This window comes from Antechinus flavipes, chromosome 4, assembly GCF_016432865.1.
Source record: "Antechinus flavipes isolate AdamAnt ecotype Samford, QLD, Australia chromosome 4, AdamAnt_v2, whole genome shotgun sequence".
NCBI classification, from domain to species: Eukaryota; Metazoa; Chordata; class Mammalia; order Dasyuromorphia; family Dasyuridae; genus Antechinus; species Antechinus flavipes.
Window position 1 is genome coordinate 255,623,562 of NC_067401.1, and position 72,089 is coordinate 255,695,650.

Below are 72,089 nucleotides of genomic sequence, written 5' to 3' on the forward strand. Positions count from 1 at the left end.
ATGTAAGGGAATGGTGGCCAGAAATGGTTTTTTGTTTGTTTGTTTGTTTGTTTTTGGCAAGTCATAAGAATAATGATTGGAGTCACAGGGGAGTCAATTGACCCATATTTTTCAGAAGCAATGGTAATATTGATATGATTACTATTCCCAGAACAAGTAGATAATGGCTGCAGGAGAAAAGCAGGTTACATACATGAGATCTGGGAAGTAAGCAAAAAGATGGTCTGAGTGGATGGCTGAATAAAATATGAAACATGTTCTAGTATGGGACCAGGTAGATATAATGGGCTCTGTGACTTTATACTCATTTCCCAATCAGAACAGCTCAGTCCTGGAACAGGAGTTCTAAAGCTGATTGGAGTGCCATGATCTGTGGAGGCCCAATGTTTTGGAGGGTAAGTAAAGGGTCGGATGACTTGGAAACATGGTAATTGTCTTTATATATTTGAAGGAATTTCATGTGCATTTTGTTTTCTTGGCCCTAGATGGCCAATACTAGGACTAGTGCATATATAACAGGTATATAACAACAAGTTCCAACTTAGGAAATGGAGGAATGTCTTAATTAGATTTGTCAAAACATGAAATGTATGGAGGTACATGTTTGGAGGTAACAAATTGCCAGTCACAAGAAGTCTCCATGCCAAGGCAGGATATCTTCTCAGGGATTCTATGAGAAGATTTTTATTCAAGTATAGGCTGAACTACCTAGACAGTCTTCAAGATCTCTTCTATGAGACCTTTAATATTTTATTAAAATATGATACCAAGTCTTCTCTGAAAATAAGTCTCCAAATGATAGTTCAGAAAAGATGCAAACTCATCTGTTCCACTTGGATGCAAAACCATATTAGTAATTAATTTTTTTTTCTGATTTCCATTAACTTTTCTTACTGAACCAGTATGCATAAAGCCTGGAGATCTTTTGGTGGAGATGTGTGTCCCTTTGGATCTGCAATGGTGTTTCATTTCCCTTCCCTTGGGCTGCCCAGTGGAAGACCCTGAAAGCACACTTTTTCCTAGCCCTCGTAGGCCCCCAGAGTCCTATAATTGATTTCCCTCATTTCAAAATCATTAAGTTTAGTTGTATATATTTTCTCTTTATCAAAAGGGACTCCCTTTTCCATATACTGCAGGCCATGTGGAGTCTTTCTGTGAGAATTACCCAATTTTCGCAGGCCAACAACCTTGCTTCTTTGGCATTTCACCAGTTGGCAGTTATACTAGCCCAACAGAGTGAGGTAGCAACACTCCCACCAGCTAGTTAGACCAAGGCCTCTGTATAATTTGTTTAAACAAGTGCCTTGTTGAAAGGGAAGGGGGGAGAAACCTATCATTCTTTTCTGAGATCTTTGTATCATTTTAATTCCTTCAGGCCAGAGTCATGCCCAAATTCTGCCACCAGCTGAGAAGATAGAATGATAAATCTGATGCTTCTCAGCACAGTTTTTATTTTTCTGTATGTCCTCAGAGACCACCCCCCCCACACCAATTTTCCCCCCAGCTGTACTTGAAGCTGTAACCACTCCAGAAACTGTTATAGAACCTCATTTGTATTGTCCTGACACTTTGGAATCCAGTTTCAGTTGGAGGGATGTCGTCAAAGTTGGTGGGCTCAAAACATGACCTACTTTTTAAAAATCCATCTGTTAGAAGAATCTGTAGACTTTCCTCATTTCTTTGTTTCAACATGTCTGCAAAAGAGGCAACAAAAACACTCTCACTACTTTAGAACAATAAACTGGATGCTTACCATGAAGGAATATTTTCTTCCAAATGCATGGTGGACAGAAAACATTTATTTCCCCTGAACTGGGAGGGGATAAGGGGTGAGCTATGAGGGCAGGAAATAGTGTCAGTCGACCACATCCATGTCTGTGTCATTTCCTCCACAAGAACTCACTCCAGAAGAAACAACAAAGTAAATACAAGCAATAGACAGCACAATCTCTCTGAGGTTAGGAGGTCTTCTCCATAGTATCCTTTTATATAGTTCTACTTAACTATTTATTAAATTCTGAGTCTTAATTCAAATTTATCGTGTATTAAGTGCTATTGTTCAGTCATTTCAGTTGTGAATGAGCTTCATGAGCCCATTTGGGGTTTTCTTGGCAAAGACAAAGTAGTTTGCCATTTCCTTCAGCTCATTTTACAGATGAAGGAACTGAGGAAAATAGGATTGGGTGACTTGCCCAGAATCATGCAATTAGTACATGTCTGAGGTCTGGTTTGAATACATGAAGATAACTCTTCCTGACTTCAGACCTGGTACTCTATCCACTCTACCACTTAGCTGTGTATTAATGGCTATTATATGTCAAACACTATGCTAAGCACTAGAAATAAAACAAAAAAAGTCCTTGCTCTTAAAAAAAAAAAGATTGTACTGAGGGATTTTATGCACACAAATAAATATAACACATATATTGCATATATACCCATATACATATATGCACATATTATACATACACATACTTACCCAGACACAGTAATGGCAAGAAGTAGAGAGTTCTAACATCTGAGAGAACTAGAAAAGACCTCATATAGGAGGATATATTCTGAGCTGTGATTTGAAATTGGCTAAGAACTCCCTAAGGCACAGGTGATAAGAGAACACAATCCATATATATAGGGACTACATGTGCAAAGGCATAGAAATAAGAGATAGTATGTGTTTGAAGAGCAGGTATCATACAGTTTAATTGGGACAGATAATTCAAAAAAGGAATATGGTAAACAATAAGATTTAAAAGGTAATTTGGAGCTAGACTGTAGAGGATTTTAAATACTAGGTTGAGTACACATTCTATCCTAGAGGCAATAGAAAGTCACTGAGAATTACTGAAGATTCTTTTGGGGGGACAGTGTGGAGAGAGGGGTGACATATTCAGAGCTATGTCTTAGGATTATCAATTGTGTAGCTATGTGAAGAATGAATGAGAAAATAAGACATACTCATAACAGAGAGATCACTCTAGGAAGCTACTGCAATAATCTGGATAAAAGATAATGAAGATTTACACTAGAGTTAAGGTTGTGTGGCAGAAGAGAAGGGGATAGATGAGGAATATTGTGGAAGTAAGATTGAGGTAACTATGAGGGTTGGAAGAGGAAGAAAAATCAAATATGATTCTAAGGATATGAATTTAAGGTACTGGGAGGATGGTGGCATCTTGTTTAGAAACAGGCTAAGTTAAAGGGAATGGATTTTGGAGGAAATATGAGGTTAATTTTGGACAGATTGTCAATAAGATCCAGAAATAGATGTCTTTTAAACAGTTAATGATTTGTGGCTGAAGTTTAGAACAGGCATTAGGTTTGAGTAGAAAGAGGAGGAGGAGAGGGGAAAAATGAAGCAGAAGAAGGAGGAGAAGGAGGAGGAGGAGGAGGAGGAAGAAGAAGAAGGAGAAGGAGGGAGAGGAGGAGGAGAAAAAGGAGGAGGAGGAGGAGGAAGAGGAAGAAGAAGAGATGGAAGAGGAAGAGGAGGAAGAGGAGGAGGAGGAAGAAGAGAAGGAGGAAAGGGAGGAGGAAGGGGAGAAGGAGAAAAGAAGAAGGGGAAAAGAAGGAGGAGGAGGAGAAAAGAAGAAGAAGAAGAAGAAGAAGAAGAGAAGAGGAAGGAAAAGGAAGGAAGAGGATGAAGAGGAAGAGGAGGAGAAGGAAGAGGAGAAAGAGGAGGAGGAGAGGAAGGAAGAGAAAAGAAGAAGAAGAAGAAGAAGAAGAAGAAGAAGAAGAGAAGAAGAAGAAGAAGAAGAAGAAGAAGAAGAAGAAGAGGAGGAGGAGGAGAAGGAGGAGAAGAAAGAAGGAGGAAGACAAGGAGGAGGAGAGATAGGAAGAGGAGGAGGGTGTTGAAAGAACAAAAACAACATGAAAAAGAACAGTGGCTATAGCAATAATAACAATAAATGTTATATAACTGCTGATTATTATTATTAATAATGTATTTTTAATAATGAATAATAACTAAATTTATAGGGAGCTTTAAACTTTGAAAATGATTTATATATGTTTTCTCATTTAATCCTCATAACAAGTTTAGGATATAGATCATATTTTTGTCCTCATTTTACAGATAGGGAAAATGAGGTTTAGAGAACTTTAATGACTTGCCCACAGTCACACAATTATTAAATGTCTAGAGACTTTCTGGCTCTAAGTTATCTGCAGACACTAGTAATTTAACTCATGTAAGTGGAGATAAAAGAGGAAAAAGATCTAAGTCTTATAATCCAGATAAAGATAACATGGTCAAATATGAATAAATATAGAATATGTATAGAATAAATATGCAGTGATTTAAGAGCAAAATATTTTATTAATAATTGGGGGAAACAGGAAAGTCTATGCAAGAGAAAAACAAGTAGAGCAGTTTAGAACTGAGAATGTATTGGGGGAGGAAATCTATAATCAACTAGGAAAGACAACTTGGAATCAAATCAAGAAGGTTTAAAAGCTAAAGAGAAAAGTTTGTATTTTGTTCTAAAAGCAATGGAAAGCCACTGAAGATTGTAGAGTAGACACCCATTTCTTATGGCTTAAGTCCATTCATTAATTGTGTGGATGCAATGGAATATTACTAGGAAGTTAAAAAATACAACAACAATGGATGTAAGAAATTCAAAGGAACAGTTGATTTATATCAATTGATGGAAAACATACAAAGCAAAACCAGGGGATCAACGTATGATAATAATATAAAGTTTCTTTCCCCTTTAAAAGCAGCCAAACTCAGACTATATACAATGATCAATTTTGGCCCCAGAGAACAGATAATGAAATACACTTTCTTCTAGGCAAAGAGATGATAGACTGCAACTACAGAATGCTATATGTGATGTCACTGTGTTAATTTGCTTGACTTAACTTTTTCCTATATTAATGAGATAGGGCTTTATCATGAAAGAGTTGATTTTGCTAAAAATTTGTTACAAGGAAGATTTCCATAAGGTGAGGTGGGGATAGGAACAGAGAAAGAAAAAGAGAGAGAGAGAAGGAGGTGATTTAAAACTGAATATAATTGGGCATAGTGGTTCATGCCTGTAGTATCTGCTTTTTAGGAAGATGAGCCAGATGAATGGCTTGAGTATAGAAGTTTTTAGCTACAGTAGATAGCAAATCAGGTGTCTTCGTTAAGTCCAGCACCAATATGATGAGCTCCCCTCAAAAGGTCAACAGCATGCCTAGAGAAGAGCAAACTGATCTGGATCAGAAAAATGAAACAGATTAAAGCTTCCAGGCCCTTCCTTCAGTGTTAGCATCAGGCCTATGTGTGAATGTTCTAGTTCCAATCTGGGTAAAGCACAGGCTCAAAAATAAGCAAACAAACAAACAAAAAACACATCAGGAAATCTTCTAAGTAAAAACAAAACAAAAAGTCTCAATAACACTTAAGACAAACAAACAAACAAACAAAAAGGTCAATTGAACATTTAATCCCTTACTCGGAAGAGATTGAGGATCCTGACCATCAATCAGTCCATCATTGAGGTCTGAAGATAGCTGAGACAAGGATTCATCCAGCAACAAAGCAGTATTTGGATATGAATTTATTGGGACAAAAATTAGTAGAAGTTGAATTAAATTTGAGGTCATATTTTTCCAGAGACCTAAGTGATAGAGGGGAGTATGTGAAACCCAGGTGTTGGGACAAAATATTTGTACTTTCATTTATGTTATAACTTCAAAGTAAATACTCTTTTGTAAAATATAAATCAATGTTAATTGGTTAAATGGAACTCAAGTGTTAATTACTGTCAGTTACTGTCAGTTAACAGTAGAGGGAAGACAATTGAATGAAACTTCCAAAAGCTTCCATTAGAGAATAGCTATCCTCACTGTCTCAGAGTATACTCTTAGAACCCTGAAGGGAGAGTTGTAGCTGGCAGAGTGAGACCAGAGTTACCTTACATTTAAAAAATCAAGAGAGAGTATGTTTCTGACTAAAGACCAAAGTCTCATTCAGCTAAAGAATAACTCACAAATTCACAAAGATTCTTAAACTTATACTTTGGTTATAAAAGCTAATTATTTGTTGGCTAAGGGCGTTTGCATCTATTATAAGCCATTCTTGGCTTTTAATAAATGAAGCCTTATTTGTAGTACACAAGTATTACATTTCATGCTGTAAAGCTAATCCTTGGCTAATGCTTTTATATGGAGACCCTCTGATCCAAGCATAAGTATTTAATTAAATCAACAACTATCCCAGTTGAAGTGTAAACAAAACTTACTAACTGTCCTACACCCACCAAGGATACTAGCTAATATATGTACATACAGCACATACACTGAGAATAATTACATATTTATGATAATGACATGTTCATCATATGTGGAACTACATTGGCTTATGATAATATAGTGCTATGTGGAATTCAACATGAGGATGAAATGATTATTATGATTGTTTCATGCTGATGAAATGCTATTTCTAAGAAACAGAAGAAGGAGGTTGTAGAGGGGAATAAGAGGTGGTATTTGAGGGAGTGCCCATCAAAAATTGAACCATGGTCTGAACTTTTTTGAGAAGCCCCTGACACACCTCTATTATCCCTTTTGTCAAGCTGTCTTAAAAAACCACTGTCAATTATGCAGAATTGGATGGTGATTTTCTTTTTTTTCAAGTAGGTACCAACTGGTAGCTTTCACATGGCTAAGATATGTTTTCCTGGATGGCTGAAACCAAGTTTTCAATTTCTTTGAGGCAAAGATAAAATTAGTCTCAATGCCTTATAATATAAGCATTAAGCCTATCATTGCTTCATTATTTATTAATGTCAAGTTGTTATATGTCAGTGGAGGATGGGAAGCTAGAGCTACAATTGTGACAGATGTTCTAAGAGATCAGCTTGGATGATGGGAAGGCTGGCCAAATCTGTCGAAAGGGGTGTTTTTTAAAAAAACAAACTAACTTCAAAGAAATGAATCGTGGCATCTGTAACATGCGCCAGCAGAAGCAAAGGCGAGAGAAGTGGAGTCTGTAGCATAGCCCTACAAGTCATGCGATTATGGGAGTTTGCAGTCACAGTGACTGGAACAACATATGGTCTGCAGCAAGCCATCCAAGACATTTTAAAAGAGCTCCTACAGAGTTTCAAACTTTGATTTTACAGAGTTGTGGGAAGAGAAACAGGCTGCATTCAAAATCTCATGTGTTTTAGCTCATGGATTTGTATTGTCAGTCCCAAAGAAGGGCCCCGCTTTGCTGGGTATGTGAGGGACTCTCCAGGACTGTAGCATTCAGCTGATGAGGCACTGCCATGTGTTCTGATGCTTTGAGGGTTTGGGGACTGGGTTCTGAGCAAAAGGAACATGGGACACTGGAGAGAGTCCCAGATAGTGCAAATTAAACAAGCACATCTTGCCAACAGGAAAAAATCAAATATGTGTTGTTGTTTTCCTTAGTGAAATGTAATCAAGTGATGGTGTTCTATCTCCTGAGTTGCTTCAAACAATATGACAATGAAGAACAAGGAATGATGAGAAGAAAAAAAAAAGTGCCTAAATGCTAATTAAGAGGTGGTGGGCAACAGGAGGAAACAAGCACCTGCAACTTTTAGTTATAGCTCTATTTGTTATTATAAAATCTCAAGCCACAATTAAAGTATAATAAGGCTATATTTCCATGAGAATGTCTTTACTCCGTGCCACTGTCTCCTTTTTAAATATTCTTGCTGTATAAAGACAAAGTAAATATTTTGTTGATTTTTCAAAGACTTGATTGCCTCATTTTATCCCAAAATTAGGCTGAACTAAGGGGGTACCAGTGTTAGATTTTCCCCTAAAAATGTCTTAAACTAGACCATACCTTAAACTCAAATCACTCTGTTTCTCATTGATTTGCCCACAAAAGATCCCAGGCCAAGCCCATTTTGTTTTAGCCCTGATTGTTTCAGAGAGAATGTAAATAGCAACTGTGCCTGTTTTGGTTGATATAAAGCTGATTTGGTGTAAAACATGATATGACATAAAAATCAGCTCTATTATTCCTGCCTAAGAAATGGGAATAAATTCCTATAAATATATATAAATAAATATTTATATTTTTAAATATAGGCAGGCTATATATATATATATATATATATATATCTTTAAGTATGTATGTATTTATATATATATAATTGCAGGCAAATTGTGTGTGTGTGTGTGTGTGTGTGTGTGTGTGTGTGTAGTCATAGTCAATTTCACGAGTTTTGAAAGGAGGTTTTTTTTTCCTTGTTAATGGTGCCATTTTGTCAGATGAAAGAACCCAAGAAAGACCACATATGCCAGCAAGGAGAGAGAGATTAAAGAGGATTTCAAAAGATAGCAGTTTTTAGTGCTTAATGTATTTGATTTCATCCAATAAACTAGTATTCTGCATAGAAGGCATTCGTTACAAGGGCATTTACAATCATATTAATCTAGCAGTTACTGCCTCATTTCAACGTGAGAAATGATAAATTAGTTTCTATGGGAATAGCACATTTTTCTTTTTGTTTTATAAATTGAGTAACATTAGAATCTGATCACAGTCTCCAGGGGAAACAGTGATGGGCCCTCATAACTAACCTGATTTTGTGTTGGGATAAAAGATGTTGTCAGGGCTCCAAAAATTTTTCTCCATATTTTATAGTGGACCTCCTAAAAGGACAAGAAGTCCTTCTTCCCTTTTGCCAAAGAATTTTAAGTTTCTTTTCTTTTGATATCATCCTCCCCCTCTTGGCTCCTCCATCATCTCAGATTTTTGCTTTTTATTTGGTTTTCCATGACTTCAGTTTTCTTAGTTGTGAGATTTCCTGTAACCATAACAACTTCATGGCAGTTTAGAGCTTTCAACTTCATTAATTGTCAGTGTATCTTAAACTCACAATCCATGAATTTTCCACCAAAAGATGCTATCTTGTCCCCCAATGTGGAAAGTTTGGCATGACACCCCCTTTTCTCAAAACTGGATTGTATGTGAGACCATGAGATGAGGGGAAGCTGATGATGATCATCTCTTCAAAAGCCTCCAAGGTTGACTGCAGATTGTTATTCACTGGTAACAAAAAAAAGAGGGAACATCCACATGTAGAATTTTTTTCCTACCAGTTCTAATACACCTGGGAAACCACTTGGAGTTCTGTTTTTTAAAATATATGTTGTATTTTTTTTTTTTTTGCTTTCATCTAAGATGGCTACATTGAGTGGCAAATATTTTAGATAGTTAAGACAATATTGTACTTCATCTTTCTCTCTGTCTCTCATACACACACACACACACACACACACACACACACACACACACACATATCTTCCCCCTTACATAATGGAATAGGTGATATAATCATAGGTTAGATGCTGATGTTTTAATCTGGTAACACAGTGTTAAAAAACTATACATTTGCAGCCATACTTGATGATATCTTTATGAAGTATGAACCCCCTTGTCTGAAGAATTAAAAGGAAAAAACCTTAGTAGAAAAGAAAAACTTAAAAGACACTTTTTTGCAGGACTTGAAGTTAAACCCTGGGTAGATTTCATCAGTTTGAGAGTATTTTCAAATTAAAAAAAAATCTCTTTGGAAAAAATTGCTGTAATGGAAGAGATCTCTGAAAGGTGTACAGGAAAGGATTTCCCTTTACTCCCCAATCTTTGGTCATAGTGCTTAGCAACAACTTGTCCAGAAACATCTCATCAACAGTTCAAAAGTTTGACAAGTGCAGACAGGGTTCAAGACCCAAATCATGGACCCTGTCCGTGCATGCACACACACACACACACACACACACACACACACACTTTGAACTGACATAGACTCAGGAAAGCAGTTTCTTGACAGAGCTGTTTGAATTGCCATAGCATATTTGTTTCCTTTGTGTGTGTGTGTGTGTGTGTGTATCCTACAATTTTGTATTCTAAATCTGTGCCCACTCTTTCCATAGATGCTGCATGTATTTAAGAGAAAATGTGCTGTAGATTTCTAGAGAGGAACATATCATAATTATTATTTTTACTGTGTCATCTTAGTAATACCTTTGCTAAGAGCTAATAGTGTCCACTGGCTGATTGTGATTGGGAATTACACAGGTGGAGGCTCATAAGCTATAGTAGCAGGAATAGTCAAATATGGGATTACTACTGAAACTCAAAAGTGGTAGCTACTTTCTGAAATAGGCCAGAAATATGTTACATTAATAAAATTAAAGATTCTATAGTTGAAATAGCAACAAAAAATGACAAAAGCTATTTCTGTAATTTAATGGTATATTTCCATACTTTTAAAACTGTTTTTTATAAATGCATACTTTAGCTTCTCATCATATATTTGATGAATAACTCCAAAGCACCCAATACCATAAAAAAATACAACCAAAATAACTGTTGTTCCTCCTCCTCAAGGAGCTTACAGATATAGGATCATAAAACTAGAACTAGAAATCATTTTAGATATCACCTTATCCAACATCATCATCTTACAGAGAAGAAAACTGAGAGCAATAGAGGTTAATTGAAATGATTTGGGCATGGTTAGTTGTTATTTTCCAGTCATCTCTGATTCTTTGAGTCAATATTTGGGATTTTTTCAGCAGAGATACTAGAGTGGTTTGACATTTCCTTTTCCAGCTCATTTCACAGATGAAAAAACTGTGGCAAACTGGGTTAAATGACTTGCTCATAAAGTTAGCAAGTGTCTGAAGCCAGATTTGAACTCAGGAAAATGAGTCTTCTTGCTTGCAATCCCAGCACTCTATCCACCATGCTGGGATTTGCCTTCAAAGTCAAATCTCCTTCCACTATATCATGATGACTCCCTATTACTGAAGTAGTCTTGTACAAATAAGACAAAGAAACAAAAAAGAATAAAAAGAGATTTTGATTAGATCATGGGGTGTTGAATTAAATAAAATTAAATATTAAAAGCAAATGCCTAAAGAGACAATATATGTCTAAGAAGTACAAATATATATATGTATATATTTGTATATTTCCATTCCCTCTACTTGAAAGGACTTGAACCAAGTTAATTTTTTGAGTTGTAAAAAATTAATGTATTATAATAATAGGGCAAAGGAGAAAATGGTATAGTGAAGAGAATTTTGTACTTCAGGTCAGAAAGACCTGCCTTCTTTTAAGTCCTGCCTTCTAATATTAACTGGGTGATCAGGAATATGAATAAGATTCAGGAAACTCATTTAAGTTTTTTCTATTATATAATAACTTCAATCATCTAAATTACAAAAAGGTAATGTATGCCTCATAGATCCTTCATTGTATAATAACTCAGATTGTGTAGCTCTTTAAAATTTAGAGTTGCCCACAATAAATCACAATAGAATTGCCCACAAGAACCCTGTAAAATAGGTAGTATATTTTATTGATGAAGATATTGAAGTTCAGAGAAGTGACTTGCCCCTGTTCATATAGATAGTAAAAGTCTCAGCCAGAATTTCTACCCAGATCTCCTGATTCAAAGTTCAGCATTGTCTTCACTTTACCACTCTGTCTCCAAAGAGTTAATATACCCAAAGGAGTCAAAACAAAGTTTAAATTATATCCATGGCCAAGACAACACAGAGACTTACCAGTGAAACATGTTCTTGGAAAATGCTTACACAGTCTTTCCATTTGATGTGATATAATTGTTCTTTATAGAGTTTATCTCCTATCTCATTGGAAAGAAGAAGCCACTTTAACAAAACGTTTAGAATGCTACAACTTGTATGAAGTTTAAATCAATATCATCAAATACCCATTTGTGTGGGATTGAATTAGATAAGCAGATTACAGGAAAAGTTTGCTTCATAATATTTTTTTTAAACTGTAGAACAGAGGTCACAGCAACTAAATTTGTAGCTTTAGAAATCAGTTCAGAGGCTACTGTCAAACATGATGGCTGGGGATTTGATGACAAAGATGAAACTGTGATAAAGGATACTGTTGTTCATCAATTTCTTGCAATTGTCATCAAATACTCTGCCAAGTATTAATGAGCAAGAGAATGGGGAGGTGAGGGGTGGGGAATCTCTTATAATTACTCTAGACTCCTTTCTTGTGGAGCCTAGTCAATAAATCTGTGCAACAGGTTCTAATTTATGACAACAACCCAAAAACATCTACAAAACTTCTGCTTTCTTTAGATGAGTCCATAGGATGAGTGTGTGTCTCTGTGTATGTGTGGGAGTATTGTGTGTATATGTTTAGAGTTGATCCAAAATGGGAGGTCAGATGCTACATTCCTTAAGAACATAGATTTAGGGTTGGAAAGGACCTAAGAGCACATGTAGTTCAATCCCTTATTTGAAAAATGTGGATTTGAGAGGTTAAATGACTTCCTCCCTCCAACTACCTTTTAGTGCAAGTCCATTCCCTCTGTTGATTATTTTAAATTTAACCTGTATATATCCCATTTGTACAGTTTGTATGATGTTTTCTCCATTAAACTGCTTGAAAATCTTTTCACTTTCTTTATATTCCCATAGTTTAGTCCAGGGTCTGTCCCATTGTAGGTGCTTAATAAATGCTTGTTGGATATACTCAGTCACTGTATGTTAAATTAATTAATAAATTAATGATTTGATAATAATAATAAATTAATGAAATAATAAAATAAATTAGATAAATTAATATAATCAAGTCTCCAAACCAGCTCTTTCTCCACAGTACCAATATTGTCTTTTTCCTTACTTTGCTTTCAATGATCCACAAAACAAAATGAGACTTTTGTTAAATGATAGTGGAACAATTTGGTTATATATGAGCCAGTTGCCCAAATTTACAATTTGGATCCACAAGTAAAAGTTTCAGGGTGTTCCCAGCCCTTCAACCCTCATATAATAATAGAATAAATATAAGTATCTATAGGGGAAAGGATTTACTTTTGTGTGTATCTTTTCCCTTTCCCTTCCCACAATACAGAGAATGTTGAGATGCTATTAAAATCCATAATTTAAAAAAAGTTGTAGCTCATACACACACACACACACACACACACACACATCAGAAGGGATTTTCAAGTTCAAATTTTCCCTTCTAAGGCATCTTACTTTTTCAATAATAGCTTTTGATTTTCAAAATATATGCAAATATAGTTTTCAACAGTCACCCTTGCAAAACCTTGTGTTTCAATTTTTTTTCTCCTTCCCTTCCCCCTCCATCCCTCTTCTACATAGCAAACAATCTATCTTAAATATGTGCAATTTTTCTATACATATCTCCTCATCATGTTGCACAAGAAAAATCAGATCAAAAAGGAAAAAAAATGAAAAAGAAAAATAAAGCTAGCAAACTACAACAAAAAAGGTGAAAACAGGCATTTATTTAGGTCTGGTTTTTGAGTCTGAGTTCAAATTCTGACTCTGTTACTTCTTCCCTTGTGTCATTGAGGATATCATTTCAACTTCTATACCTCAGTTTCCTCATTTATATAACAAAGGAGTTAAACAAGATGATTTCTAAGGTCCCTTCTAGATCTCAATCTATGATTTTATTAATATTAACATAATCTTCAGGTCTTGCCTAGCATCAAAATTCCTGAGTTGGAAGGAAACTCAAAGGCCATCTAGTCCAATGCTAATACCTGGATAAGGGAGTCTCTTCTAAAACATGACCAACAAATGATCACCTAACCTTTGTGTGAAGTCCTGTGTTAAAAGGTAACTGCTTCCTTGAGAGTCACTACTTTGTCTTCATTCCACCTTGGTATAACATCTGTACTGTACGTATAATAATGTGTATAATCTTATATGGAGGATAAAAACAAATGTTTGAAAGAATAGAGAACTTTCAAGCATCCCTGGTAAAACCTCAAAGCTGAATAGAAACTTTGAAATGAAAAGACAAGAGTCAAGAGAAACCTGGAAAAGTAAATACATTTGAATGATTAAAAGGAAGCTAAACAATGGTGAAGTACTTACATCCCAATAAGGAAAGAAGAGACAAGTGCTCTTTCAAAAACCTAGTGTACTCAGAGATCACAAAAAGAATTAAATAAGACAAACAGAGAAGCTGAGAATGATTTTTTTTTTCCTTTTTACTAATAACCTTGAGAGAAAAGAAAATAGAAAAAAGAAGGACTATGTTAGGGAAGAAATGAGAGAGAAAGAGATGGAACTTTTTTTCAAAATTAGGATGTGAGAAAAGTTCTTGTTCTCAAAGAGATTATGTTCTGGCATCATTTGTGCCAAAGTGGATTGTGATAAGGCTGGGAAGAAATTCAGATAAAGAGTTATGAAGAACTCTGGAAAAAAAAGAACATTCTTTTACTTAAGGAAGGTGGGAAATCGGGGAGGCCTTTTAGAAAAAGTAGCATCAACAACAACAAAAAAGCATCAGAGGAGAACCTCAAAAGAAGAGAAAATTTTCATTAGGCAGAAATACATGAGTACATGAAGATGGAAGAGGGCAAGAGCCAATGGGAAAAACCTGAATAGTATGAAGAGGAGTCTTTTCAAATAAGGTTAGAAAGATAATTAAGTTGGAGCTAGATTGGGGAGGTCTTTAAATGGTAGGCTAAGGAATTTGAAATATGTTACTCATATAAGACCAAGGAATAGTATATAATACTCTGTATAATATAAAGAAACCTAAGAATTTATAATCTGATATCTGGGATCAAAATTCTGGCTCTAACTCCTTTTAGGTGAACTTTGGGGAAGACACAGTCTTTTGTGACCTCGATTTTCTCATCTGTAAAGTGAAATGGTTGGTCTAGATAATCTCTAATGAATTTTGAATTTTAAATCTATGGTTTTAAGGCTAATCAGTCTCCTTTGTTGGCATCCTTGACCCCTTGGGCATCTGTAGTAGCAGGATATCCTAGAATGTCAGCCTATATTGCTCATTCTTTGGTACCCTCTTACTTTTAGGGAATAGTCATTACAGAAATATTTTCAAGAATATCCAACTAAAGTGGTATGTCTTTCAGAAGATCCAGTTACATTCCAGATCTTCTCTGTGGACACCCAGGGACTTCTAGCAATATAAAGCCTATCTATCTTCCCCCATTTTTATTTTCTACTGATTTCTTGGTATGTCGTGTGTGTGTGTGTGTGTGTGTGTGTGTGTGTGTGTGTGTGTGTTTCCTTGTGAGGACTGAGGAATTGACATTTCTGTTTTCTTTTCCAGTGCTACCATCTGTTGTTTCAGTCTAATTGTCTTCCTGGCATGGTCTTCTGTAGAAAAGATTCTTTTTGAGTTGCTTTAAACTCTTCTTTTAAATTTTGTTTTCATTTTAGACAAAGGAGAAACAAGTTGAGAATAAAATAGAATGTGGACTTAGATGTAAACTCCTTGAAGGCTGGAAATAACTTTTTTTGGTCTTTGTATCCCTAATGCCTAGAACAATGCCTGGCATATGGTAAGCCTTTTATGAGTTTTTGTTGAGTTAGTTTACAGTTTAAATACCCAAATGCACCCAATCCCTGATAAATTTTTTTTTAGAGTCATAGAGACATACAGGGCTAAAGAGAAATCACATTTGGGCTATCACAAACTTTTTCTCACTGGCTTTGAAGCAGACAGGACCTTTTATAGAAGGGAAAGAGGAACAGAGAAATTGGGAGGTGGTGACAAAAATCAGGACAAACCTCTGGGCAGAGATATAAGGAGATGAAAAACATCACCAATGGGTAGGACTACTGGGCAGAGATCTTCAGTGTCTAAGATTTATCTTCCCTTTTCTCAGTTCTAGTTCTAGCACCGAAGACTTCATACAGGAGAAAAGGGACTGACAAGGTATGAGAAGGATTGGGAAATGAGATAGAAAATGATGCTGGATAATAGTCTGATAAAGGCAAAGAGGAAGGAGAAGGGGAAGAAAATCTGAAATGGTGGCAACGAGAGGGCAGAGGAATTCTTGGGGGATCAAATATCTGGTTAGCCACTCAATCAACAAAAATAGTTAAAACTTTTACTTTATTCCAGGTGCTGAATTTGGCACTAGGGATACAAAAAAAAAAATGACACGATCTATATTCCCAAGGTTATGGGTTATCTTATCTACTAATGTATAGTTCTATCCAACCAAATGGGCCATTAAAAATGGAGAGACTAGAAATGAAACTCAGAGCTTTAGATTATATTCTTCATATCCAAGTATAGCTGAGATTATTTCATTTCTGAGAATCTTTACCCTAGCAAGAGGAAAGATGTTTTCTACCCTTCTATTTCTTCTCAAATATAAGAGTTCCCATGTCTGCTAGTCAGAGCTGTAATTGGCCATTCTGGTACCCAAAGCAAAAATCCATTTGAAGTTGGGTGAAAAACAGAAAGGGACAAAACTTGACTGCCTTGGTCAACTAAAATCATACTGTGGGTGGGTAGCTTGGTCTCCAAAAGAATACAGCCTGTAACTCTGTGATATAGTTGATGATCCCTAAAGGCAACAGGGCTTGGCCTGGGTGAGAGCATAAGTACTGTAGTACTAGGTGCTAGTGAGGACATAAGACCTTTCCTGATGTCAGCTCCAAGAGAAACAAAAGACTCAGTAGTCTTGCCCTTGAATTTGCTGCTTAGTAGTAGAGTACTAATCAGGAGATTAGAATACTCTTTACTAAGTAGTTTACCAAAGGATACCCAACTTTTGGGAAGAATTCTCAGGCTTAAAAATGAGTCAGGATATTGTACATGGCTAACTAAAGAATATTACTCTTCCAAGTCCAGTTATCCTATTTAATGTCATTCATAACTTCCTAGCCTATTAATTCTGCCACAGCACTTTCAAAGAGAAGCTGAGCACAGAAATTGTAGTTATATAACTTACAATTCCTCATCCCACTTGAGCATATTAAAAAACAAATACCAAATCTGTTTTTAAGACCCTCTTTCATTCCCAGATAACTCATCCACAAAACATTTGACTCATTCAACTTTTCTGGACAGTTTAAGGTAATTCTCCTTGAAATGTATTTGGACAAACTATTGGGAAGACTGAGAAGTAGCTGGCTTCAGAATCAAGAAGACCTTAGTATAAGTTTCTCCTCTGATTCATATTCCCATTATGAGATTGGGTAACCTCTCAGTGACCTCAGGCTATTGACTATAAATTGCAAAGAAAGTTCACGATTAAGAGAGCTCTTCATTGATTGAGACACTCCCTGCTTCAATGAAAATAATAGGTCTAATTTTTTTGAGGGAGTTTTTAGGTGGCACATTGGTTTTAGCATTGAGTTTGGAATCAAGAAGACTCATCTTCATGAGTTTTATTCAGGCTTCAGACACTTAGCAGCTGTGTAACCCTGAGCAAATCACTTAATCCTGTTTGCCACAGTTCCCTCATTTGCAAAATGACTGGAGAAGAAAACGGCAAACCACTCCAAAGTCTTTGCCAAGAAAACCCTAAAACCCTAAAACTCTCTACAGTACAATTTCCAATGGGTTTATGATCTCATCTATAGGTCTGTTCCCTCCAATAATGCAGCCTATCTTGTCTATTCATATGATGTGATTCTTGTCTATGTTCTCCCATAACTTTGCCATAAGAAGTCTATCCAAAATGTTCAGGAACTTTCCTTGCTAAAATGTCGTAGGGGAAAAAAAAATCTCAGAGTTCTTCAAAATTCCAAACAATTCAAGTCTCTCCTAATCATGATACCAACACAGAAATCTTTCATTATAGCTCAGTCCACAGAGCCAAATTGGAGGGGGAAAAAGACATTAAAATGATGTTTTGGTTTGCAGAGAAAAACCACAGAACAAATCCTGAGCAAAGGTGATAATGCTTCCCTGTTGTACCTTGGCATTTGAGCACATATTTTGGCCTATGTAATATTCCAACAAGAACTATAGTACTGTCTAGCACTGTCTCATAAAGAAATCAATGGAAACTGCTTTTTTCCTCCTGAAAAGCATGCCCTTTGTCATTTTTTTTCCAAATTGGACTTCAACATTTCAAAATGTAGAAAAGATTCAGAGATGCCAAATGTTTTTGCCCTAGCTCTGAACATAAAGAAGTATCTACTTTCTGTTTTAAAGATGGTAGAATTCAAGACATTATAGAGATGGCATCAGAACTTAGAGAATACTGAGATTCAATAAAGCTAAGTTGTCCAAGCTTACAATGAATAAGTGTCTGGATGGGATTTGGGATTTGAAATCTTCTGACTCCAAATTCAAAGCTTTCTCCCTTTGCAACACAATTGCTCTCCTACTTTTTAAAATCTAGTCTATTTCCAAGAGGAAGAGGTATTGATAACTTTCCCAAACACTACTTCATTAAAAAACAAAGAAAAATTTCTATCAAACACCGTTATATGCATGCTCCTACAAAAACACTTTTAAAATTACCAACTGTTACCATAACTAGAAACAAAATAACAATTATCTTAATGTGAAGGCATATTTAGTGCTTCAAGTCTTTCTAGTAAACTGCTATACTAATAAAAACACAAGATTAAGGTACATAGGTTGATATAACTGTAAATTAAATAAATTACCTAATAATGCTGCTTCATATTATTAGATTTTGATCTCACATGAATAAGAAATTAGAAAATGATGAGTGCAGGTATTTCTTCCATAAAATTTTAAATTCATTCTCAAAATATCACTTTCTCAAGTTGGCTATTATTTATATTTATCCAAGTATTGATCCTTACCAGGCTATTTAATGAGAATATTTTAAAAAGAAACAGAATCGAGGGAAGAAAGTATGAATATGATTCGGTTACAAAATAAAACACCAAAGAAACTATTAGATACTTTTTACAAAAGTGTAAGACATATATTTTTTGTAATCTAATTCAATATTTCTATTTATATTAAAAATATATATATCTAACTTGCCAAAATCCTTTTGATGACACTTTATTGCTCACAAAAGAAGTTTTTGTCCAACAACAAAACAAACTTTTGAAATCTTTTCCCTCTAAATAGAAGTAAAATAATAATTACCATTTGTGACAAGAATTTGCAAAATTGTAAAATGAACCATGGATACAACATGGAACTAGAGATACAACTTTCAGTACCTAGGCAATATTAACTCAATCTTCTCTACTTATTTGTCTATATTGACATGGTTTGCTTCAAATCTCCTTCACAAACCTTATAGCAATATGAGCTACAGAAGTTATTATTAATTTCCATTGCAATACTATGAGGTAAAATAATTGTAATTATATATCTTATTAAATAGCATTGTATATACTATGCACAATATATATTACATATGTGTAATATATGCTGCATATATACCATATAATATTGTAATAGTATAAGATACAGTAATTATAATTATATATTATATTAATATAGTAATGTATATGCTATGTAAAATATACATTACATATGACATATATAATGTATGCTGAATATCCAGACACTATATCATAATACTACAATATATAATAATTATAATTATATTCTATTAATATAGCATTTTATATATTATATGTTACATATGATATATGTAATATATACTGTATATACTATATATATAGTATTGTGATACAATAATAGTTATTATGATTATATATTATATTAACATGATATTATATAAACCATACATTATATATTGCTATATATACATATATACACACATACATACATACATATACATATACATGTATATGTATGTATGTATGTGTGTATATATGTATATATATGCAATGTATATCAGGGCAAAGGATTTTATGGTCCTAGTTTTAGATCTGAAAAGGACCTTAGAGATCATTATCAGAGATCTTAAGTGACTTGCTTACTTTCCCAGGAAGTAGTTTATGAGGCAGAATCTGATCTCAGGATCTTCATGTCTCCAAATATGGCACTCTTCTCATAAAGCTCAATAGCCACCATTCAAGAAACATTTGTTTCATTTGTGCCACCAATGTCCTTAGCAAAAACACAATGTTAGAAATAGAGCCATAGACCCTGAGTTCAGATTCTAACTTTTCCACATATTACCCATAGAACTTTGGGCAAGTCACTAAACGTATTCTAGTTTCCCATTTTTTCATCTACCAAATAAGCATTTTGGATTTCAAGACCTCTAAAATCCCTTTAAGCTTTAAATCATTGACTAAAAATTTATCTTTAGCAGCTTTTCCTTTCGTTTGTTCCCTTGTATTCCTGTGGTACTTTAATCCCTCCTCTCGCATTATTATAATTAAACCTGCTGCAAAATTATCTAACTTTTGCCCCCCACCCTATCCTCACACTTTTGAAATTCATGTTCCTTTAGGTGACTTTAAGTAGATTTAGTTAAATTTATACTTTAGTTTGAATTATTACCAGCTTTACCCTTCCCAGGAGAAGCTTGTTAACCCAAATGAATTTCTAACTAGAAGAATAAATGAGAGGAGAGACTTTTGCATGAGAAGACCCTTTAAGTGTTCCCTTCTTAAGGCTGCTACCAGTGCCTCTCCCCATACCCATGACCTAGCATTCCAAAAGAGTAGGGGTCAGTAACTTGGCACCCTCACTTTAGAAAGGCTGATGACCTTCCCTTTAGAGTCAGAAAGGTCTCACCCACACAACTGTTCATTTCCAAACTCTGGTCATGATTGGGCTGCCCTCACCCCCTCCTGTCAACCCGTGGAATAGATTCCAGCCTGTTTGTCTAAAAGTAATCAGTCAGCAGCAAGTCAGTTTTCAAGCCACTCATTCTTGCATCTAGGCTTTTTTTCTTCCCTTATACCCAGAAGGGGATGAAAAACAAGAAATGGGAGAAAACCTTATGTATTCCTTTTTACAATGAGAATTTTAATGTGCTCAGTATTTGTCACAGCTTTTACCTTAAATGGTATGTTCACTGTTCTAACATCCAGAAGATATACAGTAATCCAGTTTCTCTACTCCCTTATAAAGGGAGGTCCTGAATTTGGTACTTTGCTTGATATCTTGGCTTCATAGTAGACTGTTTTTTAAAAAAAATACACAAAACTCACATGCACACACATACACATGTATGTGCACCCCCCTACACACACATACACACACAATTCCAATAATTCTCTTCCAAAATAATGTGTTCAGATACATACTTTAATATAATTTCTGTGGCATTTTTGTAGTAACAAAATATAGATGGATAATTACAGATACCAATGCATAGATACTATTTAATACAATAACAAAAGCAAGTCTTTATGGTGGCACTGTGATAATTATTTACAGTAAGATTTTAAAGAAAAAATAATTGACTAGTATTGTGAAGTCTTGCAGAAAATTAAAATGACCTTGAATTAAAACAAACAAACAACGTCTGTAGTGTTGTATCATTTCCAACTCACTGACAACAACAAAAAAATTTTTCCGTGCACATACATGGACTGAATGAATACTTTACCTTGTTTTCTCAAGGAATTTAGAATTCTTCTTGAATATTAATAAACTTTCATACAGCCTTGCACAAATTCATAAATTCTGACCTCTTAACATCATTCCAAATCTTTGTCCAGACAGAAGATATTGTATACAAGCAGACTGCTGATATAGCCACTATTTTTTTTGGAGTCACTACAAAAAGTTTACATCAATCTCCTTCATTATTTGTAAAAAAACCAAATCAAAACAAAATAAAACAAAACAAACAAAACAAAACAAAAAACCCCAAGAACCATACTGAACTGCTGAAACTAAGTCTTTAGGAATATAGAACACTTGGAAAGAAATGGTCCAAGCATGGAAACATGAGTTCTGTCCTATATTGATTCTGTTTAAATCTCAGATTATTCCTAAACATCTAACTGAAGTTGTATTAATGAACAAATCATGATCTACACTGTCCAAAATAAGGATGAAACAAAGAAGGGGTTCTTAGCTTGGGGCACAGAAGCTGAATTTTCTAAAAAACAATCTGCTAGCTAAAATTTCAACATAATTTTTAAAATAATCCTATGTATTTTATTTTGTATACTTAAAAACATTATTCAGAGAAGGCTTCATAGGCATCACCAAATTGCCAAAAAAATTTTAAGAAGTCCAGAATTTAACCAATTAAAATGCAGAGGCATAATGAATTTATAGCATTATTAACCTGATACAGAGGAAATGTCTACAATGGTTCAATTTTTTTTTCTCAATAAGAGGGTAGCAATGCTTCCATTGTATAGCTAATTTCATTTGTCTTGTCATATGATTTCAAATTTGCTTTATAAATCTGGGAGATCCACATACACAATGGGGAGGAGGGAGGAGCCAAACCTAACTCCTCATTTTTTCTGATCTTACAGTTTAAAATGCCCTCAGCATTTAAAATGTGAAGATGAAATGGTTGTACAATTCCTCCAATTAGATTCTTTACTATTCAGTATGCAAGGAGAGACTCCAAAAGACAGATTCATGGAGATGACCCACAGAAATTCTTTGTAATGTTATTTAAAACCCAAAAGGCAGCATATCAATTTACACAGGAAGAGACTCTGACAGAGGGCAACTTAGAAGGGCGAGTGTCCAAGATGTAGGAGTTAGAAGACACTATATTATAAATAAAAACCATAACCTCCCTCTCCTCATCTATATACCTTAGGTCAAGAATTCCAACCTAGGCAATTAGTAGTGAGAAGCCAAAGCAAGAGAGACCTTCACACCCTTGACCCAAGCACAGCTAAGGGGGAAAATGACAACATTAATCCTTTTGATTTAAAGGAGAGATTTCCTGTATTTCATTATTAAAATCATGGGAATGTAAAGCTAGATTTAAATTATTAAAAATAAGCATTCTCTCTCTCCTAGAATTAAAATATTTCATTTTCTAGTGACAATCAAAATATGAGTACCACATATTTAGGAAGTCTCCTGGACACTGTCACATTTCAGTCTCTTTGACTGTAGATTTTAGTACTTGAATGAAAGTTAAAATAATTACAAATGCATTCTCTATAGAGAACCACTAATAACCCTATAAAATGAAAAAAATCCTTTAAATTAAATATATATATACATATATATATATATATATATATATGTGTGTGTGTGTGTGTGTGTGTGTGTGTGTGTGTGTGTGTGTGTGACATTGCTAGTTGTCCGAGAAGCAGACTCACAAAGGACTTTAGGTCATGGAATTAAAAAAAAATTTTTTTTTTGGTCTAGACTTATAGCTTTATTAGGATAGGAACTCCACTGCAGATGTGAGATTGTTTGTAATTTAGAGTCTTAGAAAATTATGTAAGGCACTGAAAGATTATATGACTTGTCTGTGGTGAATAACAGAAGCAGGACTTGAACCCAGATTGCCTCACACTCAAAGCAGTCCTAATGATTTACTAAACCAGCCTGTTTTTTAAGATCCCATGCTAGTACTGATGAATAAGAACAAAGTAAAAGAATGAAAGCTATTCTACTCTTATGGGTAACTCAGACTTTTGATGTTGTCTTTGAGTGACCTTTTGCACTTAAGGTCTTCATACCTTCCAAATCTCTAAGAATAACAGCAGTCATAAGTACTAGATTATCAACACAGGTGTAACATATGTTTAGAGAACTTTTCTGATAAATTAAGTTAAAAATGTTTAGTTATCGGGGCCCAGTCCTTAAATAGATCATTTTGTGTTTAAAAAAGTCTTGGAATTTGAGCTAAATATGTTGTATACATTGCAAACATTTTGTACAACTGGATAACCAGATGGAGGGTGCAGTTGTATAGGCTGAATAATTCAAAAGGCTATGTATATACAGTATAGATATATAACATGTATACATATTATATATGTCACACATATATAATATATATAAATATAGTCTTACCATGAGCACATTCAAAGGTTCAGTGCACCTTCCTCTTCTATTATATACACATTATACAAGCCACAAAATGATAGTCCTTCCATACAGCTAAGAACAGAAAGTATACTAGGGGAAAAAAAATGCATTTTGACATAAAGGCTCCATCAAACCATATGTGCAGACACTTGAGATGATGACAGTGTTAAGCTTCCTAGGGTCCTAGAGTCAAAGAAATTCTGTTGACCCCCACTGCTCAACAAGTGCACTCCTTCCACAGGGGGCAACATCTGTCGATCGGTCATGGTCCCACTTGGGGAGGATCCCAAGAAATTTCCCTGGGAAGAAACAATTTTCTCAGGACTGGCAGCCAGTTTGGGAGATGTGGAGAAGTTATATCCATACAAGGCACAGGGGCTATGTAACCTGAAAGTGTTGTAAGAGCCCTGGTGGGTCTGGTTGGTGGCGAAGGCATTGCCAGATGGTGAGGGCATGATGTACTGCAGCTGGGGAGACATCCCTGAAATCTGCATAGATAGGCTGGTCTGTGGACAGCTGAATGTGTCTCCATCATTGCCAGCCATTGACATGTTCACAGTCGTACTGCTGGTAACTCCAACGTAAGAGGGGGTCCTTGGTGGGGCAAAGGTCTCACTGGTTTGGTTAGTGAGCCTGTTGTAGGTTTCAGCCAGGGAGGTGCTGTACCGGTTGAGGGTAAGGCCTGAACGGGCACAGGTGGAATAATCAGCAGGTGCCAGGCTGCATAGCTGGCTTGTGTTTGGCCCAAGGTGGAAGGCAGGAGAAGAACAAGGGGAACCAGATAAAAGATGAGGGTGAGTGGTAGGAACTCCATTTCCAGAACCTTGAAGTAAGGTAGATGAGCCTGTGTTTCCTACAAAAGATTAATAAAACATAAAGAGCCAATAACACTCAGCTGTTTTGATTCAATTTGATTTTGAAATATAGGATTTAAAGACATTTCAGGATATTAATCAGAAGAGAGATTGCTGCATTCAGATCCCTCTCTTAAAAATGGTAATGGTTTTAAAGTTGTTTCTCAACTGGTCTTTGTGAATATTACAAATTCTGAATTTATCAAGGTTTGTATCAAAACTAAACTTAATTTCCTACTTTACCTTGATCTGAAATTGTGCCCACCCTTTATTCTCTTCCCACTGCCACATTACTCCCTATTAGTTTTCTTTGAACCTATATTGTCTCCCCATGAGACACCTGTAGCATATGCATGGTATGTATGTGTGTGCCCCCACAGAGAGGCATTCATAAGTTTGAGAAAACAATAGATACATCAAGGAATGATAGATAAAGGAAGAAATGAGACAGTGTGAAAGGTGAAGAAGGTAAAGCTTTTTTTTTCTATGCAATATCACTAATCTGATAACATCTAAGACTGAATTTGTCTAAAAAGTTTGTTGTTGGGTTTTTTACCCACTCTCCCCTCTTCAATTTAATTTTCTAAGATTGCAAGTTGCCACTGAATTACTGATCTGTATAGATGGAAGGATCTTCATGTTAGGAGTTTTCCTCACTAATGAAATCATAAAGTGTTAATTGAAAAGCAAATCTTATGTTTCTCTACTATCCCCTGCTCTAAAGTCTCAAATAGAATAGAGCTGACCTTTTATCCTCAACAGTTATGAGCACAGAGAACAATTTCTGGGAATTCTATACAAGCTGGAAAAGTTTTGAGTGTAGGCTTAGTAAAGTCTGAGGTATACCCTGGCTTAGTGTATGTAGATAATGACTTTCTTTGGCCACAGAAACTCATGAAAACATCCACTACTGGAAGGAAAGTGGAGAGGGGTGAGGTGCTTCCAACAGAAGTATAACTTACTCTAATAAAATCATAAATCTTTTCAAGCACCTAGGAATAATCCCTCTGCCATCACTTGGAAATAGATGGATTCTGATGGATGTGAAAGTCAGGGGATTAGGCTCGAATTATCAGGGGAGATGAAATCACTTTCTTTTTCTTTTGGTGGCAACAGTCTTAAGAATTAGGTCAAAAAAGTGACAAAAATGGTTTCAAAGAAAACTTGGAAAGACCTCTATGAATTAATGCACAATGAAATGAGCATAACCAGGAGAAGAATCAATACAATAATAGCAACACTATAAAAATAGGCATTTTTGAAAAGACATAAGAATTCTCATTACAACGACCAATCCTCATTCATATAATATATGCTGACCACCTTCTGTCAGAAAAGTGAAAGACTCAAAGTACAAAAGAATACATATTTTTGAACATTGTCAATGAGGGATTTTGTTTTGATAGACTATTGATATCAGTTATGAAAGTTTTTCTTTTTCTCTTTATCAAATGAGATAGGAAAAGAAAATAATCTTTAGTTAAATGGAAAAAAAATCAGCCCTGATTTGACATCAGAACCAAATAGCATATCTGACTCATGTGACTTTACAGGACTTTCATTTACCTTGTTTGGGTATTCCAGGAATATCTTCAAATGTGAGAGTCCTCAGGGAAGGTCTCCAGAATGCATATGACTCTACCAAAGCTTCCAAACCCATTCTAAATGTTAAAAAAAAAAAAAAGTCCAATCAACTTGAGTTTGCTTCACACTTTTTAGCACAGTTTATTAAAATATATTTTAAAAAAACTATTTGATTAAATTACTGCTGATGACAGATTCCAATCTCGTGAGAGTCACCTATCTTTAAAAGTTAGGAGCTTGCTAAAAGCAGAGGAGAAATATCAAGACCCTGATACAATTTTGTAAGGAAGCAAGAAGAATTACTAATAGTTCATATTTACATAATACAACTATGTCCAGTATGTGCCATACTACAATATACATTATAGTTATTATTTCATTTGATTCTTACAGCAACCCTAGTGGTAGATACTTCTCCTTCTACAACTGGGGAAACTGAGGAAAACTAACAACTTTTTTCCAGGGTTACACAACTAATAAATGCCTGAGCCTGGATTATTATTAACTTATTAGCTATATAATCATAATATTTATCACATCTACATTTCAGGGTTATCTGGAGGTTTAAACATGACAATGTATATAAAACAATTTGAAAATATCAAAGGTGTTCTAGATGGGTTTAATACTGCAAAGAAACATTAACTTTACAAATAGAAACAATCTGTAAATAGATTTTAGAGGACTCGTTTATTTGGATGAGGGAAAAAATGCAGTTTTATTTTCACTAGATTTTGGCTTCCTTTTTAGTCCTTTGTATTTTATTTTATACATTTAGGACATTTTTTTCTGAAAAAGTGTCCTTAGGCTTCAGCACATTTCCAAGAGGAACTATTATACACACAAAAAGATTAAGATCCCCTTTTACTAGGAGAGGATGGTAAGGGTTAGAGTGGAAGGAGGAGAAGGCTCCAGAGGATCATGTAAGAAGTCTGCTTAAATGATTGTAAGCAGATACTAAATGGCCTCTTTAGGGGTATGTTATGAAAGGGGAGGGACATTTCTTTCCTGAATGGTACAGACTACATGACTGTTGAGGTCGCTGCTGACTGAGATGCTGCAATTTGTAGGATTTGTAGTCAGGCTAGTGGAAAACTACAAAATAGATATGTTAGTAATGTTTGTTCTAGATGCAAAATAACTGGAATACCTAGGATGAGATTATATAGTATAATGCTATAGAACACTGAATTAGAAATCAGAAATCTGAATCAATTTATAGTGACATTTTTCAGATGCCATAGGCATCAGTTTAATTTGCTGAGAAGTTAGCCAGGCTGGGCTAGAGGAAAGGTTCTTAACTTTTTTGTACTGTAGCCCCCTTTGGAATAGTCTGGTAAAGGGATAGACTCCTCACAACAACACATTTTAAATGCCTACTATTAAATACATTAGATTAAAAAAGAAACCAATTATATTGAAATTCAATTTCCAAGTTTAGCAGACTTTAGATCAAGACTTCCTGGGCAAGACAAGTTCTGAAGATCCCTGAAATTTTAAAATTTTGTCTGCACTTAGTAGTGGCATAGTATATTAATTTCTGAGTTCAAATCTGGTCTTAGACTCTTACTAGTTTTGTGACTCTGGGAAATTTATTTAGTCCTGTTTGCCTCAGTTTCCTCATCTGTAAAATGAGCTAGAAAGGACATGCAAAACAACTCCTGTATAATTTGCTAAGAAAACCCCACAAGAAGTCACAAGGAATCAGTCATTACTGAAGAACTACAGCAATAATTTTTACATAGTGTTTTCCAGTTCAAACGTTTGGTTCATTTAAACCTCAGGAGAGCTTTTGAGAAAGGTAGGGGATATAATTGCTCAGGATTTACTGATAAGGAAACAGAAGCTCCAAGGCTAAATGACTTCCCTAAGAAAACATAAATGGTAATTGCCAGAATGTGAATTTGAAATCAACTTTTCTGATGTTGGCCAGTTCCCTCTTCCTTAGGCAAAGCAGGTAACCTTTTTCCCACTTCCCAATGTCCCAGAAACTCACCATATTAATGTAGAACTTTGTAAAAGCACAGCCCTATCCACTGAAGTAGCCCACTAAAACTTGGAACTCCTGAATTCAAGAGATCCATCAATCTCAGCTTTTCCCAATAGAAAGGATTACAAGTTCTCTTTACAACTCCCTGAGTAAAGCATGTATCAATGACAAAATTGTGAATCAGAACCATCCAGCAGTGATGTGGATGTGAGATCACATTTCTTTACTACAAAGTTTGAAAGATGTAGTCACAAAACTTTCTTTCTCCATATTGTCTGTAATGAATATATTTGAATTTAATATTAATTCTAAATTTGTGTGCATTTTTAGATTGTAATATAAAATGTTTTAAAAAACTACTTTGAATCTTTAAATTTGCTTCTAAATAGCTTTTAAAAACTGCTTTGTATTTCCATTTTGATGGTTTTAGGAATTATAATGTTTTAAGACCTGGTAGTTCTTTTTTCCTCTCCTTCCTTATCTCTGCCTACTGATTTTCCTGACTTACAGTTTCAATTAAAATCCCATTTTCTATAGGAAGACTTTCCCAACTCCTTTTAATTCTAGTTCCTTTCCTACCTTAATTATTTTCTACTTATCTTCCATATAGTTTATAATATTTGTTTACATCTTGACTCCCCCATTAAACTGTAAATTCCTTAAGAAATCTGTATTTTGCCTCTTTTTGTATCTTCAATGCTTAGCATGATAACGAATATAATAAGCATTAAATAAATGTTTATTAGCTTCCTGAATGCAGACTGCTTTCATTTTTGTCTTTCTTATCTTAGTTCATAATAGGATATCTGGAATACAATGGACATTAAATAAATATGTATTGAGCTAAAGATGTCCTGGCCCCCTTTAATGTTTAATGTTTGTGCCTTCCAGCTAAAACTAGCTAGCTTCAACTTATCCTATAGATATCTTATATAATTGTTTACATATTAGACTGGGAAAAGGAAAAGGATCTGTTTTTTTGTCTCTCTATTTGTCCAATGCTTAGCACAATGTTTGGCACATAGAAGGTGCCAAATATTCATTGGCTTGGCTTGGTTTGATAATTTCATGTGATATATTCTTCAGATAAATTAGGTAACCTAAATTTATTGAATGAGTATTGTTCTAGAGCTGTTTTTTTCTTAAATATAGGATATTAGATGGAATGTGACTACATATTTAACAAAAAATAAAAATCTTAACATTAATTGATTTTATAGAGAGCTTTATAGTTTACAAATCACTTTTTATGCATTATCTCATTGGACATTTAGAATTTAAAATTTATACCTTGACCAATTCAAAAAAAACACAAATTCATAAAACTAAGCTTAAGACACAATGAGACAAAGATTCTTAACCTAGGGTCTAAGAACTTTTTTTAAAATGTTGTTAACTGTAATTCAGCAAATTGATTTTCTTGGTAAATCTATATATTTTGTTTTGTAGTACAGAGGTTTCACAAGACTGTTAAAGCAGTCCACACCATAAACATCACTTAGTATTTCCTGATGTTAACAGCAATGAGAGAAGAGAAGCATTTGTGAAGAGTGAATTAGAATGAGCTCTGTATTGTGAATCAGAAAACCTGAGTTCAAATCACAGGTTTACTACTTATCTGCATAATCTTAGACTAATCTTTTCATCTGTTCAAGACTCAGTTTCTTCATTTGGTTAAAGGATTATTGGATTAAATGATCGCTAAACTCCCTTCCTGTAAATCTATGATTCCAAGATTTTATTTTTACTGCAAGTCTATTACGCTCCCATTGCAAACTCACAAACAAAATCACTTGGGGACAAGCTAACATCATCATCATCAACAACAACAACAATAACAACAAAAAAGTTAGGTTTGAAGGAAACACATGAAAAGCTTATAAATATATGAATGATCAGATGTGAAGCCATCAATGTTTTTTCTGAGATGGTTGTTTTCAGGCTCCAGAAAGTATCTGAGATATTTTGCAGGAAACCATTATAAAATGTTTATTAGCTGAACCTGGACATTAAAAAACAAAACAAAACACCAAGCCTTCATTTTCTGCAGTAATAGAGACTTTTCTTTTCTAGTTAAAGGGAAGATAAAAGGCACCTCCTGGAGGAGAACAGCCAAGGCGATAATTTATACAAGATGCCTTCGAACAATTTCCACATTTTATCACCACCCTAATTTACACTATCAAATAGCCACGTTTATTTAGTAAAATGGTTATGTTTTTCTTGAAGTATTTAAAGAGGAGAAATTTTTGTACCTTCCTGAGTAAAAGATTTTATAGGGTCAAACCTGAGGCCTTGCTGAAGAATGAAACTATTCTCAGCACATAAATTCTCTTTCACTCTGCAAATGTCCTGCAGTAGAGCTTTTGAGGGCTGAAGCTACTGATTTCTATAAAACAGCCTGTGGGATTGTAAAGTGGTTGGAAAGGAGGATTTTTAGTTAAAGAGAATTATTTTATATAGTTTAAACAATTAGAGACTTTTGTTTACATGCTGTCTTGTCCAACAAGTTCATTATATATAAGAAAAAGACAGTAAAATTAGAATTTTTTAAATAGTGGGTCAAATCAATTGCAGTGTATAACAGACAGTCACGACATGAATCAAATGTTTTATTATGACTTTTTTCAGTTTTCATATCTAATAAAATGGTCCTATCTCTTGGCTCACCCCAAAGGAGATTTATATTTAACCTAGAAGTAAGATCTAAAATATTTTATATTAACTCTTCTGTATATGCTATTACTTACTTCTCTGTGTGCCTCCCCTGTTTTCCCTCCCCCTCCCATGTAAGTTCCTTGAAGGTAGGGTCTTTGAAGGGTTTGGGGGTTTTTTGGGGGGTAGGAGATTTATTGTTTCCAGGACCTAACATAGTATCTGATACATAAAAGTAACTTAATAAATTCTTGTTAAAATGAATTGTGCAAATAATAGACAAATGATATTAAGTAGTAAAATAGTGCTCTCTTTTCTGTAATAATACAGTTTTTGTTAGTCAAAGTAAAATATGTTTTAAATTCAGGTAGCACAGAAAGTTTAGTTTTCATAATATTTAGCTTTTCAAAGAGAACATCTAATTTGTGTGGTATTTTTTAAAGTAAACATAACATACTAATTATACCAGTCATTAATCCACATGATAGCTCAATATTTTCACATCATACTAATAACTTTAAAGTTTAGTTCATTTAATTTGTGGGCTTAGATGTAGAAATTCTAATCACAAATATCTTGAAATAATTAAGAAGTTAACTAATACAACTATGACATTTTTACCTATATTACCTATATTCTCAGTGAACCCAAGGAAAGAGGGAGAAAACAAGTTTAAAAAAAAAGAGGAAAAAATTTTAATCAAACTCTTATAGAAATCAAACTAAACATTAAATAAAACATCTGATTTGAATGGGTTTTTTTTGCTAATTTTAAAAAACTTTTCACTAAAAATAATTTTTCATCTCTAGGATAAAATGTAAATTATTTTGGCATTTAAAGCCTCCCACAATCTAGGTCCCATAGACCTTTATAGACTGATTCATATTGCTCTGTTTCACTCATTCTGTATTCCAATAAAACTGGACTATTTCCTGTTCTTTACATGTCCAAACTCAGTCTTCCATCTCCCATTTCCTTTTTTTTTTTTTTTTTTTTTGGTAACAGTTGGCCATCATGTCTTTCCTTACTTCTGCATCTTGCAATTCTCAACTTGTTTTAAGGCTCAGTTTAGGGACCATATCCTTCCTTCTCTGAACTCTGATTTCTCCAGTCTCAAATTATAGCATGTTGATTTGTTTAAATATCTTATTCCAGCCTCTTTCCTCTCAACTTTCATTCCAATTCCCTAAGGGCTAGAATTGTTTCTCCTTTTGTCTTTATATTCTCATTACCTTTGATATGGTAAGCACTTAGTAAATGTTTGCTGAATTGAAGAGTCTTAAATGATAAACTTTGGCTGACATACAGGCACATAGGCTGAGTGTCTTCTCAAATAATGTCTTATATATATTCATATCAATCATTACCACAAGCTCTCCCATTTTGAAATGATTAATGCTTTTGTTGTTGTATGAGTAATCTTTGCAAATCTTTTAACATAATCAGGTGAAATGACTGATCTAAGGTGATACAGGTACTAAGTGGTAGAACTGCATTTCAAACTCAGGTCTTCTGACCCCCCAATGCAGTATTCATTCTACTTCATTTAAAACTATATTTATCAATATTTTTTAACAGTCACTTCTAAAATCCAACTCCAAAAACAAACCACAAGCAATGCAAGCCTCATAGACTCAATATTGATTAGAAAAAATTTCTGAAAAAACAAATGTTAAAAATGATTGACCACTTTACAAACAGGAAAGACCATATGATTACCTTAAACATTTCTATTAGGTAGCCCACTCTCTGAGGCAACTAGGTGGATGGAACTCTGGGCCTGGTGAAGCCCTGAGTTCAAATTCAGCCTCAGACACTTACAAGTTGCATAACCCTGGGAAAGCCACTTCACCCTATTTGTCTCAGTTACCTCATTTGTAAAATGAGCTGGAGGAGATGGCAAACCACTCAAGTATCTCCACCAAGAAAGCCCAGATGGAATCATGAAAAATCAGACATGATTGAACAACAATAAAACCCATCTTTTACCTTTCATCTCCTGTACTTTCTACTTTCCTAATACCTCTTATACAATTCTCCTTCTCTCCACTCCCAAAGCCACTATCTTAATTCCATACTTCATCACCTCTCAAGCAGACTACTGCAATGACTTCCTAACTTATCTCTCATCCAAGCCTCTCACCCAATTCAATCCATTATCCAAACATTTACCTAAACTGTGAGTCCACTCAATAAATTCCAGTATTTATCACATTGCCTCTCAAATAAAATATGTCCTCTAAATGGTTTTTAAAGTCCTTCACAACTGGATGCCAACCTGTCTTTCCAATCTCGTGTATGATTCTCCTTCTAGCAACTCCATAGTCCAAGCAAACTTGTCTTCCTGCTTCTGCCCATATACAGCATCACCTAGTGTCGTGCATTAATAGAATACTCTCTTTCCTTAATCTTCTTCCCTCCACTTTCTAGAATAGCTTTCAGACTAAACCAAAGTGCTACCTTCTTTTATAAGAAGTCTTAACTGAGCCCCCACTCACTCACTTCCAGATAATTGATATTGCCAGCAATATTTGCCCATCTTGCTCACTCCTTTCACAAACTACAATGTATTTGTCTTATGTGTTGTGAACATCCATTTATACGCACATATCGTCTCTCTACAAGGAAGATAAGCTCTTGAGAAGAGGTAATATTTCATTTTGTCTTTGTATCTTGATAGCATCCAGCACAGTGTATAGCAGAGGATGCTTAATAAATGCTTATGAATTTATTAAAATATAGATCAATTTATAATTAACTTTTCAGGAAAATGTGGACTTCATAAAACAAGATAAAACAGAACTCACTGAAAATTCAACCAGGATTACAGAATTTCCTAATGCAAGATTGTTTGTTTTCCTATAAAACAAGAACATAAAATTCACCTACAAAGGGCAAATTCTGATAAAATAAGGAATTTCAAGAGTAATTTTCATTGTGATTCTTCTACCTCACAAAACATGTAATTACGACACAGATTACTAGGAATCACAACACATTGTTTATAAGGATTACTGCTTTCCTCCCTCACTGAAATGAATGGTTTATGAATCTTGTTCATATGTCCTATGAAAACCAATCTTTTGTGAGGAAATGAAGTTGCTATAAGAATTTTGTAAAATAAAAATAAAGTCATAAAATGTTTGTTTCATGGCAGAGGTGGGGGTGTGGGTGAGAGAAATCACATTCAAGTTCTAAAGACAAAATGAGATTCTAGGTGAAACTCTGGACTGAGATTTGGAATATTGGGATTAAACTAGTACCTGTACTCTAGATTATGTACCCTATTAACCATTGTCATAATTATTATGATTGTTTAGATATTTATTATATAACCACTACTATACTGGAATAGAACTATAATCACAGAGAGGAACTATCTACACATACACACACACACACACACACACACACACACACACAAACACACACACACATACACATACACACACACAAACACACACAACAAATAACTGGTTTGCAAACCAGATTAATGAAGAAAGGCAACAAAGCAGCAGAAATTATTGGTAGAAATAATCCCAAATTCAAAAACACATATTAATTAAACAAGTGAGTAATTTTGGTAAAGGAAATAAAACAATGTTAATAGTTTGAGGTCAGGCTGTTATAATGGTTTTTTTTCCTGAGTTTAGCTGAATTATGAATATCAAATAAATATCAAATAACATTTTTCTTTTGTAAAGCATCTGTTTTGTTTATTTGGTTTTTTTTTTTTTTTGATTAGTTGTGTCTGACTCTTTCTGACTCCCCATGTGGCATTTTCTTGGCAAAAATTTTAGAGTGATTTGTCATTTTCCTTCTACAGCTCATTTTCCAGATGAGGAAACTGAGGCAAACAGAATTAAGTGATTTTTCCTAGGGTCACACTGCTAGAACATGTATGAGGCTGAATTTGAATTCAGAAAGTTGATCTTTACTGTTCTAGACGCAGTACTCTATCCAGTGTGGTACCAGTTGTATGATCATAATACCTATAAAATTTTCAAAGTTACTGGACATGATATTTCTAAAATAAATCTTTTTCAGAGTAACAGAAATATGAATGAAATGTTTTATAATTCAAAATATGGAGTATAAAATAGCCAATAAATAAGATCTATGACTATTTCTATCACTATTAAACATGTATCAAAACCTTACCGGTTACGACCAGAGTCTCGAAATCCTTTGGCAAAGGGGTTTCTGTCAATTTTCAGTCGTGTAATCTAGGAGAAAATAAGGTCATATTGATGAAGGTATAAATTATGAGCAAATGTATCTTTATACCCTAGAATATTATAAAGGAAAAATGTTCACAGAATGAACAATAAGAAGAATAAGAATATCATTTATTTCAAAGTACTGTACAAATATTATTTTATTCTTAATGATAACTCTTGGGAGAGATGCTGTCATTATTTCCATTTCATAGATAAGAAAACTGAGGCAGACAAAACTAAGTATTTTTCCCAGGGTAAAGCATCTGGTAAATGTCTGAAGCAAGATTTGAACTAAGAATTCATGATAAGATGAATTTTTATTCACTGTAGAGCTTATCTCTGATACTTGTAACACTATAAATAATTTGATAAATCTATTCAGGTTCATTTTTTTTAATTCTTTCAGGCAGAATCATATCTATCACTGCAAAAGGATATATATATATATATATATATATATATATATATATATATATATATATATATATATATATATATATTCTTCATATAAACCCTTTTAAGAAGCTGATTCAATAACTCTTCTTGACCCTTGTTCTAATTTTTAATAATCATTATTGTACTGAAACTCTTCCTTAGATCAATCTTCATGAGGCAGTGAGAAAAAAGGACTTAGATTCTAATCTCACCTCTGCTACTTACTACCTGTGTGACTTAGCCATTTCTGCTCAATTTCCACAACTATCAAAATGAGAGGATTAGATTAGATGATCTCTAAAGTCTCCTCTAGGTCTATATCTATGAGCCAGTAGTTTAAGTGTTCTTAAGTTGCAGTATCAGATTTTTTTTTCTAAAAATATATTTTGATGAATGTATTTCTTTTTCCGAGGAAATTGGGGTTAAGGGACTTTCCTGTATTCACAGGGCTAATAAGTCTCTGAGGTCAAATGTGAACTCTGAGGTCCTCCTGACTCCACTGATAGTGCTCTATCCACTATGACACTCAACTGCCCCAAATACATCTCGATATAATTGATTTTCTTTACAGCTTTTGGAATCTTATGTATTTTATTTTATATGATTAGATACATTAATCTGAAGAGTCCATAGACTTCTCAGACTGATGAAGGGGTCACAAAAAAGGTTAGGAACCCTTGCTATAGCTTATAGACTTTCTTTTTTTCCCACAGTAAGGGAATCTGTATATGACTACTTTATACGCTTCAACAATATTATTAAATTATAACTTAGCCTTCTCTTATCCTGGCTGAAAAAATGCAGATTCCTATAACTTTTCCTTGTAGCTCTTATTGTTCCACCCTTTAATCATCTTTACAGGTCTCCTTTGAACCCCCATCCAAGTTCTACAGATACATTACAATTTCTATAAGTCAGAGCTGGAGACAGCAGCACTTGTACATTATGGACCATTTATGGAAACAAGGAGAGGATAACCTGCTGGTTCGGTGGTATTGAAATATCATTAACATAACAAGGTATTGTGTCTTGTGTTTCAGTGAAAATTCTCTTTGGCTCATTCACAGATTGTTGTTCTACAATATTTTATGATATCCGGCCCCCATAAATTATTTTGGGGAAATCTGGCATATTATCCATCTCTACCCACATTATACGTTATTTTTTTCTCTCTTCCAAATGATTATTTTAAATTTATCCTTGGCAAAATGTGTCTGTTTTCATGTATAATCATATCAATAATTTGGCAAGATCCTTTTCAATTTAGATTTTTTTTTAAGTCATAATGATGGGAGGGTATACAGTAGGAAGGTCATTGTTTCTGGAGTCAGATAACTTGAGTTGATGATTTCCACTGCATGGCATTGGACAAGGTGATAAACTTTCTCAGACTTCAATTTTTTCAACTATTATGAAAAATTTAGCTCTAGATAGTTCCTTTTTTGCTCTAGACTATGATCCTAAATTTCTGGTTACTGTTCAGCTGTTTCCTCTAGTTCCTTCCTTTTCTGCCTAATGAAATAATCATCCTTTGAATTCCATATTCTGGAAGGGTGATGTAAACCAGTGATGACCAACTCAAAATGGATTCTTCTAGGTAGCACATTGATGTAGAAAAACACAAATTAAGATTATATTTTCTTGTATTTTTATTTATTTTTGTTAAACATTTTCTAATTAATTTTGATCTGGTTCAATAGGCTCTGTATGAAAATCGAGAGTATACTCATTAATTGGGGAATGACTAAACAAGTTTTGATATATGATTGTGATAGAATACAGTAACATTCCACTGTGGTATGAGAAATGATGAGCAGATTGATTAAAATCAATATTTAAAATGGCATGAAATAATAAAGAGTGAAATGAGCAGAACCAAGAGAATATTGTATATAGTAACAGCAATATTGTTCAAAGAATAATTGTGAATGACTAAGCTATTCTGAGTATTATGAATAACCAAGTCAACTACAAAACGTCTATGAAGGAACAAATAGGTACTATAAATGACTCTGGAGCCTTGAGTTGGACACCTCTGATAAACTCTTAATAACCAAGGATAGGATTTATTTCTATGAAGGACAACAACAGCGAAATCATCTTAATCTTTCCAAATTTTCAGTAATGCACCACTCAGTAGGTCAGTTTCCATCATACTAAATGGATATCAACTAACTTAAACATCACTTAGGAAATTCCCTTTCTAGACTTTATTGTAGGAACAGACTCAAAAGCCTTCTCAAGGTCAAAATATACTACTATGTAGTGTTTCCCTCCGATCTACCAGGCCTGTTACTCAGCTACTAAAGGAAATTTTGTTTCCTTAAACCATGGCAAGAGTCATATTTTATCTAAACTTATACCACACATATACACTAGGAGTTTAATAAATGTTATAGGATTTGTTTCTTATAAGAACATATATAGCTACTGTTACGTTCTTCTTGTTTTTGTATTTCCAGCACATGTCTGACATATAGTAGGTGCTTAATAAATACTTATTGATTGAAATGAAGAATTTTCCTCCACTAAAGATCTACTCTGAGACAATTAGGTAGCATAGTCAATAGAACACTGAGCTTGCAATTAGCATGACTCATCTTCATGAATTTAAATCTGGCCTCAGACAATTACTAGCTCTATGAATCTGGACAAGTCACTTAACCCTGTTTACCTCAGTTTCTTCACCTATAAAATGAGCTGGAGAAGAAAATGGCAAATCACTGCACTTTTGAATATGAAGAGTTGGATATGACTCAAATGACTGAACAACAAATAACAATAAGACAAGGGTCTACCCTGAAATCTAAGTGCAGGTTCTCAAAGACTGCCAGCATAGTGTGAACCCTGGTAGGTTTCCCATAATCAAAACAATTCAAACCAATAACCATTTATTAAACACTTATTCTATACCAGCTACTGTGTTATGTGTTAGGAATAGAAAGAAAAGTCAAAAATAAATAATTAAATAAAGTGAGCATTCCAAGGCACACACTATCACTGGGAAAAAGTGCAAAGTATCATGCACAAGGCAGAGGCAGGATGAACTGGAAATAATCTGCAGATGGAAAACACTACCACTGAGCAAAACAGGGAAAGCCTTCTAGAAGATAATATTTTATCTGGAAGCTGAAGGAAATCAAAAAACCCTCAAGACAGAAATAAGGAGACAGGGAATTTTAAGCATAGAGAACAGCCAGTGAAAATCCAATTAGGAAATGAAGTGATAGCATTTGAGGAAGAGCAAGGAGACCAATGTAGTATGAATTGTAAAGTCTTCAAATGATTGAATATGTCTGTTGTTTGTGGGTCAAACAGCCTGAGTTTTGGGGGGATCATTCCCAGGTTTGCAAGGATGATCTTCTTAATAAGTGAAAGATGGATTTGTGATCTGTTTTTAGTCTACTGTCCCTCTGGCCAAAATATCTCTTTAATTTAATTTAACTTTACCATTTTTGGGGAGGGGACAAACTTCTCGAGTGAATTATTTTAGACAACTAAGTTTTCATCTTCTCATACTTTTCTGGCATGGGTATGGGGGGTAGGGAGGTGGTAAATAGGCATATTTGGTAAATAATGAAAAAAATGAACATAAAATTAGATTTAAATAATCTAATTCTTGATATTTGAAGATATATTGGATTACAAATCTTTTTTTAATTTTGCTATTATAAAATTCCTCTGCATATTTTATAAAAATATGTAGGACCATGTATAGATTTAAAATTTCTCAGTACTCTTCATTTGGGGTCAGGGAATTCTTAGTGTAAAAAATCCTTCCATCAGTGTTCATCAGCAGTAATCTATGATGTATATAAATTTTTAAAGAGTTTTAGAGTATGTGGGGAGGTTCTGATGGTGGCAGAACAATGGGCCCTGGAGTTAGAAGGACCTGAGTTCAAATGTGACCTCAGATACTAACTGTGTGACCCTGAACAAGTCACTTAACCTGATTGCCTAAAAAAGAATTGTTATGCCCATCGTCATACAGTTCATAAATGTCAGGGGCAGAATTAGAATATAGGGCTTCATGTCTCTAATTCTGGCTCCTTATCTCCTCTCTATTGCTTTCTATTTCTATATGTTATCTTACTCTTATTATTAAAATAACCCATTATTAAAAGAACAAGAGAAAGACTTTTAGTATACTATATAGCTTACTGCTGTGTAGGAGTTATGTGACAATATAAACAAAAATCTCAGAGGAGATGGCATGGTACCAATAAAAGAAATATCTATGCTGACAGTGCCAAGGATCCACCAAATTATCTCAATAACCACAAGAAAACTATGTCTAAAGAATATACTTACCACAGATACATGGAACTAAGAGTAATATGCCAACAAGAGCTTATTAGAGAAATCTTGCTTGAAGAAACACTGAAGAATTATTTCTATCAAAATATCATTATTTTAGGTTTCAGTATTTAGCATATGGTCTCAATCTTTCTTGCTCAAGCCACTCCTGGTATGGAAACATCCTCTACCAATGCAAATCAGTGTCTGTTCTACAATGTAGAATATTGGAGAGTGTCATGGGGCACTGTGACAGGTTAAGAATTTTTACCAGAGTCATTTAGCCAGCAAGTGTCACAGACAAAATAGACCCCAGGTATTCTTAGTTTTAAGCCTTTTGTTTTGTTTTGTTTTGTTTTGATTTTTTAAAAACCATTATATCCTAATGTTTTTCATTTAATATAGACTATAATAATATCTCATCATAAACTGACAAGGCTAACTTTCTCTTTTCTCCTGGGATAAGAAATATGTCATGGTAGTATATCAAAGACAGAGAGATTACCTGCTGATTCTGGTAGGCAGTGACAGTTGTAAAGACAGTTTCAGGAAATGAGAATGCTTTAACCCCTTCCCCTGATGGAATAGGCTTGACAGGAGAAAGATCATCTCCACAGTCTTTCCGAATGACATGCACTCGTGGTTGGTATTTGTGCATAGAGTGAAGGATAATCTGAAGTTAAAAAAAAGAAAAAAAATTGTCAGAGATCTCCCCTTATCATCAATTGGTCAACACTAACCTTTAAAAAAATCAAGTTATGATGTCTCTCGGTTGGAAATAAAATTTTCTATTAATGCAAGAAATATCTTCACAATTTTAAAAGTCTAGACAATGCAAGTTTCAGTATTTATGAGTCCCTCATCTATAGCCATGTGAATTGTCATTTTCATGAAAATATATTCGTAACTATGGCTCATATAAAAGAATTAACATCGAAAGGATTTGCCCCAACTATTTTATAAATCTATATCAAATGGAAACTACTCAAAATAATATGATTAAAATGTGTTTAATCCTACCACTTTTACTCAGACAATAGGTCTGATGCATTAGTAATAATTACATGCCCACTAAGTGATAAATTTCTTTGGTCTCCCTCCTATTGAGTTATTTATACTTTCAGATTGAGCATTACTTCCTACTAACCCCAATCCACTTCATTAGAATTCAGCATCATAAATTATCAATGGACTTGAGAAATCAGCTCAAGAGCCTTCATAAACTTCCTTAAGCACTGCCAATGGATATGTAACATGTAAATTTACCCTTTCTTTCCTATGGTGCTGTAGAAATTCAAAGGTCTAAGATTCTTTTTAGCAGATTTAAGGTTTTGTTTATTTTCTTTTAGTTTTATTACTGCCTTTCGTTTTTTCACCACAATCATTTCCTCATAACCTTTTTAGTTCCCTAGACCCTCTCTTATAAGAAAGAAAAACATTTAAGCAAAATTCACTGATAAAACAACTTCTCAGATACAACATTTATTTACTGTACCCTCCTCCTGTTACCCCTGCCACCTCTCTACCAAGAGAAAAGCATATTACATCATATGTACTCTGGGACCTAGATTTGTCATTGCAATTAATCTGAGTTTGGCTGCCTTTCAATGTTGAACTTAGTTTGAAGGAATCTTCTAAAATCTGATGGCTGGAGTTGGAGCTGAAATCACATTCCCAAAGATTCTTTTCTTAGCTGAGGCTGGAAAGGGCTTCTAAAAATAACAATAAATAATCTTTTTTAAAATTACACAGAAAAGTAGATATTGGGTAACAATTATCTACTAATGTTTATGTTTGCAAATTTGAAGAGTTGGAAAAGAGCTAAGGTCCGTAGGGGTTAAATCCTTGCTTAAGCTCACAGTCACTTAGTAGTAAAGAAAGAGTTGGAATTTAAGTGTTCTGGTATTTAATCCAATTCTGTTTCCATTCTGTATTATGATGAAAGTACCAGCAGTAATTATTGAGAAGGACGAGAGTTGAGCCTGCATGATTATGGATAACCCTGACTTTCAGAGAATTTCTTTGTTGTAATAAGAGGAAAAAAAAAAAAAACACCTTTCTTCTTGTTAGTTCCACTTATTGTAGTATGGTATTCTTATACTGAATACCTCTCAGTGGAAGCAATTACAACTTTAACTGGAATCTGCCCTCCCAGATAGATATTCACTTCCTAGGGCCCTAAGGAAATAAGATTCTGAGCCTTTCTCATCACATCAGGAAAATGAGATGCAGGGACATAGTTTCTTGCTTAGGATTATATTGGCAAGCACTTAGCTACAGAACATCTCTTCCATGAGCACTGATGAATTTAGGTATCCCCTGGTTTAATGGGAAACTGGCCAAGATCAGGGATGCTGTCCTTCTGATGACATAGACCAAATATTTAAAACAACCATGTATCAACCTGGTTGAAGCCAAATGATTTTTTTCTAAATATACATTGGACTCTGTGAGCTTTCCATGCATGCTACAAGTGAAGGGGGAAAAAATCGGACTTGTGAACACAACCAAATACAGTGACTTAGTTTCAGCGATGATTTTCATCTAGGTATCTTTGCTTAGCAAGCCAGTGATTCTAAGGATTCTGTCAAATCAGTGATAATTATGTTTTGAACATATTTCCCCCAACTAGCTAGTGGGCCCTTTCAAAACAATTTTTCAAGGGCATATATGTCTATCAATTAATAGACATTTTTTAAGAACACTTGGGCAGCTAGGTGTTGAAGTGAAGAAAAGGCTGAACATTGAGTCAGAAAGATCTGAGTTCCAATCCAACCTCAGATACCTACTAGTCATTGCTGAAACTAAGTCACTGTATTTAGGCATGGACAAGTCACTTAAGCCCAGTTGCCTCAGGGGAAAAAAAAAAGATCTGTTCTTTGAAGCTCCTTGTGACTAGTTCCTCCACTTCACACCTATGTATGGTTAAAATAAGTGCCCATAACTGGTCACATCCATCCTACACAGATTTCAGACATCTTACCTGTAAGCATTTTTGCAAGGGAAAATTCTTTTTGAGGAATTTCATTTTGTATAGCTGAAGTTGGTGAAACTAGATGGGATGAACCATCATTACTCATAAAATTAAGGATGTATATCCCATTCCCCAAAACCATATTGCAACAATTTAAGAAGTAGGGTTAGGATGATTAGTTCCAAGATGGAAAAGAGAAGGACTGGTTAAAGTTTGGTCTGTAGGAGTGAATAAAGCTTATATTAAGAATAGGTTATTTTCACTATGATACATGACTTCACTGATGATTGTGACTTAAATAGTCTTGTAACAAGATTAGTTGAAATGTTACAGCTGTGGGACAGTTCAACAGTTTGGCTAGGATAGCTTGCCATTTTATTTTCATTATTTATTAATAAAATTCAGTGACTATGAAGTTCTTGATTCATTGTGTATAGAGATTCAATTTTTTTCAACCAGATCAAAGCAGGAGATAAAACAGAACAAAAAGGGGGACAAAGGATGTCCAGCTAGAGAATAATCACTCCCATTTATACATTAAGAGTTTCAAAGTGCCTATTTCAAAACAACCCTATGAAATGAGTTTTGCAAACTATTATTATTATCTTTATTATCATTTTACTGACAAGAAAACTGAAGCGCAGAGAGGTTAAGTGACTTACCCAAGTTTCTACAACACTAGTGAGTGGTCAGAGCTAGAATTAAAAACATGCAATTTGCCTTCTCCTTTAAAAAATCAAAATATGATTCAAAAAAGCAGCTAGGTAGCACAGTAAATACAGCATTAGGCCTGGAGTCAGGAAAATCCAAATTTAAATCCAGACTCAAATATATACTAGATATATGATCATGGGCACATAATTTAATCTTGTTTAGCCTCAGTTTCCCAATTTGTAAAATGAGCTGGAGAAGGAAATGGCAAGCCACTCTACTATTTTTGCCAATAGCACCTCGACCCCACTCCCTCCAAAAAAACAAAAAAATCCACAACCAAATGGGATCACAAAGTGTTGGATTTGACTGAAAAGACAAAATAATAAAATGATTCAAAAAAGAAGCTGTTTAAAATTTCATTCAAATTTACTTCCATATCTTGAATTTGGAAAGGTGATACATCCTCTAGAATTTTAAAATGAAAAAAAAAATTAGGCTGGACATGATCTCAATAGATCATGAGAGAGAACACTAAGATACAAATACGGCTATCTATAAATATAATCAATGATACACTAGCCAATGAGAAGTAAATTAAATATCTAATTAGGCCACAGTTATTCTCTAGTGAGTACATTTTATTTTATGAAGTGAATTAACAGAATTAGTGATTCTGATTTGATAGATTGTTATCTTGAAGATGCTCTTAGGTTTTTCTGTTTTCTCTTCATCAACTGACTAATCGATTAATTTTTACTATTCCTCACTGCAACTCCAAAGTCCACAAATCCCTTCAGCGCAACAATTTTTGTACAACATTGCATAATTTTAAGAGAAATCTTCCATTGGAAAGGACACTTTTCTGAATGCTGGGGTTTTTGATGAATAAAGTTCACTTTTTTTAGTAATGAAAAATGAAATATTTATAAACATATGGATCTAACAGTACATTTTATCTTTCAGCCCTTAAAAAAAAATCCAACAACATTGTAAAATAATCCAATATAATACTTCAAGTTCAACATGGCTAAGCTAAAGTCAAATGCTAATTATTAATATTTCTAAATTGAAAACTTTAAAGAAAAAAGACTTCTCTGTTAACTTTAAATGATATTGCTTTGTGAAGAATGCTCTAATTGAATCAAGAAAATTGCAAATGTTTAGGTAGTTTTAAGTATTAAGAAGAAAATGTTAATGTAGCTGCTTAAAGTTTCAAATTTTTTGAAAGACCTACTCTTAACTGAAGAGCCCAATAAAATTAGACACATTTAAATAAAAATTAAAGTGTCCTACGCTGTGTAGAATATATATATACATACATACACACACAGATAGACATATATACATATATATGTATTTTACTCACATGTTCCCAAAATCTAACATGGTAGCATGATCACAATACACTCTCTTTAATATTGCATATTAAACTGTAATAGTATTTTTAAAAATACATTTTATCATAGGCAAATGAGAATTGTTTTAACTCGGTTAAGTAAGTTAAAAGTTGTTTTTTTTTTTAATAAGGCAAACAAATAATAAAATAAAATATCTGACATAAAAATTTAGTAATGAAATTCCCTGGGGCCTTATCCAAGTCATATAGAATAACCAAAAACCAATCAATAAGTAAAACTATTGAGGACTCAGAGTTTTTATTAGACACAACAAGAATGTCTTTTTAAAAGACCCCTGTACAAGAAACTGTCTGTGATGTACAAATCATATCCTGTTCCCATCATTCCATATATAAAACTATCATTCTACGAAGGTTTGTGTCAGTTGTGAGATTTTTCCCTCCAAAGTAACCCATGATTTGCTATCAAAAATGCTTACTTTTCCTTATGCCTTTCTGAAACCAAGCAGTTTTATTTTAATATGTATTTGTTAGGACAGGATTGAAAACATCAAAAAATTCTTCCTCAAACATATCTTTCTCATCTATCAGAGAATGATCCTCACAGTATTCAGTACTTGTTCTGAAAGGAGACCAACATATGTATAGCATTACTATATTTGTTGACAATAATGGTGTGCAAAAAGGAATTATTTTAATTTTAATGTTTTTGTGTTTTTTCTGCTAAAGTGTCAAGAATAGCTCTATCATTAAGGAAGGCTGGAAAGATATTTACTCACATGTGTCATATTTCAGCAGTTTTTAAAAAGTAAATAAATATTAATATAACACCTTTTGTCACATTAGATAATGTCAAACTAAATAATTTGAGGCTTACAAACAGGACACTCAAACAGCATAAGACTCAGCCAATTAGTGAAGTAATGAACTTCAGCTGGGAAAAAAAGCTCAATCCATAAGGTATGTAATAAATCATTATCTGAGTCGACTGAGCTCCCATGCTATTCATATTTTGAGTGCAGTAATTAGCACCTTGTGATATTGAAGACAAATGTTGAAACTAAAAGGAAAAAGAGGGCTAATTGGTTTTTTCTTCTTCAGGTGAAAACACAAAATTTAGTCTCAATATCTAAAACTTGTTATAAGATTGTCCATAGATACCATTTGAAAAAAACATAATCAAACTTTACATGATAGGTGCTTTATCTAAGAAAATGATAGAAAGACTAGAAAACAGTTCATTTGCCTTCATTCAAATACAGCACTGAAATTGCTATTTGAAAGGAAAATGCTTCAGTTAAGCAAGACAGGGCACTCACATGTCCTTGGTCATCCAGCTCATTATTGGTAAGTTTCAGTTTGTCAAAGCTGATAACTTGCCGCATCCAAGTCTCCCCTGAAGCTGGTGAATCAGGATGGATATAAACTCGGGGTGGTACAGGTGAGTCAGCATTACCTGCCACCATCCATTTAGAGCTGTGATAAACATACCTAACAAGGGAACAGAAGCATATGCCATAGAAATTTGAATCAAATATGAAATCAACAATGGCACCAACTCAATAAGAATAACAATTATTTTCCCCTTTCCTCAATCAATTCCCATTAAAAAACAAAACCTTTTTGTTGTTGTTGCAGTTTTTAAGGCTTTTGGTGGTAACTTTTAGTAGCAATGAGCTTGACATACATTCCATGAAAAGGGTAAATATCATGATTCAACTCTTTAATTCACATCTCAAGCCCAGGCAACTGAATATATTTATATTTGGAAAATGTGACTATGACAGTAATTTTAAAAAATCTTTGTTTGTTTGTTTTTTGGGAGAGGATCTGAAGAGTTGATGCTATGCATTCACAGGCAAATAATCCCCTCAGACTGCACTACAATCTTGGCAAAATCTCAAAAAATAAAATAAAAGTAAAAAGCTTGTCAGTTTATATAGTCCATCCTTCTTCCAGGAATCTCTTTGCATTAAGATATTTATAGCAGTAGCAGAGGTAGGGGAGAGGGGTAAGGGAGGGAAGTATCAGAGAAGACCAATTTTCTTTTCAATTAGTTGTGGGTTTTAAAAATGCTATAATTAAGCTAAATATAAATTCGTTTTTTTAAACATATATATTCATGAAATATAGACCATTAGAGATATGCTTTTCCTCTTCTATATTAGGATTCCATTCTTCCCAGGACTAATAACAAATTGTTAACCAAAGAACTACTGTAAAATAGTTCACTCAAATATGGAACACTCTCAAATAATTTTCAAATTGGACTGTCTCAATTATAAATCCCATTATGAAAATGACCAAAAAAGAACCAAAATTGATTTTATAGTTTTGTAGAGAAATATATCAATTTACTTAGGGATTGTAACCAACATGCATATGTGGTCATTTGATAAAATTAAGTAACAAAAATATAAAATTAACTTTTATCTTTAAAAACATTTACTCCTGACCTTGATTATATCATTTATTGATATTGATCTAAAATCCACTCATTTAAAATTTGGATCTAATGAATGTTATCAGTGAAACTAAGAGATGAGAGAGAAATCATAATATTTGCATAGGTAATTTTTATAGTTCCCTTTTTTCTTTCTCAAATCCAACATGAAGTTAATTTCAAGAGACCATTTTAAAATATTATCTGAAATAATATCTATTTGCATAGGTCATCAATTTATTACTCAAAGAATATGAAACATTTATATAAATTCTCAGATGAAATTGCATCTTTCAAATAAATCCATTTTTATTTGAAACACACTTATTTCAGTGTGTTTCTTTTTTGAAATTTCAACATTCTTTTTGTCCCAAAACTCCCTCTTTAAGGAAAAAAAAGACTACCTAATAATTATACAATTAAAAGGTAGGCTTTAATTACTTTATTTTGGGAATCTCCTTCTGAATAAATAGCGCTTGTATTTTAATTTATCTGTGATTTATACCAGTGTACAAAAATCACCAATGTTCTTTACTTTTAAAATAATGTTCTAAAATTTAGAATGTGAATCTATTATACATTTTTGAACATTTAGTATTGCTTCAACCAAAAGAAAAAGATGTAAACTCTGGAGGGACATAAAAAAAAAAAATGGCATTGTATATGATTTAGAGTATTAGTAAATAAGATAGAACTATGACCATGTCATAAAAAAATGTGAAAAGTTATATATATTAAATAATTTCAAAAAGCAATTCCCACTAATAGTAGTAATGTTGCATGTTATAATTCTTTGTCAAGAATTGTAAATGTAAATAGGTAACGATAATATTTTCCTATAGAGAAAGCAGGTGCTAAAATATTTTTCAATATGCGGGAACAAGGCATTTGACATTTACATCCTTACTTGAAACATTTTTTTGTTGTTTCCCTACTTTTTTATTCTTATATAAATTTAGATAATATTTTACATTCAGCAAATAATCAAAAATTAATTTGAGGGAAGCTGGTTTAAAAGACAAATGGATGATTTCTTCCAATTTACCCTATGTTGCTTCACTACTTAAGACAAAACCATATTCAAATATGGATTTTAAACAAAATGCATTTAAAGAACAGACTTTATTGGCTATTTATACCTCTCTGATACAATCAGATAGTTACTCATAACACTATATGTACTTTTCATCTTCAAAGCTAATTTTTAAATCTCTACCAATTTCGATTAAAATTCTCAAAAATACTACTTATACACAAAAGGTAAATTAAATCATGCTACAATAAAAATTAAGATCAATAAAACTATCTTGTCTATTACCCACTCTATCACATTCTACATTTCCATTTGCTAATTAAAATCTGGCTGCTCTTCTAACACCATTCAACTGTTTCAATAAATCAATTATCCAACTTGAAAAAAAAAGATATATGGAACCCAAATCTAATTTCATTGAACTTCTCACTAAAAATAAGATTATTCTTTCAACTATTATTTGTATTTTATATTTTGTGTAAAGAACAAAAAAGTTTAAAATTATTATCACTTATGCTATTAAATACTTTAAAAAAAACCTTCACATCCAATGATGACTTTTTGTGACTTTTCTAATTCTTTCATGAGAAAGAAAAAAAGAATAAATTATCTATGAAATCTAGGACTAAGCTTTATATAGAATACACAAAATTTCAATTTGTATTCCAAATGACCCAAAGACTTCTTGGTGGTCAGTTGCATTTATAAATAACTGCAAAGCCTAAATTTTATAAACAGTTGTTTCAAAAATGGTGCTATTGTCTGGAAAAAAAGAAAAAAACCTAGTTTTTTTAGGCCTTTCCAAGTTCCAGTAAATTGCTAGTGTTAATTACTTTATTATTTTGTTAAAAATTAAAACAAAAAAGTGAAAGCCCACATATAAATAGTATTTTATGATTACAAAAATATATATACTTTATCTTATTGATGAAAAATCACAGAAATTGCAAAAGTTGTCTAAAATTTAAAGAAATACATCTCTAAATTTTTATCCCAAATTCAATTTAATGGATCAAAAATATATTGCATTTGCTTGAAGTTTACTTAAACCTGGGGGAAAAAAATCCTAAATTAAATTTTTAAGGTCATCAAGATGCAAATAATGTTATCTGAATTATTTACACATTTACTCCAAAAATTAAAATGAAAATAAAAAGCTAATTTAAGAGGCAAAATAGTATATGTAGAGCTCTTAAACAGGAAACCAAAGGCACTAAAAATGCTACCTATTAAATATCTTTCATGGAGGCAGAGGAATGATAGCGTCCAGCAAAGTGGAACAAAACAAAGAGCCCTCATCTACATAGGCAATAGGCACCATATGTAGAAAGCACTGTCCTAGGAAATTCCTGATCCTTCTGTTGTTCCTGCCGCAGCACAAGTTTTTAGACTCTGAAATGAGGAAATGATCAAAAAAAAATTAACTGCTAAAAACAAAAACCTACAAATCAGGTGCTTCTCACAAATTCTGCTCCTAGTGAAATCTCAAACTGCGGGGCTCATCTGCATAGCTATTAATACCTGTATCTTTTATTGTCCACTGGTACAATATCCATTGCAATATAATACTGTTGATGTGGATCTAGACCAGAGATCTTCACTCTCATCGCTGGAAACATGCGCCTACACAAATAAAGGAGAAAGGAGGTCATTTTTTTAAAAATATTTTTTTTTTGGAATCAATTCAATTCAATCTGTATATGTCAATACTAAATATCTGCTATGTCCTAGAAACTGTGAGAAGCACTGGAATAAATAAATTTGTGTGTGTGTGTGTGTGTGTGTGTGTATCAAAGTTCCTTCCCTCTTCTATTCCCATATGTTACCAAGAAGGATTTGGAGAACAAGGAAGGAAAATTTTGTAAGATGAACAAAGTTATCACTTCAGATCCCTATTTTTTGATACAAATAAATGCCAAGTAATAAAAAAAAATGGCACTTATCAAAACTGGTTTATAAGATGTAATCGGACATACCACATAAACATACCAAAGTTTGCAGAAATTTCTGTTTTATTTCAACACAAAGAACTGCTCTTAGAGATACCATACACTAAAGGCAGCAATGGATATGTTTTGATAAAAATTCTTATAGCATGTTTTATACAAATACACAAACAAAAAAAGTATATTTAGAAGACTGGGAATTTAAATTTTGAGATGTGGGGAAACAGACTGTAATGTGAAATTTACAAAGGTTATAAAAAGCCACAAGGAGCCAAGGTGCCATGCTCTACCCAAAACAATATGTTCTTTATTGAGACAGGACTTCCTGTCTGCAACGTGCTAAAGGTGAAGAACAAAAGTTACTCGAAGTTTGAAAGGTATAGTAAAACTTCTTTATTGAAAGCAGAAACCAAATACAAGGTATATATACCACCCACTCCATCCCTCCAAAATAATAATAAATCTTCGCAACAATAAATAGTCCAAACAGTATAATCTTGTTTAGTATGGATAACTAGAGAATAAGTTAATTACAACATTTAGGAAAACCTTTCATTTATCTCTGCCTCCTCAAGATGCCACTTACTAACTTGTAATATTCAAGTCATATAACTCATTTTTTAAAGATGTGAATGCTTTCAAGAGCAAAAGTAAGAAGTTATGTACCATGTAATTAATCTTGAGTCAAATAAGGAAAAAAACGCCAAGATTTTTAATTTTAAAATAAAACATTGTCCTGTTATGACTTATATATGATATCTTTTACTGAGGTTAATCTTATTTTAATTGCTTTAACTTCTTAATTACTTAGTACAAAGTAACTAAATAGTCTTTCCCTCCTAAAATAGGAATGAAATTAAAGAATGAATCTATAGAAAAGAAATTTCATTATTTCTAAGTAGGCATGAAAGTACTTGACTGGCCAGCTCATTTTTAGTGTTATTTCGGTGCACCTGTAAGAAAGAGAAAGTCTTTAACAAAATCCTTCACAAGACAAATGCTATTTTGTTAGTGAAGACTGAATTTGGATCATTAAAAATTAAAAAAAAAAAACAAAAAAAAAAACCTCTCTGAAAATGTAGAAAGAAGCATATGGATTCAATAAGATATGTTTTTGTAATTTCTAATACATTTGGATACTTTTATGCTGTGCAGGTTTTTACCATGTGTATCCACTGGAAATGGAGAGTTGGGGAGGGGAAAGAAGCATATTCTTCATAGACTCTGGGACTATGCTAAATGAATAGGAAACTTAAAAGTCCAAATGCTTCTGTGCTTTCATTGCCTGTGATATGAATCACTTTGTTTTTACATAGTAGTTAGAGGAATATACTACAGGTTTTAGACCTTGCTTATCATTTATATAAATCTCTACAGCTTATTAAAAACTGTCTTTTTAAAAAATCTTATTTATTCTTAAAAAAAAAACTTTTATAGTATTATTGATTTCATGTAATTTAGAAAATTTCATGGGGGAGTGTCTATCAACCAACTTCTAAAAAGAGCAATTCAAAGAAAAGCGCAATCAATACAGGAACACAGAACAAAGTTAAAGCTGCTAATAATTTACTACATCACGATCCAATCTTAGAATAAAACACACTAAGAAAATTAACACTTTTTAAAAAAACTGGACAATATAGAACCAATAGTCACTATTAATGGGGATTGGAAAACACAAAACGACTAGGACTAGAAGTTGAAAGAATAGAAGCCAAAAAGTCCTGAAAGTTAAAAACTTCCTCACATGTTACAAGGCTTTGGAAAACTGAATAGAAGGGGAAATCCAGACCTAAGCTTAATTTCCATGGTGAATCTGAATACTAATTGCCTCCTACGTTAGGTCACAGTTATTTTCTTTTGGATTTCAGTGATATATTGTTAAGCCTGCTATCCCAAAGGATACTCACTTCTCTTCTCAACAGCTAACACAACTCCAGTTCTCTGCCCCATCCTAGCTTTCAGCAAGGGGCAAAAATGATACAAATATGGAACATATTTATCTGTCCCTCTTGCCGACTGTCTGTCCTAACCAAAGTGTCACAGCAGGGAACCTCATAGGTGGATGGACCAACTATTGAAGACTATTATTTGTGCCTTCTCCAACTGATTTACTATAGAAAAGAAAGTCTGTCTTTCAGACAGCTTGATCTTTTACCTGCCCGCCTTGGTGATGATCATTTCTGTGCCGATCTCATGGAAGCGTTTCCACAGCTCAGCACCTTGAAGATCCACCCGGGGCGTCTGTGGAGACGGTAGTGGAGATGCAGTCTGAGGGAGTGCTGGGAGAGGGACTGGGGGAGGAACTGGAGATCCTTTCGGAGAGGCTCCCGGGGATACGGCGGGGGACGTTCCTGATTGGAAACCGTCTTCACAGCCGCCTGCAAAATAAAGAGGAAAAATTGAACATAGTTTAAGGAGAAAAAGATGTAGAAAATGATAGGCAGACCTTGGAGGTAAGGCTGTGACCTGGGTGTCCTAAAGAAAACAAGATCGAAGAGGATATACTTCTTTATTTTGTAAAATACATTAACCTCCAACTTCACCCGCTCATTATTTGCCAATCTGAGGAGTGCTTCGTGAGGCCTCCCTCACGTCCAAAGTTTTTCCATCTCTTGAGTCTAGAAGGGCTGAATCCCCCAACAAGAGAAAGGTGTGGTGACAGGCCAGATATAGTTCTTCAGCCCCCTAAGCTCAGACACAAGCCCAGGCCACCTTTCACGGCTTAGGCCTACGTCAAGATCTCCACGCTGACTGAAACTAGAAAGCGCCTACCAGGAAAGAAGGGACTGGGGTGCAACAGAGAGAGATGCCCGGGCCTCGCACCCAGCAGTAAACGAAGCAGGCAATGCAGCAGCAGCTGGCCACCTGGTGAGTCTTACCCTTACCCAGGCCAGAAAAAGTAGCTGGAAAGCCGCGTGGATCAATCCTTCCAGTCCCCGCCTGAATCGCACTAAGCCGTGCCTTCCTCAAAGCGCCACCTCAGCCAAGGCCCGAAAGTAGATGGTAACAAGCAGCCCGAAGTGCCCAATCTCACTAAAATTTGGCAAGGAGCCTACTGACTCCACTTAACAAAATCCATTTCACCAACCCTGGTTAAAATGGTAAAAAAAAAAAAAAAGATTTCCTGTCTCAATCTCGATCTTTTCCATAAAATATGCTGGCTGTACCTGATTTCAAGGATAGCAACGAAATTTAAAAAGGAAAAGCAAAAGCTTTAATCCCCGATGCTTCACACCAATCTTTTATCCCTGTCCTTTTCCCGTCCTAAAAAGGACTGCAAGAGAAGAGGAAAATGAACCCTCACTACGAAGTCGGAGACGAGAAATGGAATGTGAAAAACATATTTTCCTCTTAGTTGAGTTGCTTTACAATCAATTTCTGCTTTCCAGTGTAAAGGAGATTGAAGGGTCAATTTAGGAATAGCCCACTCTTTGCTTAGGAGTGGGGAGACGCTTTGAAATGAAAGCAGGAGCATCTGTGGTGGGCCACGACACTGGCATGGAGGATTGAGGGACGATCGGTATAAACGAGGGGATCTAGGAAAAGACTTTACAAAGCGTGAGCCAAAAGCCTAAAGGCCAAGGCAACATTTTCAAATAAAGTTTAAAAAAAAATCAGCCAGCAGGCCTTGAAATCAGAGAATGGAGAGTGAGGAAGTTCGACTAGTAACTTTGAAACATTTACTTGTGCCTTGCCACCCATGGGTGTAAACAGCTGCGCGTGAGGAAGTATAGTCATCGCAGCAGCCGTACCTCGGGGCCGGGATGTGGGTGTGGGGGCAGAAAAGGCACTGCAGCCCTCCTCCCCACGGTTGATTACCCCAAAGTCCAAAAGAAACCTGCGGAGCAGAATATCCCCGCCGCAATCTCCTAGCTGCCGGAGGCTCAGAACCTGGGCATTTCGCCCCCTGGGTATTGCCTTGAAGCCAGTGGCGCTCTAGTCCAGGCTGCCTGTTTTTAACTCATGCGGCTGGGGATAGAACAGGGCAAGTGTCGGACTCACCCGCAGGTCCTCGGGAACCACAGGTCCGTTCCATCTCCGCACAGCTCCGGGCAGACAGGGACCCCGCGCCAGCCCCGGCTCCGGCCCCCAGTGACACTGGTATAGAGGCACCTTCCGCTCCCTCCACCGATCCCTTTTCGCAACCGTCGCTGCTGCCGCTACCGCCTCCCTCCGCGGTGGTCGCGACTTCGTCTCCGCCCAGTTTTCTCCGTTTCTTCTGCAACTGCTGTTGCTGCTGCTGCTGCTGCTGCTTTTCGGCGCCGATCAGTGCTTCCACCGAGAAAGCGTGAGCCTTGAGGCTCAACATGTTGCAGGGCGAGCTTCTCCTCTTCTCGGCCATCCCCGCCGCCCCAGCACACGCGCGCGGCGCTCCCAGCTCTCATATACTCACACGCACACTCGCGCGCGCACACACACACACGCACGCACACACACAACAGCACACACGCTCACCCTCTTCTCCCTCCCCAAAACAAAACAAAACAAAACAAAAAATACGCACTGCTGCCCACAGCTTCAAATCTGTCCCCTTGCCGCTGGCAAGAACAAATTTGGTGTTTCCTCCCCGATTTTCCTTAAATCCGAGTCATCAGCAGCGCCTTCGCCAACTTGTCTTTCTTTTGTTTTGTTTTTAATTAATCCTTTTGCGCGCTCTCTCCTTTTTCCTATATATTTTTTCCAGGGATGTGAGTCTTCACTGCCACCCCCCACCTCCTTCTTCTCCGAGCTTTGCCTCTTCTGATGCGCCAGAAAGAACTGACATGGGTAAAAAACACTCTGCGGACACAAATTAAGGCTTGTAATTGAAATTTGTTGCCTTGATCTGTCAGCACTTCCAGGCAGGAGAGCGGTGGGAAGAACTTGCTCATTAGTGTCAATAAAGCGTCTGAGAAGGGGCGGGGGCGGGGTGGAGCCCCAGAACTCCGTCAATCACCCAGCCCAATCACCAATCCTCGAAGCCCGGTTTGGGGGAAGCCGGGGCCCGTTTCCTTACAAGGCTGCAAAAGTGGAGGGCTTCCTTGCGCCGCCGCCTGGCTCAATCCTACAGCCGGCGCTGATACCCCCTTGATCTCCCCCATCTCCTGCCAGTCTCCACTCTCGCTCTCCTCCCCCACTTCCATGAGCACACACGTAGGTCAAGCATATGATCCCTTTTCTACTATCTCAGAAGGGTTCAAGGCCGCCTGGTTTGATTAGGAAAGAGTTTAAGGTTAGAATACTAGGAATCCTCCAAGTGAAATGCACGTTGAAACTTTTCTTCTTGATTCAGAGCAGTTTGGTCATAAACATACATTAAAAGTGCAAGGGGGAGCCCATCATCACCAACATTTCTTTTTTTTAAGTTTTATGGTATGTGAGATCAGAGAATTGTAAATTCCTTTAAGTTTAGATGATTAGAAGTTTGCATCCCCAGTTTCTGCTCTCATAGTTTAAAACCAAACACATTCCAAATGGCATAACACTTTATTAAAAGTGTTACTCTCCACCCTCTTTTTTCAACTACTTTAGCATGCAAATCATAGATTTTAATAGTTTTTAAAATGTCCTTAAGGGCACGACTTTAAGATTAAAACTCAGAAATTATGCAAAATAAAAATAAATGTATTCTTAAAAGCCTTCTACCATTAGGTATAATTTAGGAGCAGAATTACTTATCTGCTATTCGATAAAATTTCATTTCTCCAATTTTTGAAGTCCATCCTTGTGAAAACTATTTACAGAGTTCAACTAATTTTAAAACTCCACAATTTTATGGTTGGCGGGAGGAAGAACACAGATTTAGTGAGACTGAACATATGTGGGTAATTTAATTTTTTTAGTTTTAACTCAACTTTCTCACTCTACATTAAAAAAAAATTGTAGCACAAGATTTAATGTCAAATCGTCCAACTTTTTTTAAAGTGTAGTTTAAGAACTATTAGGATAATTCTCTCCCTAGAAGATGCGGGAGGAAGAAAACCATCTCCTTTGAGGAAATAATCCTATTGCGTAGATTGGAAAACTGTCCTCAATTTTCCGACTTATTTTCAGAGAATCTGTGTAGTCAGATTAAAATAATATATCCACTCCGGGCCATTTTACTATAGCCTAGGGGAAAAAAAGGTAATAGGGCGGGGCGCAGTAATGTAAAGGATTAATGTTATCACAGAGTTTAAGGTGCCTCATATGAATGGAGGTAGAGGGATCTTTCAGAGACTGGCAGGCTGTTTTGTATCTTTACTCAGTATTAGTGATTTCGACAGTAGGTTGAATTATTTTTGGCAAGAATCAATTTAGTAAATGTTTGGGAAGTGTTTGAAAGTGTTGCATGTGGTGTGTTGGCTGCATTAAATATATATATATATTTGCATATATATGTATATGTATATATATATGATTTTGTAACTGATCTAACACATAAAAAAGAGGCTCATCCCCCAGTATGGGGCGAACTGAACAGAATAGGTTTGTCTATTAAAGTCATGGATGTAAAACTATCAGCAAGATTTCCAAGTGCAGCTTTGGTCCGGACCTGTGATTCACTGGTATAGCAAACCAATAATAAGTGTTCAGGCGTGGAAATTCCAAAGATGGGTCAGAAATTTAGAGAGTTGTCTATGGGCACTGAGAGATTAAGTGGTTTAAACATGATTTCACAGCTGCTGTATGTGAAAGGAGGGATTGCAACTAAGTCTTCCTGATTACTTTTTTCGAAGCTTTTCGTATTCTTGCAACAAGCTTGTGGAAAAGAAATTGAAGATGGATTGAGGAGGCCGTAAAAAGCTGTTCCTCAATTCTCCTTTAGTTCTTGAAGAGATGGTTATGTAATAAAGCCTAGTCTTACAACAAGTATTGTAAATTCCGGCTTGGGTTCGGAAAGCTAGTGCCTCACTTGAATGCAACCTCCATGGAGGATGCAACAAATTTTTTGGGTAGTGAGATTTCAAAGAATGCTTTTACTTGACAGACTGTCCATCCCCTAGTCAGGTAGACCAACCTCATGTCCACATATTACCTGAAAAGGTTCCGATATTTCACCCAATCCTCCGCATCGCCCCTCTCCCCCACTACGGTCCCCACCTCTTCAGCAATCGTACCAAGTTGATAGCCTCCACCAGTATACTTTAAGGCTTCCCCCATTACCTCCATATGACATCCATTAGCCCCACCGCACTAACCCAGACCACCACCGGCCAATATCCTAAATAGCATCTCTTGCTGGATCTTCCATTTCATCCATGCCCAGAGGAAGAATCTCTATTTCTCCCATATCTAATCACACTGGGGTAGAAAGAGATAATTCTGGTTTTTCAGTTCTACACAGTCCCAATCTTTTTTTGCCTGAATTATACATATAGCTAAGAAAAATGAGAATATTTAGGACTTTGAAAATTTAAAGTGTGAATTGCAAATGTAAAAAAAAAATTTCCACGGTCCTTCTTGTCACTTTAAGCTCCTTTGACTAATCAGTCACTTAGCTAATTGGTTGGAAGCATAGAATAGGCATCAAGATTTGTCCCTCAGGGCCAGAATCAGACTATTCTCTATTTTCGGGAACTCTTCTCCTCCGCCCCATTTGAATTTTCTAAGGTCAAAATGATGGTTATTTTTTTTTTTAATTTAGAATTGGAAGGGATCTCAGAGGGCATCTAGTCCAATTCCCCCATGAGTAAACAGATTTAAGAAGGTTAAATCCCTTGCTCAAAATTACCCAGATAATCTTGAAGAAGAAAGAATAAAATCTCAACTTTTTCTTACTTCTAAATTCAGCAAGTCTTCCTTGTCACCAAGATATCTTCTAAAATAAGTGAGGGAGTCACTGGATTTAAAAAAAAACAAATAATTTCAACCAGCAAGGTCTGCTGTAGGTGGGCCACCAAGTTATATTATGAGGTTTACAAGTTGGAAACTATGAGGCTCTCTATCTGACTCTTTAATTCCATGCCTCCTTGATGCTAAACAATAAAGCCAGAAGCCTAGACTAGATCACTTAAATGTAGTCTGAGTTATAAGATGCATATTATTTATATACTTATTCAGTTACGAAAATCAACCACCTTCCTCAAACCAATTAGCTGTGAGCAATCTTTGTTTCAAAGTCCTCCCTATTTGTCTGCATGTGTCTGTTGCTGTATCTGTATCCCTGTTGGTTTCAATATCTAGTTATATAAATATAATCATATTGATTAACATAGTGTAAAATCAGACTCTTTAATCTGTCTCTTTCTCTGTGTCTCAATAATTTGTGTGTAAGTGGATTTAATTCCCTGTGCTGGTATATCTTGCCAGATAAAAAAGGGAGATGGCTTTATATTTTAGTAGCCCATTTTCTTCCTGAGCCTCCTCCATTACCTTCATGTGACATCCCTCAGCTCCACCCAAGACTCTTCATTCACCCAGACCCCCCTCCATTCCCCTAAAAAACATCCCTTGATGGATAATCCATTTCATCCATGCATCATCTATTACATCAGAATCATACATTGGATCAAAAATAAATCTAAAATGATCTCTATATTCATATGTTGTGTTTGCACTTTACTATATGCAATCTGGATTGTAGAGTAAATGTAAACATTTAAATATGTAACATTTATGTAGAGAGATAGTGAGTGAAAGATTTTTAAAATAACTCCAAATAGTTTCTGGAGGTGGGGATATGGGAAGAGCAAATAATTCATTTGAATTAGACATCCCTCCATTTCATTTTATCTGAATTGCTGACATATATTCGGGTCTCCATGACTAGGCAGATCCAATCTACTAATACTCCAAAATCAGAAGAAGCAGCAACTTTTTTTTTTTTTTTGGTTAGGATATATAAAGTGGAAATCACTTTCCAGGCCTCTGAAGCCCTTTATGAAGGTAGACCTCTGCCTGAAGTTGCTGTAGCCACTTTCCTCAGACTTCCAGGAATTCTCGGGAGCTACTTTTCAGAATATGAACAAGTGAAATGTCAAATCAATGTAGTAAAAAACGGGGCCAGTACACACAAAAGGTTGGATGTGTTTATTGATATTAGTCTATCCACAGGAAAGGGAACAAGTTCTTCAAAATTGAGATCCTTCTTACACTCTACAAAAACATTCTGCACAAACCTACTATCTAGGACAAAAATAATCTTTTCTGGGAAGGGTTGGACTTTAACAATTATTGACTGAATTAAGCCAGTAGCACTCCCTAAATTAATCAAGTTCTTACCTCAGAAAATGGACCTATAGATAATAATATTCCCACCAGTTTAGGAATATTAAATATTAATTTGGTGAGAAAAAAAAAGTTTTCCTCCTAGGTCCCCCTTTTTTAACTTGCAGTAAATGGAATCGAGTGTAATTCAGCTGTAGGCATTAGTAACACCAGCAAGCAAAAAAGGTGTGTGTGTGTGTGTGTGTGTGTGTGTGAACGTACGCGCGCGCGTATGTGCTTTTGTAAGTTTGTGTGTGAGTTTAAACCTGTCCGGTCTCGTTGTTATTTTTCTTGGTGTCGTTTAAAGTTGCAGAGTGGAAAGAATTGTGTATATGAAACAAAGCCCGGTCTGTTTCGTTGGCTCTTTCTCCTGTGCGTTTAAAGCATCAATTCCTTTTATAAATTGTCGGGTGATTCATTTTAATTGGCAGGGTAGCAGACACCGGCTATTTTATTTCAAAATGCTTGATTTTGTACACGGAATTTTCTGGGGGTCTGAGAGCGCGGAGACTTCGTTTTTTTGTGGGAGGGTAGCATTTACTAATAAATTTACCGACCCATTTCTCTCTCTCAGTTTAGGTTTCTGAATTTTGAACAGCTTTCGCTTCTGAGCCTCGGAGTAACGAGTTAATGTTTCCTTTCTTTTATTTTGTGCAGTTCTTCCAAAAATACTTTGATAGATAAGAATACGTTTTCCAGTGAAATTCAGTCTCTGTTCCCACCCTTCACCCCTCCCTTTTTAGCCACCAAACAGACACCTCCTAAAAAATACTGTCTACTGAGAAGATGAGTATTTTATTTTTAAGTTCAAGAGTTTTATAATGAACTACAACTCTAAACTCCTAAATCATCAAAGATCTGCAAATCTTCCGAAGGCTAAAGTCTTTCTTTGGCTTCCTTTCCACCCAGAACGAATTGTTCTTTAGTCTATAAGCAAACAAACAAACAAATAAATAGATAAATAAGAAGACTATCTTGGGAGAAGGGAAAGGAAAGGATCAGAAGGGTGGAGGCGATTCTATAAAGCACCAACGCGAAGTTATTTACTTTGGCTCAGTTACTTTGTAATATAATCCGATGAAGAACATCCTCCTAATTGGGAACCCTGCATAAAATCCCTGTACTGATTAGAAGGTTTCATGAAATGATTTGTCTCATAAAATGGACCAAGGATCCCATTGTTCTCCCTCCCCCCACTTTTCCCTCCCGCATTCCCTTTAGTTTTTTCTTCAATTTGTCTTTTTCTTTCCCCCCTTTTCTTCCTTCCCCACCTTTCTTCCCTCCTTGTGTTTCTGTCTCTCTGTGTTTAAGTGTGTCTCTGTGTCTCCGTCGGTCTCTAAGTCTGCCTGTCTGTCTCTTTCTCTCGGTGTCTATCTCTGTCTCTCTTATTCCTTCCTATTAAGTTTCTCATCTCTCCAACCTCAATGAATAAAGTTTGAGGTTGAGAATGTGTGAAGCCTGGAATGTTAGAGAAGAGCAGATCCGTTGCCTAATTTATGGCACTTCTTTGTACATTATCATCAATGAGGTTTCCGTGAATTTAGCACAGATATGGAGACCACACTAAAAGTAAGGCTGAGTGAATTCAGTTTCACAGCTGTAGCACTGGAGGTTCAGAAACCATGTAACAACCCTTTTAGCTGATCTTTAGGTAAGCAGGACCAATGGAATGAAAGAGAGAATCTCACAAATCCCTCTCCTCATTCTCCTACTTATATGCTCTCTCTCTGTCTCTGTCTCTATCTCTGTCTCTCTCTGTCTCTGTCTCTTTCTCTCTTTCTGTCTCTGTCTCTTTCTCTCTTTCTCTCTTTCTGTCTCTTTCTGTCTCTGTCTCTGTCTCTCTCTGTCTCTATGTGTATACAAGAATCCCTTTCCTAGGCCGCTGCTTCCACATTAAAACGTTTGTTTCTTTCCCCCTACAATAACCTTTCACTTCACGACCATTATTAGCTAAGACTAAACACTACCATGAAAAGAAAGTAACCGAGTAGTGAATGGCAAATGAAACGAGCTCCAAGCTTTTTCTTCCTCTGTGCGTTTATTTTTCAACTTGTAGTTACTTCTCTCAGGAAGAAAGCTAAAGAGAGTTAAACAGTTTGGACTGTTTATTTTGCGGCAAAGCTTGATTTTTCTGCAGAAAAGTCAGCCAGCTGGCGGAAGTTGGGATTGGGGTGGAAAGAGATGAAGGAATCTCAGACTGGATGTAGTGCTTAAATGCTGACCCTCAGTGATCGGGGAAGATAGTTTCCCAATTATTAAAAAACCGGCCTGCACCGAAGCCCGAGAACCAGGAAGGTAACTGACATGAGTGGACATTAGGGTGGGAGATTTTCTGACAATTTGGAAGTACATCTTCCAAACCCGTTGGAAGAACCCCGATATAGCGTCTCCCATAGACAAATATTTCGCCTCCAAGATCGTTTACATCAGTCTCAGGAATTAAATCTTAAAAAAAAAAAAAAAATACACGCCAATCCTCTATCTTTTTTTTTTTTTTTAAATAATTTTTTATTGATAGAACGCATGCCAGGGTCATTTTTACAGCATTATCCCTTGCATTCATTTCTGTTCCGATTTTACCCCTCCCTCCCTCCACCCCTTCCCCGAGATGGCAAGAGTCCTTTACATGTTGAATGGGTTGCAGTATATCCTAGATACAATATATGTGTGCAGAACCAGTTTTCTTGTTGCACAGGGAGAATTGGATTCAGAAGGTATAAATAACCCGGGAGGAAAAACATAAATGCAAGCAGTTTATATTCATTTCCAGTGTTCTTTCTCTGGGTGTAGCTGCTTCTGTCCATCTTTGATCAATTAAGGCTCTCTTTATCGAAGAGGTCCACTTCCATCAGAATACATCCTCAAACAGTATCATTGTTGAGGTATATAATGATCTCCTGGTTCTGCTCATTTCACTCAGCATCAGTTCATGTAAGTCTCACCAGTCCTCTCTGTATTCATCCTGCTGGTCGTTCCTTACAGAACAATAATATTCCATAACGTTCACATACCACAATTTACTCAACCATTCTCCAATTGATGGACATCCTTTCATTTTCCAGCTTCTAGCCACTACAAACAGGGCTGCCACAAACATTTTGGCACATACAGGTCCCTTTCCTTTCTTTAGTATCTCTTTGGGGTATAAGCCCAGTAGAAACACTGCTGGATCAAAGGGTATGCACAGCTTGATAACTTTTTGAGCATAGTTCCAAATTGCTCTCCAGAATGGCTGCAATCCTCTATCTTTCACTGATATATCCTACTCCATCTATATCTAGCACAACTATGTTGTGGGTGGACAGCAAATAATGAAGTTAGCAAAAGAGAGAAATAAATAAATAGTATATGGGAAAATGACAAGGCCCTTCAAACACTTATATTTTGACCCATAAATCAAAAGATGAAAAAAAAAAAAAACAACGAATTGGCATTTTGAATAAAGTATTTTAAACGGGCGCCTTACTAACTTTTGGCAAGCCTGCTGTATCAAAAATCACATTTGAATTGGCATCTCATACCCGGGACTCCACATTCTTTACACAACTTATTTGAAGTTCAATTTTTCTTTCATGAGAGGACTTATTTTAACTTGTTGACTTTGGGAACCGAATTGAAACTGGCACCAGATTTCCCCTGATGCCCCTTTGCTGGGGGAAAAAAAAGAGGCTGCTTTGGCTGTCAATGTCTCTTTCTTGCAAAATCATTACAATTTCTAATTGGCTGAAAATTGGGCTAAGTTCCTGTGTTGCACATCTGTAGATATGTCTTTTAAGTAGTAGAAAATTTATGTGCATTTATGTACTCTGCTGAAAGTATAAACAGTCCAGAATGTGGCTAAGGAGTATCCATTCTGTCACTACAGATAAAACATTTCAGTTTAAGCTTAATGAAAATATTTTAAAACAATTTTTATGACAGAATGAAGTACTATGCCTTTCCACCTTCAAATAAGCATCTGAATAGTGTTATATTGATGTGACAATTAAACACTTAATATGAAAAGTCTTCATAGAAATACATGGACACATGACCTACTTTTCTCCCTGTATAACTTTTACTCTAATATGAAAATTGGGGAATCATGAAAACAGTAAAAGAAATGTGAGGAAATAAAACTTAGTGTGTTTTTCTTCATAAATATAAACATTATATGTTGTTTCCCAAACAAAAGAGAATAAGAGTGTGTATGTATAAATTGATACACAGATATCCCTAATGATTTTCAGAAAAGAAGGGAAGTGCAAATACCATTTGAATATAGTGGACAAAAACCCTATATAACAATAGCCCCCAAAAACTATTTTGAATAGTGACTGTAATATACATAAGACTGTATTTCCTAGTAGGATGACTTGAAGAAGGGAGAAGAATTGACTGACTAATGAATGATGTAAATTCGGAATAGCTAGCATTTCTAAAAAGACTTTTATTTTTATGGTAACCTTTAGTCTTCAGTGCAGGTTACTTCTCATATTACATACAATATGCTTTAAGAAGCACTCACTACCTGCTACAGATGTCCAGGAAAAACTGAATTATGGAACTAGGAAACATATGGCAGTTGCCTATTACACAAGGAAGGTACATATGAAAGTTATAAATTTCTTTTTTAAAGTAACAATTGTAAACGCTTTTTATAGGGTTCACAGTATGTATTACATCTGTAATTTTAATTTTTGGGGAAATATACTGTTTTTGGAGATATCTGTGTTTTTGTACCCCCCCCAGAGGAGAGTCCACCTTTATGCACCAGAATCAAGAAAAGGAAAGAAAAACAGGAAATAAAAATCAGTAAGCTGATGGCTTACTTCTCTTTTCTGCTCTGCTGTGGTTATAATGGAATGGAAAGGACACTATGCCATCTATTGGCAAAAGAATAACTCACAAAATAGCTCACTCTTACACCAAAAAAAAAAAAAAAAAAAAAAAAGAGGGTCTCTTTTTCCTTTTATTCCTCCTTGGAAAAAGTAAGGAATAACTCGATGGAAAAATATAACTTGATTTTATACAACTAGATTGTGATTAAGAAATAAACACGTATTAGACTACAAAAACAGAACAACAACATATTTTTTGGAGGGGAAATGTACAATTCAAATTTGTTCTCAGAATCTCCAGCTAATTGCCAATGATCTTCCCTGGGAAATCTTATATTCTATTTTGATTCTCTTCTTCTCTTCTCCAAATAAGAGTCAACTAGAGGGAAATGTATTGGGTTTGGAGTCAGTAATTTCTGGTTTCAAGTCCCTCTTCTCCCATATGTTAGCTGGTGATCTTAGACAAGTAATTTAACTTCTCTATAAAATCTTTAGCAGCAAGAGTTTCTTACTCTAATGAAATCATAGACATTATATCTTTTTATAAACAAAACAAATGAAAATCCCGAAAGAGTGTAGTGATTCTTCCCTCACTATATAGCTTTATTGCTTTGAAATCTCGATTGTTTGAAATGAACGAGAGACACACTTATCCCTATTGAAAAATTCCCTAGGTAACGAACATCGGAAACATAACAAAACAAACAAACAACAACCGAAAAAACAAAAAACCCTTTAATCTGTTTCTGTAATATCTCTCAATTGTTATCACGAACGGAAATTTCAAGTAAGTATCCCAGTCCTTTTGGGGGTCTGTTTATTTAGTGAATTTAAAAAAAACCCGCTTAAAATCGAACAAATTATTCAATTGGGGCTCATTAAAACTGTTTATATTAGTATACCTATTTTTATATCCAACCCTGAAAATGTTGCAGGTGTACAAGGGTCAATTCTTCTGGTACGCAATTTCGAAGAGTTTCTCTCTTCTTAAATTTCTTGAGTTGAAAGAAAAAAACAAAACAAAACTCGTAGAAACAATGAGGAGAAGCTTTGTCTTTCTTTCGCTTATGGTAACGCGGTGTATCTTTTGGGTTGCGCGCAATGTGACATAAACTACAGATATGTACAACCCCAGGAGATGTTTGGCTTTGTTTTATTTTTGTCATGATGAGTTGAATGGAAGTTGAATGGATGCCTGTATCGGTTTTCTCTTCTCTCCCTTTCCTCTAGTTTCTGGCTCGCTGAGGATTCTTCCTATCCCAGGCTTTGATCTTTAGATCTATATTGTGTGACAGGAAATATGAGCATTCTTTGCTCTAAAGTTACCACATTGTTTTGTGGACGGACTAGGCTGCAAACAGGGGCTATCATATTTTCCTCATCCTTTTTTGCAGAAAGTTGGGGAAAGGAAAACGTCCGAAGATATCTAATACTTATGCTTATGACTAGTTCATCTCCATCTGTACCTTACTTCACTCTTCCCACTTTTTCAAGTAAAACCATATTTCTTATAGACTGTCCATTTAGAACTCGATAAAAACTCTCCGGATTCACAGCGTTCCAAGAGAGTAAGAGAAGGTGAAATTGGAAATCATTTTAATTCATTTGTGGGAGACGGAGAGAGGATGCAAAATCAAATTATCCAGGACACTAACTCTCAGCATCACTCTGAATTCACATTTATATCACACTTTACATTTACTATTTCAATTAGGACGATCGTAGGAGGCAGGTGTTCCCAATTTACAGTTGAGGAAAGGAGACTGAGAGATCAAATGATTTGCCCAGTTACATAGCTAATAAGAGTCTGAAGCAGGATTTGAAATCAGTTCTTTCTGGCTACAGGATCCCACTCGAGGGCATTTACATTTGTATGACATTGGAAGTATTCAACAACCTCTACACCTCTTCTAGAATAAAAATTTAATCTTCGTTTCTGAAGATTTTGCTTTGGCCACGTTACTTTTTTCCTCTTAATGTCCTCTTCCCCTATCCCCCCCCTCCCCCTTTTGTGTTAGGTATTTCTTTTTCAAACTAGAAGACAGCCGTCTGATTTACTGCAGAACCACGATCTGCGTTTATTTCGAATATGAAACATCCCAGCAAGTTAGTCAAACAATTCCCCGACGGTTCCAAAATCGAACCAGAGATCCAGAATGAGTTCTTTTCTTTCTGCATACATTTCAGACGTGTTGGGTGATAAATAAAATCCTCCTTGTACTTAAAGCTATCTCCTCGTGATCTAGAGAGGAAGAACAATTGATTAAAAATAATAATAATAATCCAAGGCTAAAGAGTTTGGACGATTTCAAAGGACAAGAACATAAATCAGCGTCCCAACGGCATTGTGAAATATCGCACCCCAAACTTGACTTGAGTTTGGTTTTTCAACAGTCCCTCTCTTCTTAGCCTTGGGCTGGATCCCTTCGCCAGCAGCTTGTCATTGTGGGTAAGTGAAGATGGAGCTGTGGAGCCAGGGAGTGGGTCTGGTCTGTAAGCTCCTTCGGAGCTCTGCCGAACAACTGTTCTCTGGGATTTACCGGAGCCTCGGGTTGGGGGAAGCAGCCCAAACTATCCGATAAGTACAAGACTCCCACAGAATTCTCCCGCTTTGGGTTAGTAAATCCTCAATGTAGCATCGATTTTTTTTTTTAAGACAAAAAAGGAGAAAAAAGACAGGGGAATGCGGGTGGGGGAGCAAATGTCCAGAAGCAAAAGTTGGTATTTATTTTCCCTTTCGGGATCAGAGATGAGATAGTGTGATTCCAAAAACAGCTCTACTGTTTTGATCACTTCTGTCCCTTCAATGGATGAGTTTTCAGGCATTAAAATTCGATTGTCTTAGGCACACATAAGACAAATAGCTTTGGGAAAAATTCTCCTGCATTTATACCAACTGATTCAGCTAATACTCTCATTTAGGGAATTATTTGCACACAATTTGTCTTTACTAAGAAAGGGAAAAGATAAAGGCAGTGTTTCCTCCCTTTCTCCGGTCATCTCTAACCCCTCTCCCCGCCCCCATCACGAAAGAAAATAATGGGTCCACTTTCATTAATGGAGGCTCTGGGCCCGTGGTGGAATAAGCATTGTTGTTGTTGATGATGATGATGTTATTAACCACCTGTTTAAAAATAAACCAACACATATTTGAAGCTTGCTTTCTCACTGTTTGTTTTTTCCCCCTTTTTCCAATCACCGGCACACCCCAAGTTTTTCCGTTTTAGGATCTGAATAGATGCATTATGCAACAAGCAGCCAGGATTCATGGACTGCCTGGTTTCTGTTGATAAGTGCAAAGAACAGCTCTTTCAGTGGAAAGTGTGAAGAATACATCATCTCCTGAGGCATTTGTCTTGAAAAGTCCTATCAGCCCCTTGGTGTTCAAAGACCATGGAAGAATTATTGATTATTGCTGGACTCCCCTTATATCCAACCCGACGGTTGGATAAAGAAGGAAGAGAGAGAGAGAAAAAAAAAAGAGAGGGAGGAAGAGATGGAGAAAAGAAGAAAAGAAGGGAGGAAGAAAGGAAAGAAGGAAAAAAGGGAAGAAGGAAGGAAAGAAAGGAAGGGAGGAAGGGAGGAAGGAAGGAAGGGAGGGAGGGAGGGAAGGAGGAAGGAAGGAAGGGAGGGAGGGAGGGAAGGAAGGAAGGAAGGAAGGAAGGAAGGAAGGAAGGAAGGAAGGAAGGAAAAGATATTGTTTTTCTGAAAAAAAGAAAAAAGAAAACAGATACTGTTCCAATAACATAGTCAACTTTTGTGTGACTGCAGAACGACAAACGTACTTCCCTCCTTGCTTTGATTTCCTCAGTTACTTAAAAGCCCAGAAATTCTCCGTACTCAGTTCTGGACCCTTCAAGAATGCTCAGGGAATTCAAGGATCTCTGGGCGAAATTAAAATAACAAGTATCTCCCCTAAATTCTCCATATTTTAACTCTTTCCAGGGTCCTCGAAGCAAAAGCAAAATCGAGTTTCCTTGGGAAAGAGAAAGGAGGGAAGCAGAGAACTCTGATGTCAACACACCTTAAGGAAACCCAAAGAAAATGGCATCTTTCCAAAATATAGAAACTCACTTTAAAGATATGAAAGGGAGAAAAGAACTGTTCTTAGACTCGGGGTTAGGTTTTCTCTAGTATTTTAGGTTTTCTACTCCTGGGTCTTTTTGCTCTTCCCCGTAATTCAGACTCATCTATAATCTGGTGGCCGCCAAGAACAAGGCAGGTGGAGCTCTTTGGATCTCGGAGATGGGCTCGCACCCCAGGAAGAAAGTTGTGAGGTCCTTCCTGCTGGCAAAAATAAGACCTACAGCCAGAGTGGAAGGAGGGTTTTTCCTCCTTCTGCTAGACACTCTGCGGGTGAAGCACTGTATCAGGCTAACCTTGGCTACAGAGCTGTGACCCCTGCCGGCTCCCTCTCTTCCTTCACTCTTTCTAGGGTGACTTTCCCACGCGCGTGGGATTTGCCTCCCAAATGCTCCATAGAGCCTGTAGCTTCTCTTTCAGTAGTACCCCCAGCCTAAATTAGCAGTCCACACCGTCTCCTCTCTTTGAGCCGGAGACGTGGAGCTCCACGTTTCCGGCGTGGAGCTTAGAGTTTAAGAGCCTAATTACCCAGCTGCAACTCCGGCAACCCCCTCACCCCACCCCACCCCCGATTCCCATCTCCCGAGCCTTTTCCCTTCCCCGCTGAAGGAAGACAATTTCAGTGCTGCTTCTAAAAGCAGGCGCGAACTGTATTTGCGGAATTGAATGTACTGGATGATCTTGAACCCCTAACTGGAACTACGCGGTACTAACCGAAGCGGGTTAGGGATCTGGTCTTGAAAGAGCCAAACTACTCTAGATTCTGCTGATAAGCCTTTTGAGGTCCTTTCTCTATAAACTTCCTTTTTGGTTCAGGGTGCTGAGGAAACAGCCTGGGATTCATGCCCTGAGCTCAGTAACCCTGGAGTAACTGCTGGTCCCTGAAGAAAATGGTAGCAGAGTCTCTGATGGCACCTGGGTCACACTCTGGAAAAGGGAGAGTACTAGCATTATTATCAGGGATAGACTTCCATTCAGTTTGAAATTAAGTTAATTACCTTCCCTTTCAATCCGCAAGCATTTATTTAAGCACCTGAGCTGTACAAGGCGCCTAGTATGAAAAAAAACCTATTTTATCCTGTAGAGATCCTGTTAGCATATATTATCTTTTACGTTGTCTCCCTCCTTAGACCACAAGTTCCATGAAAACAGAGACTGTTATTTTATTTTTTCTTTGCATCCCCAGAGAGGCACATTTGATTAATATTTGGATCGATTCACTTAAAATCATCCCTTTCCAGGAAGAGTTTATATTCGAAATCTCTGATACTAGAGACTATGTTTTATTCCACCTCACACTACAGTGTCTTTAAATGAATTCCATCTCTATATGTACGCTGGAAACCTGGGGACCAATTGAAATGAATTCCTCAGGGACAAGAAGCTGCTCGTTTTGAGCCTTTTTTAATGTAAATTAATCCAAAGGAGAGCTTGGATAATAATTGGGCAAAGTAGGAAGGAGCAAGATGATCTCCAGTGCAACTTTTCCACGAGATATGAGTCAATATACTCCATTAATTCAGGGATCTTGGATTTGGTCTGTATGTGTACTAACTCTGCCAAACATAGAATACAATCTTTTTAGGGTCTTAATGTATTAAAATTGTTGCAAAAAAAAAATAACATTCTGCAGCTGTCCATTGGTTATGAATTAAGCATGGCAAGATTCTTAATTCAGTTTTTCCCAAGCTGGTTTGGACTTGTCAGGGTTTGAGAGTCACTTGCAGAAATTTTGAGAATCCAGAGTCACCTTCATGCCAATATGAGGTATCACTTTAGTGGTGGCCCAAGAAACTAATTGTTGTAAAATGTAACCCCTGAAATGTAAGCCATTAAAGCTCTGAAGAAATCACTTTCTGACTGTTACTGGGTAGCACTAGTGGCTGGAGATTGTTATGAAGTTTTAAAAGAAAATGTAATATCACATACTACAAAGCTGTGGTCAGTAAGCAGACATTTCCTAGAATATCATCCCAAACTCTACCTACAGAAAAAGTATCAAAATTGAGAGTTACCCTATTTTCTATTTTAAGGAAACACATTTGTATTGCCTTATCTGTGTATATACATATACACACATATACATATATGTCCCCCATCTGTTTAACAGTGCTTTTTAAAATGCAGCTTTCAGAAATCTATATATATAGGTCAATTATTTCTAATCACTTTTAGCAAAATTTTAGCAGACAAAAAAAATTGCAAACTAACCTGTATTTTAGGTGACTAATGGTTCTTGGATCCATAACTATTTTTAAAGTCTTTAAACAAAGAGAAGAAACATTTTATGTAGTAACTATTATAATAGTGCATGTTGTGGGATAAGCAAATATTTGGATGGAAAAATGAGAACCAGCTGTGACATTAATCTTTCAAAAATCCAAATACTCAGCATCCTCAGTATCCACTTTTCATCATCATTTTTAGTGTGCTCCAAAATAATGCAATGCTATATTAGTATAATGGAAGACATTTATTTAATAAATACAGATTGCTGCCCATACTAAAAAAACTTTGTCCTCTTCCCCTGCCCTGTTAATATGCTAGACAATATGGGAAAAGAAGACCCTTAGAATTTCTGTCCAAAACAGAAACAATTACTATTTATACTCACTCTGAACCATCAGAACCCAAACAATAACCAAGTTAATTTTGGGCTGGGACTTGGTGAATAAGTGAGAGCTAAAATATGTTTAGTTTAAGGCATGGTCAAGTAGCTCAATGTGAATGCCAGTGGGCTTTATTAAACTTTGGGTTCCAAATGTTCTGTTTTAAGAAATCATAAATGAAACTACATGGAACAAAAGAGTTAAGTGTCCCAATTCTTTTTAAATGATAAAATATGTAAATAGGGAAGAGAAATCAAGCCTATAAACCCCAAGATATCTTGTTAGATTTCAGCTATCAAAATTTATATTCCTTTTATTTCTTTTTTTATTACACAAAAGAGGCCTTTTGGAAGTTTTATTTCTTATCTAGCCTTAATCACTGAATAGACATTGCTTTAGACAAAGTGAGATCTAGGAAAGACCTTAGCTCAAAAAGGTCAAGATTTCTCACTGCATCTGGGGGAGTACCTCATGGTCCTGACATGTATTGTCACTCCATTCAGATGCTATCAGAGAATAGAGTGAGGCTGATGACTTGACATAGCCCTGCCTCATTTAAATCTAGTTTACATGCAAGTCAAGATGTCAACTTCCTGATTCCATTGACCCTCCTTGAGAATGAAGAGCAAACAACAATAACATGCCAGACATATCAAATATTGCTACTGCCTTTTTCATTTTTAAGAGTTGATATTGTTTACCTCATTTTAGGATTTCATCCTTGATGAGATGTGATCAATAGTGACTAGTAAACTAACACTGAGCCAGAGCATAGAAAGAGTATTGCATTAAAGAAGGCATGTGTATAAATATGGAGGAATGCTAGGTACAATTGATTAAGGCCAAGTATGACTATTATTAGGCCAAGCTGGCAATCATCTTTGAGAAAATAACAAAATACTTAAGTATTATCAGAGCTTAATATCTCCTCAAAGCTTATGCCACAATTAGATACACCAGCTTGATTTTATATAATCTGCTTTCCCATCTTCAGTGTGTTCTGTGGCAGTTTAACAGTATCTGTCACATTTAATGATGCTGGCTTCAGTCAAATGATAAAACTACCTTAAAGGCCAATGAGACAGGCAACACTTTTGATCTGTGCTACCACAGTCTTTTGCCTGGTAGTTAGATCATTAAACCAGCTAATTTAAGCCGGGAATGGGTGGAATCCCTAGTGCCCATCCCGACTAATATAATGACTCAGCTCAGACAATGTAGCCCAAAGCAGGGAGGATCTTTATTTTATTCCTACCTTAAAAAAAAAAAAAAAAGAGATATTCACCTCTCTTCCTCCCCCCACTTT

General features: G+C 35.5%; 1 protein-coding gene across 1 annotated transcript; it reads right to left on the bottom strand.

Annotated features, from left to right (window-relative positions):
• Positions 1-22,889: 22,889 nt before the first annotated feature.
• On the bottom strand, positions 22,890-54,936 carry TBX18 (T-box transcription factor 18). The gene is made up of 8 exons (XM_051997341.1): positions 54,106-54,936; positions 52,259-52,481; positions 49,676-49,777; positions 45,998-46,169; positions 40,199-40,366; positions 34,904-34,968; positions 26,080-26,174; positions 22,890-24,512 (listed from the first exon to the last, which is right to left on the bottom strand). Exons 1-8 carry the CDS (start codon positions 54,443-54,445, stop codon positions 23,788-23,790), a joined length of 1,890 nt encoding a protein of 629 aa, XP_051853301.1. The 5' UTR covers positions 54,446-54,936; the 3' UTR covers positions 22,890-23,787.
• Positions 54,937-72,089: the final 17,153 nt, after the last annotated feature.

Coding starts and splice junctions, on each gene's coding strand:
- TBX18 (XM_051997341.1), bottom strand. CDS start 54,445: ATGGCCGAGAAGAGGAGAAGCTCGCCCTGCAACATGTTGAGCCTCAAG. Junction 52,482..54,105: donor TGGTTCCCGAGGACCTGCGG/GTGAGTCCGACA, acceptor TTTATTTTGCAG/GCGGCTGTGAAGACGGTTTC. Junction 49,778..52,258: donor ATCATCACCAAGGCGGGCAG/GTAAAAGATCAA, acceptor TTATTTGTGTAG/GCGCATGTTTCCAGCGATGA.